Here is a 69,078-nt window from a genome sequence, read left to right as displayed (position 1 = left end):
ACAGGCGACCGCTTTCACTCCTTGACCGAGCCTAATGCTCCTGCCAATCCCTGCTCAGCGGTGAGGGGTTAAATCACGCCTGGCCAGGTGGACAGCGTTAGCTCTGGGTGAGGAATTTGTTTGTGCACGGTGCTGGGTACTGAGCAGCTTCTCTCCGAGGCAGAGGCTGATGTAAATAAAGAACCAGACTTACAGGATCGTACCTTATCGTGTTTGTCAAAGACGCTCTGGAGGAAGAGGTAGGCATTGTGGTTGAGCTCCGTGGTGCAGTCTATAGGGACTTTCAACCTGGAGAGAATTAAATATGACAGTTTCCACACATATTTAAGGAAACAGACACAAGATGAACACAATGAACATTACTACACAAATAAAGAGGAAATGTTTCAGATGTGATGAGAGTGTACATGTTAAGTCAACTATTGATCCTTCTTTGCAAAAAACTATGGTGTTAAATTAATTAAGCTGTTTTCCGACATGAACTTCAGAAAATACCTGGAAAGTTGGGCCAGGAATCTAGTAACAAATTAACAGCATTGAAAGTTTGACCAAAGGCACAACTGGGGATCATTTTCTCTCCTTCAAAAAGACAGAAGATAGAATAATTTCATGTTTGTGTCAACTGGAAAAAAAAAGGAGAACATTTTACTTGAGAAAATACAGTTTTAGCCTGGGCCACACGATATAACCTTGATATATACTGAGGGAAACCAGAAAAAGGTTCTGGACTCACGGTGGGAAGAGGTAGTCCTGATTTAAGTCCAGGTCATCGTCATATCCGAACCTCCTCAGCACCGTCCAGGTCGTTTCATGACGGCCTCGCTGAATGAACAAGGTGTGCAGGAACAGGAAGCCTGGGGAGGAAGGACACATAAATACAAAACAGTTATATAGTAATGGAAAAGCAGTTCTGTTATTGTATGGTTAAAGAAATGAAGGCGGTCAGTCTGTTTGTTCCTACCTTTCAGACTGAGTCCGTTATCACAGACTCCATCACTTAAATTCTTCCTCACTACATTTTTCACATCCTCTAACGCCTGAGGCTCGAGTGGGGTGTTGAAACATGTCCGCTGTGAACAATCAGACATTTATTGTATGTCAAAAACTAGCAAAGAGATCACAAGTGAATGTTTTAAGAGATTATTTCAAAAAGCTGAGTTGCTAAATGTAGTTTTATAAATCCATCAGTTGATTTACCTGGAAGAAGTTGAGCTCAATGTCATTAAGAATCCCATCATTGTCTAGATCCGACACTTTGAAGATTCGAGTCAGAGCTTTCACACAAAGCAGCTTCATCTGGAAATAAAAGGTGATAAATGAAAGTTACTATATTTAAGATATTTCACACGTTTATATACAAAAGAAACATTTTGCTTTTGGGGATTTAAGTCACACAGACTTTTGGGTTCAGATTAAAGATATTTAAATATATTGTGAAATTCTGTTAAATGTAAATTTAGAGGGATTATCTAATGCAGGCCTTGATGCAAAACAATGCACTCGGTCACAACCGCACTGTGAACAGTGGCGCTGACTTTGCATAGTTGTATTTTTGCTCTTACGTCTTTCCTCTCCGGACAGTAGAGGGGGCCGGTGGGGTGCAGAACGGCTTTTTGGGCGTAGTAAAACAGCTCTGAGATGTTCTTCAGGTTTTTTGCAGAACACTATTCAAATAACAAGAAGAAGAAGAAAGGAGTGCGGTTAACACTGGGATTTTCAATACTGCAGTCCAGCACTATAATGACCTCAAGAGCCTTGTAGCATATAAACATCTTAACACCTTTGAAAATCTCAATGTGCTGCAGCTTAATGTGAACAACTATCTGTTACATCAACAGTTTCCTGGAGTAGCAAGACAACAGCTGTTTATCTAAATGTCCCTTTGTGTGTGTGTGTGTGTGTGTGTGTGTGCACGTATATATGTGTTTGTGTTTACAGTGTATGTGTGTGAGAGGTTAGTCAGGGCCAGACATGGTTTACACATAGGATCTGTCTGAGCATCAGAAAAAAGCACCGGTGAATCCCTATTAGGAGCCAGTAGTTAGGTGTTAAAGACTGACACAGGAGGAGGTTAAGAGTCATTGACCCTGCTCAGACCTGGTATTAACATCCCTCCTGATTGATCCGATCACAAGCAGTCAGCGCTAAGTACAACTCACCCATATGTGTCCTGAGATCAGATCACTCAGAACTCACTGGGAGACGGTCTGGAATTCATGTGGCCACATTATTTTTCTCTGTGTGAATGCAAATGCATTTGCCCCAATTGAAGAACCACTAACCCACCGTACATTGACTTGTTGACACTGGTGACCACATAATGAATGGAACAGATACTCAAATGGGATAAGTCTGTCTTCAGATCTGCCCACAGCTTATTGATTCTGACTGACTGGGTAAAAACAACATTATTTGGTCCTAGCGTACACAAATAACATTTGGGATTATTTGCTTAAAGAGCGATGAAGTGAGCTCTGATCCCAGGAGATCACAGGAGATCACACAGGACGGGCGGTAAAGAAAGATGTGAACATGACCAGTTTGATTGTGTTCGACAGATAAGGAGTCACAGTACAGTCCATCATGACATGGGTTTGAGTTCATCTCAGAGCTGCTGTCAAGTATCAAATCCACTTGCACTGAATATACTGTCACTCAAAACTGAAACTCAGCACTTTGCAGTTGCTGTGCTTCCTCATTGTGAACACTGCATGCTGGACACAGGCACAATATAGCATCTATAGAGGAGAGGACACAACAGAGAGGATAATAAAGCAGATCTGTCGTGAGGCTTCCCCAGTCGAGCAGTTCATAAAGTTACAAAACTCACACAGCTGATTAATGACAAATATTATGGGAGAAATTGTTTGGTTGAAAGTGAACATCGTAAAATAAGAAAATGTTGTGTGATCTCCAGTTGGCTTTGGATTTTTTTCTATTGTTGATAGCAGTGCATTGTCCCACACTGAAACCTATTGTTTCACTAGTGAGGAACCAGAGCAACAGTAAACAAAGAGTTCCGTCTCTCACCTCAACACAGGTCTCTATCTCACTGTACTGGTTCATTATGGGAAGTATGGTCTCCATGCTGCTGTGTTCCACCAGGTCCGACTTGTTCCCCACCAGGATCAGAGGAACCCTGGACAACACAACCACAACATTGAGTATTAAGACAAATATATGTGATTTCTTTGGACACATTTCTGTATTTTTCCTACAAGAACAGCAGTGGCTCATTTCACAGTGAGTGCAGGAAACTGAATCTGATCATGTGAGATGCTGCACAGTCACTGCTGTTCACTGTGAAGCTTTGATGCTGCAGAAAAAGGCTCTTTTCAAAAACGTTCCATTGGGTTGATTGTGCAGTAGTAATTATCTGTGCTAGAGGTCAGAGACAGAGAAACAGATGTCCTCTGTCTCCCTATTTCATTTGTCTGAAACCAACATGACAAACACAACTTTGGACTATTTTTAAACAAGTTCACACCTGCTGTCCTTGTCCGTGTTCTCAATAATGAGAGGGATCCAGTGGCTGGTCACCTACACAGGCCGACACAAAGGTAGAGAAGATCAAACTTCTGAGACACGACTCCTAATTTATGAGTCACATATTTAAAGTGTAACTGTAATACAAACAATTTATGGAAATGCAGGCAGCAGCAGAGGTAACTCACCTTTTCTATGGACTTCTTGTTGTTGACAGCGTAGACAATGCAAATGACATTTGCCTATGACGGAGACAGACACACGTTTTAAGCTTTGACCTGAAAACATCTCTTCTCTCTCTGCCACAGAAATGCACTGACTCACCTTAGAGATCTCCTGAAACAGCTGCTCGTCCGTCTGCTCTGCCTCTGTCACGAAAGAGACAAACATACGATTGTTAAAATATAGAGAAAAAAATTCTTTCTCAAGTAGCAAATCAGGAAATAGTGTGAAGATATATGATTTTCACGATTTATGATTAACCAAGACCTTACCAAAATGATCAATAAACAGAAGTTAAAGCACCATCAGATAGACGCATTTTTCAGTTACTTCAGAGGGAAAAGAGGAAACAGATATGTTCTTAAACTACCTGAATAGTCCACGATATGCGTGGGAACTCTCTCTGGTGTGACATCTGCAGGTATGGTGATTTCCTCAGCTCGGTAGGGCACCTAGGAACAACACAAGTGGTACGTTCGACTATGGCTTAAGTAGACATGTTTACAACTGGCTACAGCTTCATTAATCCTGATGTGAAGTGTTATCAATATCTGATATAATAGGTTTCTCTGTACCACGTGTGGGAACTCCTCGCTGACCAGGGACATGATGAGAGAAGTCTTCCCCACCTTGGCTGTGAAGAGAGGGAGCACCAGGAGGGGTTTAGCATTCCTTGAATTACGGCTGGATGATATAGCCCAAAATTACTAAAGATACATATTTTAAATCAGTCAACCTCCATAATTATCAGGATTAAAGTCACATGATTATATATTAAATATACTGAGCCTTTGTTATATTGCTATAGATGCAGATGATAATGCAATGGTTGTTGATATTGTTTTATCTCCCAGCCCAATCAATAAACCATCACTAAATCATGATAAGTCATGTTAATGTTTTTCCTGTTGGGACTACATTTCTCTATTTAGCAGGAAAGAAAAGTAATAAACTATTACTACCACAAGGCGACACAGATTTCATGTTATGAACATTACTAAACAACATGGTCATTTGGTTTGTCTGGTGTGTGATCTAAGAGATACGGGATCCATCCTGGATCCGATCTGCTTTTTCAATTCTGTTTCAAGCACTAAACATAAAATGAAGTCTAGATAATGAAACGGTTTATTTTGAGGACACTTACCTTTATTCACAGATATTATAATTATTAATTGAGCAGAGGAGACTTGCAAAAGGGAATATGTCACCTGACAGTTCTGGAGTTATTTGTGCACTGATATAAACTCAGGTCACAGAGAAATGGCTCTCATATCATTTTTAATTGAAATGCTAAATATATATATATATATATATTTTCCAATTGGTCCTTCAAAGATATTCCTAACCTCCCAGGCCATTGGGAGGATGCTCAAAGAAATACAACATATACTGAATGGAATCATTTTGAAGGGAAATGACGCAGATGCTGGGTCAAGAGAGAAGAATGATCTGCTGCACGTTTAATATATTTTATTGTTCGTTATGTTAATTACAAAGTGGGGGTTTAAATGGTCCACACGTCATCATGGGACTGACAGCATCACATGTGCAGCTGGTACCATTTCTGTCTCTCACACTCCATCTCTCAAACACAAAAACCACACAACACACACACACACACACTTTCTCTCACACCGTCGGCTTTACTTACACTCCCCCACTAATAAGATCCTCACGTCTTTTCGCATGGTGTCCGGCCTCAGTGTGAACCATGTAGGCTCCTGAGAGGATGAAGGAGACTCACTCCCAGCTCTGCGGGCCTGACTCGCTCTGCTCGCGGCTACCTTCACCTGTCCAGCTCCGGTTCCCTCAGCGGACCGATACCAGCCATTAGACGAGTCCTGGGTTTATATCGTCCGGTGTAAATCTGTCTTTTCTACCCGGGGACACAGTCAACAACGAGCTGGCTCTGCTTGTGTTCAGCTAGCTAACCTCACTTGACTGTGACAGCAGCGTTAGCGTTAGCGTGTGTCCTCCGCCACGCCCCTCCGACTCAGCTGACCGAGCAAAGATCGTATATTGACTACAGAGTCACTCCCTGTCCCCGTTTGCACTGTGCCATCCCTCTACTTTAATGGTTCACTTTGTATTCACGCCGAGAACTGCGATCCTAATTTTTGTTTTGGAATAAATGTTTGCACTATGTCTAACGGAAAATAACTTTTTAGTATCACCCTAACCCTAAACCTAATCGTATATGTATGTACACACTGTTTTCTACATGCTCGTTAAATTATCCTGATATAATTCCTTTTAATTTGTGTTAAGCTTAATTCATGTTTTAATTTGACCTCATTCTGACCTTCCCGCTGCTGTAACAACCAGATGTCCGCTGGTGTGTGGATCAATGAAGTTTTATCTCATCTCAATCTGATCTGATGCTGTGTTAGATAGCTCCATGACATTTGTGGGACCGGGAAAAAAGGCGAAGAGTGAGACGTCTTATATTTTGTCACAGCTCAGCAGCACCTTTCAATTTGTGCCGCCATCTACAGCCAAGAAAGGTAACTGCAGCAACCAGAGGTAAAGAGGGAAGTTCTCTAGGAATACTCTCAGTAAGCTTGTAGCATAGTTTCAGATCAAATACAGGGTACAGGTTGTATGAGAACACCATTCACTGTTGAGTATCAAAGCTATTATCTTAATGTCCTTATCTGTTATTTGAGTTAGGGACTTTATAGTATAAAAATAATAATTTCCCAGATATAGCGTTAGGGTTTAAAGGCTTCATCGGTTTGCTATGTCTACATTACTGAAAAAGTATATGCACATGTATATTTCAACTATACACAACTAAAATGCAACTGAGTGTGAGAGAGATTTAATTAAAAAAAATGTGCAATATTACTACAGACAAAGAAATGTGAAATTGTGCGTGAAAATCTACAGACCCTGTTTTTAATAAATACAACATTTTGCTCCAGTGTATTCATGGTGCTCCACACGAGAAGGCTTTCATCAGCAGGAACTTCTCCAAAGTGTAACACAGTAAGCACAGAGGCTGTAGCCTTTGCAAAGTGTTGGGGTTGAGTTTATTGTCAGTGGAGATGAAGAGTCCTGCTGGTAGTAAAGAGACTTTGGTTCTACTTCTCTCTATCCTCACTGGCAGGATTGGAAGTGAGGCGATCAGTCTGTTATGTTCCAAACGACCTCAAGAAAAAGGTGTTCTGCTCATTTCCCCCTAATCAGGTTGGCTTCATCTGTATTAAAGATAGGAAATAGAGAGTGAGGCAAAATCAAATGCACAATTAGTCCATGGTTTATGCCCTCTGGTGTGCAAGGGAAGACATTAGCTGCACTGTATCAGGTGTTAAATCTTACTAGCATAGTCCTCTGGGGTCATGGGCTGAGCGATGACCCGTCTCAGTGCCTCCACCCACTCCCTCTGCTCCTGCTCCTGGTCACACTGGAACACAAACTGTCGGCCTGGAGTCTGCAGGGTGATGCCACAGCGCCACCGGCCCCCCCTCGAGCTCTTGCCACTGCTCTCTGAGACCGAGTAGTTGTGGCTCTCTGTGCCAATGAAGACGGCGCCGCGCTCCATAGCATCCTGGACAAACGTGGAACGAGCATTATAAAGCATAATAAAAGCATAATAAAAACAACATGGGTGTAATAAATTAGTCCAACATGGGTTGAAACGTTTGCACATTTTGCCCTTTTCACCTATGCACCAGATAATAAGCCAAGGACAGCTTTTAAAGGTGTAGCTCAACCCCGGTCTTTCGTGTAATCAATTACATATAATGTCTTTTTTTATATCAGGCTAATATCTGCAAATGATTAAAACAGCGACATTTTCCTAGAAACTTTGTCTTCCTCCAAAATGAAATGTTTGAAGCCAGACTCCTTTACAACTGATGGTCGTTTTTTTTAATGTATTTTCTGAATCACTATGATCATAAAATGTAGACTATCAGACATATTTTGTGTTCTTTACCAGTGGAGTTTTAAAATACAGAAGTTTTCTGTTCATGGAGCACAGCGTGAACCACCTTTTCTTGAACGGCTCTCGTTGCTGAAAACACACACAATCACAGGTCGGGAAAAAAGACAAGCAGGAAGACAAAGAAAGAAGAAAGATAGATATAAGAAAGAAAGACAAAAAGAAAGAAAGAAAGGAATTAGTTTTTCAGATGTACCAAAGGTAAGCCAATCCAATTCATTTTTGTATTAACATATGTGACCGACCGTTGGGCCGGTTTTCTCCATGTATCCCTCCTTCAGGCAGTGATTTGTCAACTGAGGTATAAACTGTGTAAAGAAACACACGTCGTATTGTTAACTGGACAAAAGTTGCAGTTCAAAATGTAACCAGCAGTCTATGTGAGTTGAATCCTGATGAAAAATGTTCTCACGTCACTGCCTTGAAGGGTGGGATGTTTCTTCTGGAGGTAAGCCAAGCGTGTTGCCCGGATGGCATTGAATAGGGATACAATGACCTGTAGCATAAGGCATCAAACAAAGGGCAGTGAATGACAAAGTCTAGTACTGTACGTGACCTGCATTGTCTGGACAGCTTCAGTTATTTTAAAGGGTTCAGTTTAAGAGGGTCAGCTAAATGGTGTTAAAAGGTAAGCAGGTCTACACATGACTGACTGGGGTCCATGCTGCAGACTTCGATTGCTGCATTCGCCAAGACACACGTCATCTATCTGTCGCTCACATGTGGAGGTCAAACCACACTGGGCTCCGGCAGCTGAGCTCACCTGACCGCTCTCATGGTAGACAAACAGATTCCTCATGCGTTCGTCCTGATGGTAGGAGATCTGCAGGCCGTGAGCATGGCCGATCTTCTCCGGCTGGAAAACTGCGTTCAGATCCTTCATGCTGATGACCGCTTTGGGAACCTTGGACTTTTTTTTAAGGAGAAAGGTGTGGGAGGGGTTTAACGATTAGAATTAACCAGTTCTTGTGCTCATCAGACAGAAATGTAGACTACGATATGGCAACTGGACCACTCACGTCCTCTTTTATGAAGTATTTGAGGGTGAAGTCTTTCTTGGACAAAAGAAAGATCCTCTTAAGAAACTGCTTGTTGTCTTTGCCTTTCTTCATTAGTGTGGCCTCAAACAGATCTGCATCGGATACATCACATGAATAGGATTGGTATAGAAAACAGGGAAATCTTCCTGTTTCTATAATGGAAGGTTTATTACCTGAGCAATAACCTTGTTGAAAGTAGGTGTTTTCTCCGGTGAATTCTCTTCTTTCATACTTTGCGCGGATCCATTGATCCTTGAGAACTCTGAGAGCAGCACAAAACATGGATGAAACATGAGCCACTGAAAACCTGTTTACCTGACATTGATGAATGAATAGAGCTCATACTGTCTATGGTAGAGGATCTAAACCACAGCACCCAACTCTTACTGGTTGTTCCCTTTTTCCGTGTGCATCAGGAGCGCTCCATTGCCATTCATAGTATTTGTTGAGTCTGAAACTTTCACTTCCACAGGGCTAATGAGGCGAGCGGTTGGTGTCCGCGGTTACTCACATGCAGTCTTTTTGCTGCGGCCGGTAGAAAAAGGCAGGGACACACTTCTCGAAAGTGGCTTTGGCAGCAGAGTTCCCCTTCTCCTGCATGAACTGAAACCAGAGAAAAGAAGGTCAAAACAAGTCAAGTAATATTCAGGCTGGGCAGCTAATTTGGGATTTCCTGCTTTGCTTTTGCAAGATGAAACTCGTGAGATTAGAAAACAATCTGAAAACCAGAGCTCAGCTGTGTATTGTTGATTTTCAAAAACTCAAAATTCAAAGGCTATTTGCTAGTGTGTAGTAAAATGATAAACACGATAAACAATTGGAAAAAACAATAACTATAAACATGTATAATATGTCTATAAATGGCCAAATGTGCAATATACAAACAAATGTATAGAACAAACCAGAAAGGCTAATAGTTGATCAAACCTCCTCCGCGGCCCAACAGTCCCCTCATGAAACCACATTTATATTCACCATAGATACAGTTTTTGATTTGGATCTGCACCAAATCACACACACCCATAAATATAATTTCCCTTATTATGCCTGATTGGTCCATGAATGATTCTCTGAGAAATTAAGACAAATTCTGAAAAACACCTTATCTCTTAATGTTAAAGAAAATGAAAAACTAAATCCTGGATCAAGCCCCTAATTGGATCATCACCAAATTTTGATTGGGTTCTTCCCTGACCCATGCCACATCCTTCCAGCAAGTTGTGGTGATAATCTGTGCAGTCGTTTTTGGGTAATGCTGCTCATAAACAAACCAGCCAACAAACAGGAGTGACAGCATAACCCTCCTTGGCTGAGGGATTAACAAATACCTGTTATAGCTGTAAAAAGCCACTAAAAGATGAATTCAAACTATACAAACCACCTCTACTAGGGATTCTTCCCAGAGATCCAGACGTATGGATTTGACTCTGCTGACGGCGGGTAAATTACGATGCAACCCCGAGCAGTTCAGACACACAAAGATACCGAGAGTGTACGAGGCCCAGTCCGGCTCTGTAGGCACAATATTCACTTTGTTAGTGGGAACTTCAAATACAATGGGAGCCATGATTACAGCCCACAGTGACATACTATTGTCTCAAATGTGGAAATAACAAATACGTTAATAAAATGAAGTGATCCAAGCAGTTAAGATTTAATTTTGTCTTCCAAATACACATTATATGTCTCTCTTTCGTTCACACACATAGACACAGACAATGTTTTAGCTGTTGTTGGTTTTAATGGTGAAAATGTGATGTGAGTGACAGGAGGAACAATGAGGTCATGCCATAGAAAATACAGCAACTCCACTTCCCCTCACCGAGGTTTTTATAACAAGTGATTTGGTGAAAACAACATTATGTTGGATATACTTTAACAAACATCATCACGTGGCACGGTGGTCTAAGTTGTTTACCTTTTTTCACATGTAATGTATATATAAAAATATGTATAAATAGAAATATGTATCGCACAAAAAGCAAAACATTAAACAACAATGCAGATTTGGGTAATGAATATTGTTCAGTGTACTCACCAGGAGCTCCACAGTCAGCACACACCTTGTTCCCCGGCTGTTGCACCAACTTCAGCAGGATTTTGTTGTTTCTCTCCAGAGATGCCATAGGTGCCGATATATCTAGTTTATCTTCTGTTAGAGTAGAGTCCCAACAAATCTGCTACGTATTAACTTCATGTTGACTGGACACAGTTCAGGGTGCAGAGCGGCTCTCTTCTGTTGCCAGTCAAAAAAAAAAAAACTGACTTTCTTCTCACTGCCAGCATTTCCTCTTAAAAGCACAGCATCATGCAGTTTATTGTTCTGCACACAAACGCAAAGCCCCAGAATAACACAGAAAGGAAGTGAAACAGGGAGATAGACTTCCAGTATCAGGCTGGTAGAGTTGGATGAATATTTCGTAGAAAATGTGTCTAAATGTAGAGAGATGTTCATTCTACTGTAAATATAGAATCCTATATAGGCCCTGCTACAGTTGTTCTGTTCTGTTCTACCCTGCACACTGAAAGCACCCATCCCATTTAATCATGTTTATTTGTATTGCACCTCATCACAACATACATTGTCTCAATGAGCGTCAAAAAGTAAGATCGAGATCTGACACTAGCATGAAGAAATCCAGCAGTTACAATACCCAACAAACCTCCTTCTAACAGAGAGGAAACACTGCAGCAGAAACAGAGTCTGGGTGAGTAGAAAGAGCTGAACGAGCTGTAAGTACAGAAATAAAGGAGGAAAGACCAGGAGCAGCCCTGTAAATGCTTTATTTGTCTACATGTCCAAACATAACATACACATGCAAAGCAATAGACCTGCTTTCAGATCAGATGCCATATATAAAATATACTTAGGCTTCTGGTCAAATATGTAAAAATGTAATATACCACACATTTCTGACTTCAAATGACTCCATGTTGCACTTGTTTCATCAAAGGCAAGAAACAAATGATTGTAATAGCATTAAAAAAAAAAAACTGCTTTTGCTGTTCGTTCAGGGATTTGTAGCAGAACCTAAGAAGGTGACATCCAAAAGACACAGATATTCAATTTGAAATAATATGGAACCATTGATTTTATTTTTTGCCATTTTCCCCAAATTTAGCCACCAATGAAAAGAACATTGTAATTGTCGAGGTTTTATTGTGGATCAGTCAAGAACCTTTTTTTTTTTTCAGCATCACTTCAACATTGAGGTGTTCATTGATCATTTGGGTTTTCATTTACTATTAAGCATGACAGTCAGATTCCTTTAAGTTTTATTAATCTTATTTTAAATAGATATTTATACTTATTTTCTTGAGTATTTTCATTTTCTGCTTCAGATATTTATTCATTGTACTATAGTATATTACTTGTATTTATTCAAAAGATTTTCTTTTACGGACAACTTTGGTTAATCACAAGCTGCACAAACCAAGCAAGAGCAGCAGAGGAACCCAGCAGCCAGCAGGGGGCAGCCTCAGGACATCACATGGAAACAAGCAGCAGCAGACTGCTTGGAAATTAAGCAGCAAAGATCCAGGGATTTGTTGTTGTTGTAGATTCGTGCAGTAGTGAGGCCTCACCTGGTCTGTGCATGAAGTGGAAGTCAACCTGAGAAGCTAAACTTGAAAAAGGAGATCCAGAGGGGGACAGAGAGAGAGCTCACCTTCAAAGTAAAAGTTCAGGAGGCCGGAGGTTTGATTTGATTAATGAGTAGTGAGTGACTCTTACTCCTTGTGCTAGTTGAAGGGAACAATGTGTCATTTATTTGATCACCGAATATTAGAATAGTAATATACTAGAAGGTTTTGCATGAATTTTCAGAATTATATTAAATTAAATGTGTCCCAAGCTGTGATTCTTGTAACGCATCAGAAGCCAAGGTTGGAAACTACTGGGTTATTCTCTAACGATAGGTTTTTAAAGCATGTTAAATCATCCAGTATCTAAAATCCAAAAATATAAAAGTAACTTTTAAGTAAGGCCGTCAAATACATGTAGTAAAGTAGAAAATACATTGTTTTTTTCTGAAATGTGTATCAAAAGCAGCATACAAAGACACACACACACACACACATACACACACAAAATAATGTGTCCATCTTCTTGGTGTGCTTAGTTTCTCATGGGAATGAGCAGGCGATGTGGCCTAGCGGGTAGAGTGGTAGTCCTCCAAAAAGAAGGTTGCCGGTTAGATCCCCACTCTCCCCAATCTGCATGCTGAAGTGTCCTTGGCAAAATCCTGAACCTCTAAATTTGGCAGAACTACAACCACCTATTAATTGAACAATATCTTACACTATGTACATTTCAAATCAAAAATAAAGAAAGAAAAAAAATGTAAAAACTTTCTCTTTTTTTTATTAATCATGCGCAGTCCGCTTCTGCACAGGAAGTGCGCAGTCCCCTTCTGCGCAGGAAGTATGCAGTTACCTTCTGCGCAGGGAAAAAACATTTTTATTAATTAAATAAAAGAAAATAAATAAATAAATAATAAATAAATAACAGAAAATAAATGAAAGTTTCAACACTTCAAATTTTCTGCAAATTTTGGTTAGAATTTGAGCATGTGAAAGCCCTCAAAAAGCCAGTTCATTTGCTTGAAAAATAATAATAATAATCCTTACAATTTCAATAGGGCCTCACTGTCTGTCAGTGCCTGTCAGTGCTCGGGCCCTAATAAATTACAGCAAATGATATTGTATTATTCAAAAAAATATAGAAAAACCTTTACACAACGTGAAGTACTGCAGATGAATTATGCTTCATGTACTTCACTATCTGAATGCAATTACACTACAGACTCCTATACAGTAGATGGCGCTATGCAGTTTAAACAACAGAAAACAAAGTAGCAGCACTCGGAACCGATCGCAGCAGGATGTTGTTTCCACCCGTCTTTTTTAACGTGCCGGACAACAACCGGAGGACAAATGTGTCCAACCGGTACAATGTTGTAGTTGAAACGACCGATTATTAATTGAATTAACGATGATGTGGGTCGCGAGACGGTTAGTGTCATCGGTCGCTCAGAAAAGTAAGTTTTTTCGGGGTTTTTTACGATTCATTGTCATCATTGTTCACATTAACCTCAATCTACTGTCCCACAACTTTAAGCTAATTTGGACTGTGATAGCTGCAAATGCTCATTTAAACCTTTACAATAACATTTTATTAACATTAATATGTCCATAGTTGTATGTCTCTTTTTTTAGAGTTGTGTTTGACAAGTTCGCAGTGTCTTACAGGAAGCCCCTGTCCTCACTGAGTCCCCTCTTCTAAAGGTTTTATTCAGGCTAAACAATCCGCACCATGTCCTCCACAGGTCGGTACACGGGTCAGTCTGGTCTGTTCCGCCGCCCGAAGCACGGCTCCCTCCCCGAGCTGGAGCTGCGGTACCTGCAGTGCACATGCTGCTGGAGGAGCCGGGTCCCCGTGGCCGGCTTCGAGACCCTGAACACCATCATCTCCGCCGAGCCCGGCAAGGAGGACCCCTGCAAGGAGGACCCCAGCAGGCCCCTGGACGCCTTCTACACCTCCGAGCAGCGGGACGCCATCCTCCACCTGCTCAACAACGCCCCCCCGTCAGAGCTGGCCAGCGTCAAGCTCCTCAGAGGCCGCAAGTCGCTCAACATCGTGGAGTACAGGACGACCCACGGGCCCTTCCGAACCCTGGAGAGTTTGGTGAAGGTGCCGCTGCTGAAGCACAAGAGCGCCGTCACCGTCTTCAACTCCATCCTCAACCCGGTCAAGAAGGAGAGGAAAGTGAGGATCCAGCTGGCCAAGTTCATCAGGCCGGAGGTGGACAGGTCCTGGCTGGAGGTGAGCTCCTGTGACTGTGGGTCGGCTGGGCGGGTTCACATCCCCCTGTTCATACTGGTGTCTACTGGGAACCCTACAAACCAAACACTGCTGGTCCAGTCTGTTCACACTTAATTTGATGAGCATGACATTTAAGTGATGCTATAATATGGGATGATTCATTGTTTTATTTGTATAATGATATGGACCTCGGAATCTGATGTAAAGCCATACTAATAATAATAATTTTAATTCCTAGTCACTAGATCTTTTCCCAGACAACAACAGGAGTCGTGTGCTGAACAATTTTATCCAACACAATCCTTTATTAGTCCCAACATGGGGAATTTACAATATTACAGCAGCAGTAGTCAAAAATACCCATTAGTAAGTGATAATAAGTATAATGCAATACTATATACTGTGTAAAAAATAAAAGACAAAAGACATACTGTGTGAGGAAATGTTCAGTGAATGGATTGCACATGAACCATTATATTGCACGGTTCTTTCTTGGCCAATGTCCGATCCTTTCAAATTTCATGGGAATCCTTTAAGTAATTTTTGTGTAACCCTGCTGACAGAGGAAACCGTTACCACCTTGGTTAGAGGAAGTGAGACTAAATGTTCTTTAAAAATAGATCCAGTGGAGTTCCAGAGACTTTGTAGAATCCATAGCAAGGAGCACTGAAGCTGCTCGGTCTTGCAGTAGAATGAAGCTCCATTCTTTGGTTTCTGCCTAAGATACAAGTTTAACACAAGGGAATCTGTTCCTGCTCGGGGGGGGGCGACTCTCGTGTGTGTCAGCATGATCGTGTTAGTTTCAGGTTTCATCTCGTTTCATTTGTCAAACAAAATGTTGAACATGAATAGAGAAAGCTGAAGATTTTACTACCACACGTCATAACTCTGTATTTGTTTATACAGGATGCCAGCTCCATAGTGTCAATAATATGCGGGACTAATAAAATTGCCTGGGCACATGTGGACCGGGGGATGATCGTACAGGATTGGCAACAACTGGAATGTCCCAATTTCTTGAGGGGGACCTACATAGCTTCTTCTTACTTGAATGATGTGAGTATAGAGTCCATGGTATTGTCTTTCACACTGGTTAGATGAATGATGCAGAGGTTTTGTGGTGAGCTTGTTTTATTCATGTTTAGGTGAAACTCACAGTACAGACTCTAATCCCACTTCCTGCCAACAGGTTTCTACAGTTGTGTCGCTCCTCCCGTCGGCTGACTTCTACATTATAGAGAAATCCTCGATCTCAGTGCAGAATACTGCTCTGTTCCCCATCATGGCTCACATGAGGACAGTGGAGGCCATCCTGTTTGCTCTGCTGGAGCCTAAGCACTCGGAGCCAGAGACTAACCTTCCTCCCAGGTGAGATAAAGTGACTTCATGTCAATAATGACTCTTTAAATTCAAAATACACCAAATAGAGCATTTAATATCAAACATGCTTTACTTCAACTTTAGCTAAGTCACTTATCTTAGTCACTAACAACAGAATTCCCTCCTTTATTTCCCTTCTTCCTGTGCAGAGTGTTGAACATGATGCGAACTGCTGTGGGACGCCACTTTGGACTCATGGTGGGCGAGTCTCGGACCAGCGGCGCGCAGGCAGTGCGTCAGCTGATGACTGAGTCTGTTACACAGAAGATTCCCAGGATTAACTTTCCCCCAGAGCTGCTGCTCAAGTACAGGAACCACTTCCAGATCGGGAGCAGAAGAGGAGGAGAGGAGCTCTGCGACGCTCTTCTTCAAGCTGTAGCGTTTTTCGAGCTGCTCAGTGAATCTTCCAGTTAGCCGCCTCCTGGACCGATATATGGTGGTGGTTGAGGGTTTTTAAAGTATTGAATATTCTACTGGTCACATACAATGCTGCAGTACAGTTTTCAGGATGATGGTCGCTGTTGTCTACGAACTACTCTCTGTGATGTTACCTTCTAATGTCTTGAGGACTTTCAAGTTGTTTCAAACTTTTTTCAATTAAAAAAGAAAAATAATTATACTCAGAAATCCATGTCTGCATAAATGACTTCATTCTTTAGGGTGACCCCTCAAAATAATTTTTACAAGATCGAGTTTATTTACAAAATATTTATTTACTCATTGTGGTTTCACTGACATGTAAATAAAACATTGTTTCACATCTCAAGTTGGTAAAAATTAACTTTGTTCACAGTTAAATAAATATTGACAGGTATATAAAGTAGACTTTCCAGTTTCTTCTTTAAGAGAAATCTTCTGCAAGGTGTTGAAGGGTCGACTTTGACAGATCCAGGTGTTTGTTCCTGAGATAGTTCACACACGTACTGTTGGGAACAAAACACTTGATTTAGTAGACTATGGTTTGGAGGTATCATGTCACATCCACCAGTCTAATTAAGTTATGATACATTTATCCAACATTTAATTCAGCAATAATTACATTGGACGACTTGAATGGACAATAGTTTCCTTGGATATAAAAAAAATTCAAAAATGCCCAACATTATGTAAGGATACAGCAGGGCCTGAGAAACTCAAGTCATTTGCCTTCCACTGTCAAAATCCCTATAAATAATGAAGCCTAAGCATCTCAATCGCCCCCTGGTGGCTGGCTGAGTTGGATCGGTAATTTGATGCCATAAAAACAGATTAAAACGTGATTTACAGCTGAGACTGATTCCTGATTGGTCGAGCGTGTGTATCAGCAGGACCTCATGGCTCCATTTAGCTTTATTTCTGGATAGTGGGAGGAAGTGGAACCTCCATATACAGTCTATGGTCACACTAGTATTGAAATCAAATAGGATCGATTTATGTATATTAAACCCTATCAAAAGTGAAATGTCACTATTTGAATTGAAGAATTGTAGAGCTGTGTTGTGTGTGGTTCACCTATTTGGCTCCTCTTCCTGCTGCTGCGCTCTGTGACAGCGACAGATGGAGCGGAGGACCGGCATGTAGTCCACACAGACGGCTCGTCTGTTCCCCAGCAGGCTGAAGGAGTCACTGCTGAGCACCTTCCTGCTCAGATCATACCTCCTGTGGGACACACTGGAACGAGAGGAGGAGTGTGTTATGGTGGAAAACAAGATATTTTAGTTTTGGCTCTTTTAGATTCTAGAAAAATAAGGAAGGCGATTCATGTTTTAGTAAATAAATGCATGGTTAGGAAAAACCTGGTCATATATTTGATGAAATGCATCCACTTGGATCTCCTAAAATCTTACATCCGAATGACTCGTGAACTAATGTTAAACAGGGCATAACACCTATAGGCGTCCTGTTACAAACTGAGATGCCAGACAGGAAACAATCTGAGTCAGTGTTCAGGGACTTGAGATGTAAGAGAGACTTACCTTGTACCACACAGAGGTTGAAAACTAAACCTGAGGTTCTGTCTTTTGGAAGATGCTGGGAACGCCAATCTCTCCACCAGCCTCTCCCACCTTTCGCCCCCCAGCTCATGTCTTTGTTTTTGGGCTTCGGTCCACGCCTGAGACCCTCGCCACCAGCATCTGTGAGACCCTAAGCCCTCAGCAGCAGCCTTAATATCCAACAGCCTCTCGTGGCTCCAGCTGCCACCCTCCTTCTCCTCCTCCTCGTTGCTCTCATCCAACAAGCCGTCCTTTATCTCTGCTCCCGTCCAGACAAACTCCTCAGGGCTGCATGCACCTGAACAGAGTGGCGCTGCAGCTGGAAGCCAGATATCAAGGTATGACATTAGGTCAAAGAAGTCGCTCAGGGCGTCTAAACAGGCGTCTGATATTTGTTCAGTCTTGTCACTTGAACTAGGGATTGTGGAATGAACCCTTTGGAATAGTGAGGTTCTTTGAGGTGTTTGGTTTAAAGTGGATGTTTCCTCAAACACAGTTGCAGTATATTTCCTTCTACTAAGTCTGGAGATATTCCTGAAAGGTTTCCTGTCGGTCGCCAACACCTTTGGACTGACATCTCCTTTGAGCCGCAGGACACGAGGATCACTGTGGGGGGGCGACAGCTCCCTCTGTACCCCAGAACAAGTCATCTTCTCCAGGCGCTGTCCTGACGTTCTGTTGGGTAGAAGCAGCTCCAGGTTGTTGTAGAGAAGAGGCTCACCTTCTCTCCAGCTCTCAGATAAGAGCCTCAGCAGCTTGTTCATGTCTGTTTCAGACCAGCGCCGACACTGAAGAGCCAGAGACAAAGGATTGAGAGAATGATTTTATTTGGGAAATTAACCTTGTTAAGTTTATGTAGAGACATGAATACTTGCCTTTAGAAGGTTCAGCAGCTTATTTTGGGTGACAGGTTGGAGACCTAACATGGAGGCTGTGCAGCTCGTGTCCCATGGAGGACGACCAGAATCTAAATGATCTCCATCTTCAGCAGCATATGAGTCTAGATTGGGAAATATGAGAAAATTCTGCCGAATATGTACTGGTATTGATCATTTGTGGTAGCAAAATCCATATAACTTACACTGTAGATGAATAGGCTCCTTATAGCCTCCACTCTGAGCTGCCTGTCCTCCACCACTGAGCGCCCAGAGCTGCAGCTGCAGCAGGCAGCGTCTGACGTCTCCACTGGTGTGTCTGAGGAGGCTCCTGACATCGTCCAACTCCAGTGGCACATTCTCAGACAAACACACCAGCTGCAGGTAGCTACACACGCTCACCTCGGGACAGATGGAGTATGCTTATCAAAAATTGGGTCATTTCAGCTCCGAAGAGTCTGCACATGTGGGACACTGAGTGGACCGTGATATACTACAGACAAAAAGTGTAGAGTTGTTTTTAACGCTGAACTTGCAGAAGACTGTAGAGTAGAGTTTGACTTACGACTGATGGGGTTTTGAAAAGGATTTCCTCCAAGCTGCAGCTGAATCTCTCTCTGAACAAAGGATCTAATGAGGACATTTAGTTTTCATCACAAGGTCTTCAGGTCAAATTTATTCATAGTTGAATAATGTTGGCTTTTACCATTGGTGGTCAGAATGACTGGTCTTTTAGTCGTTGCCATGAAAGACTTGATGGCTCCGAGGAAACCAACATCGTCGTCAAATATAACATCGACCTGCGGGAGCAGATGAATGAATCAAACCAGAACAAACATGGATTACATGCTGTGATATCCGTTAGTGTCTGGTTGCTTTACCTCTTCAAACAGAATGAGTGACGTGGCCTTCTTTTTGCTCGGTGTCACCGTTTGATCGCCGCCTGGTGATGAGAGCTTCTTGCCGTCTTGTTTCTCAAGCGGCGTCGGGCCAGCACAATGTAAGTGATCTGCTTCTGCCTTCATCTTGAAGTAGCTGGTCAAAGTGACCACGGCTGGATTGGATTTTCCTTTGAGACCTGAGCGGCCAACGTGCTTCTTTTTTGAGGTAGAGGTGACATTCTTAGGAGGCACTGGTCTTCCTGCTAAATTTAGGAAAATATCTATTAAAATATGTTTATATAAACAATACAATTACTTTACTGATCTATATTTAAACCATCGACAAACCTGACACCATGAGGTTTTTAACTTTCAAAACATTCATTGTTGGAAGCTTTTCTGTCTCCATCTCTCACCAGGTACGGTGTCAGCTTTAAGAGTGCTGGAGTTGTAGTTGTTGAGATAAGCTGGTTTCAGTGGATCTTTGCCCGACGTCTCCACCAAGTAGGACTGGGTGGCCTCCTTCAGCTGGGACAGAACATGGCGGCCGCTGCGCTGTGAGGAGCAGTTCACCTCGAACACCTTTGATTTTAAAAAGGTAAAACCAACATTACATGAGTATAATACTCAGGTGATTACTTGTCATGAAAGACTAGAAAATGGTGAGCCTGATTTGGTCCTAGCGAGAGTCACAAGGTTAGCTGAAGCAATCACATTTTAAATGTTCCCTCTGGCGTGACTGAATTTAGAACAAGCACAGGAGTGATTGTGGATTTTTACAACTGATCTGAAATTCTCAAATGAGGCATAAATGCAATGAGCTTCTAGAGCATGAATACATAAGTGGATACAAATAAGCTGCTCATCTGTGAGTAACATATTTCTGTCAGAACGAAGAATGAAGAAAATACATTGGTTTAAACCCAGGTAAAACAGATATCTGAGATTTACTAAACGTATGCAGCCATCAGGCTTTTTAAACTAGTTTTTCCATTATTGTTTTTTGTCAACTTTCGTTTGTGATTAAATTCTTAGATGTGAAGTGTACAAAAGTGTAACAGTTTGTACATCTAACAACCATCTGGTTATCTGGGATAATATTATCAATGCTTTTATTTCTTATTTGTTCTTAGTGGTGACTGAATAAATAATCAGACTTTTCCCCTAACCGAGATTCAGAGTTAAATGTTTTCTCTTAGCTTAGTGAAAACTTGAAGATATGAATATTGATGCACTCATCATACTTTGACTTCTTGTTTTGAAAGATAATATTAGAGCTTTTTAAAAATGTGGACCTTGAAGCCGAGCTCCTGAGCGCAGGCATACACTGAGGCAGTCTTCCCCACACCCGGAGGCCCTGTGAGCAGCATGGTGTTACACAGTGGCTCCTCTCTGTGGTCTTCTGCCACAGCCTCACCTTGGAAGTCTCCACAGTCCCACGAGTCTGCGAAAGGACAGCGGTTACTTTACTTTTCCAACCCCTAAAACTGTTCCCACAAATGGAAATCCTGTCATCACAATCAGGTACCAGTCATGAGACACATACTAAATCTGACCATTAAATAAGTAGAAAAGGAACGTGGGATGAATACCTGTGCTGTTATCTTCATCTCTCCTTTCCTCCACCTTTCTCCTCTCATCACAGTCAGCTCTTAACTTCCATTTCTTCAACCAACTAAATTCCAAAGAGAAAGAAAAAGTTGTGTTTACCCTGATTTCCAGTTCATTGTGTTTGGAAGCTGATAAACCAAACTCACCTCTGTAATTTATTCACTGAGCCACTGTTACCGATCACTTCACTTGAATGCTGAGGACTGTACTTGTCTGTCCAGAGAACATCCTCATAGCTCCCTTCTGGACAAATGGTTAACAAGTTCATTTTCTGTTAGTTAAAGGCAGAAGCACATGGCTTGGGAATACAGATCCATCCGTGCACGAGAAGGTTTACCTCTGTGGAGGACATCATGGATTATGGGGGACTGGCCGTCAGATTCTGAGTGATTTCTCCCTTCAGAGTTCAGCTCAGGGTTATTCACTGGGACTGTTAGACTCCCACTCCTCTGCTGCAGTCTGTGAGAGCGGCTCAGCTTGCTGATGCTGGGCTGCTTCCTCACAGCGAGGATGCCCTGTCCCGACTGGGGATCCAAACCGACGCCATCCTCTGCAGCGCCACCACACCTTAGACGCTTGGACACTCTCTCTGAGCTTTCACCTCCTCGTCTCCTCTTCTGTGGGGAGCTTGGATGCAGGGAGTTGTCTGTTTTGGTTGAGAGTAGAGGGGCATTCCGATTGAATTGCATGAATGGACATGTAAAACTGCTTATAGCATAAAAAAAACACAATAAACTCAGAGTGCTACCTGAGTGTGGTGAGCAATATCCCTGGTGCTCTTTGGTGTGGGGATCCAAACAGTTTAGACAAGTTGAAGGAATTAGAGGGACTCATATGGTGGTAGGTTAAAAAGCCTTCAATATATCGTGGCTATTGAGACTTACTAACATTGATCAAGGGACTGCTTCACTTCTTTACTGATAATACGACCAGCAGGGATGAGACAACCCTTATTTATGCTAACCCTTATGGAGGCTTTAATATGATTTTGCTGAAACTCACCTGAGGATCCGAATCCCTGCAGACTGGTTTTCTTCTGCAAAGTGCTGAACACTGTTTGAACTGGAAACGCTGGGTTAGATGTTTTGATTTCTTCCAGGCGGCTACGCAGAGATGAGGGGGACACATATCGTCTCCTGGTAGACAGACGATCCTGATCCTCCTCCAGGAGGTGAACTACTGGAGACAACCGAGGAGGAAGAGGAGGAGGAGGAAGAGGAGGCACTGGTGTCTGCAGCTTATTTTCAGACTGACAGAGGTTAACATCACTGCTCACTTTCCTCTTGCTATGCAGCGGTGTGCGTAAGAAAATGGGGGCGATTCTAACATCTTGCACGGACCACGTCTTCCTTTGACCCTGACGCGGCTGGACATTTCTGTCGGAGACGCCTGCAGCAGCTGGAGTTGGGGAATCTCCCTCGACGGAACAGCTGGACACTGCTAATGCTAATGCTAACGTGATCACCTCGGTACTTCGTTCACTCCCTGGTTCTCTGCACGTTTTGTTTCGTTTCAGTTTGTTTCGCATCGTAAAGAAACTCGAAGTCTTTCCGGATAAGTTTGAACGCTCGCGCTTGGCTGTCGTGCATGATGGACCCGTGACGTCAATTTGTGCGACGCTAAACTACGCTAAGAGGACTTTTAATTTACTTTTACACTGGCCCAGCTAACTAGCTCTGTACGTTGCCCATGTTCCCCACGTATAAAAAGCCGGACGGTACGGATAAACAGGAAACCCAGCGCAGCATTTAAGTGCTACTTATAAATACAAATGAAATCTGTAGTGATTTGTAGTGACCTCACAAACATGCGCCAAGTGTTTGTAATAGCCAAAGATCGTCTGTGTGCAGACAGATGCTCTATGCTCGAGCGGGAACTGATCACTGCTCACAGAAATCAATATTCTAAAACAAACTGAAATTATTGAAGTGATAAAAAAAAAATCCTACTTTGCTCCTTGTAGATATTTATTTTTCAGGGAAAACTTAAGTCTTCTCCTACTAGCATTTCAAATACCAGGACCTGTTTGTCCTTTTCATGACATCCTAAATGGGTTTGTAACTATTTGCTAGTTTTCTGTTATATTTATTGACTTCTGGGCTTTGGGGAATAACAGTAGTAATTGAGATCCTATGGAATATCATCATATAATCTTTTCAGGTTGTGTATGAGACAAATCACTGTTTTAGTTACAAAGTTTGACAACTTCTTTTACTGCTCTTAATCCGAAAAGTTGAACATCTTTTGATTTATCTCAGCATTATTATCAAGATGGAGAATAATCTACCTGGAAGTTATTCTTTACCTCGTAAGCAGCAGTTGACAAGAATATAATCAACTCAAAAGGTCACTTACTCTCTTGTTCTTAAGGTTGTGACAGTAAATCTGTAAGAAAAGGTTTCATTTTAAATCTGATATATAGATCATTTCTTGTGTAAAGTGCTTAGGTAAAGCCATATCCAGAGGTGTTTAGCCCTGTGGGATTTGTGTTTTTCAGACAGGAGTAACAAGGTAGAGGCGGCGACAGAACTGAAAGATTGTAGTGATGGCTCATGTCCAGAAATCAATCACAAATAAGGTCAAATGTATTTTATTTCTTTAAATATAAAAACCCCTTTAGCCAGAGTGTACAGTTCACAATTTTTAAACAGGGTGTTTTGATAATAATGGTGAATATGTCTCCCATTTCCAGATGATCACAGAAACCCTCTACAAGTAGTGGAGGGAGGAAAAATAAAATAGTTGATTTGGTTGTCCATGAGGGAAGTCTGATGAAATAATGCATGATGTCGATGATGATGGTGATCGCCGGTTTATGTGCACACTACAAGAAACAACTGCTGCTTTCGTTTTACAAACTGGTTTTGAAATTAACAAAAGGAAAAGACTAAATAAAATACACTGGTGAACATATTCCCCTTTGGCATCAACTGGAACTAACAGACAAGTGAGTGTTGACCTGGAGAGACCACTCAACCAATAAACAGCATATTGCTTTTAGAGAAGAAAATGCAATGTGTGAAATATCGAACCCAGAACAGGACACAGCTGAACATTTGATGTGATATCCTGAATAAACGCCTGTCATCAGCTACTGATTCTGTGAAGTTTAAAAACCTCAATGTGAAAAGAAACTACAGGTGTCCACTTCATCAGAAAACGGTTGACTTTTATACCTTCAGTGCTATGCACGCTCCACCATACATGTGGTGATGGTGCTGCTGGTTGTTTCAGTAAGTCTTAGGAAAAAAGAAAGTTTTAGAAAAGTTAATTTCCCTGGCTTTCCTTGAGCTATTATCAACGCAGGCCAAAAAGGCTTTGGGGTTATAAAGTGGGAGTTTAGCCTGGACACAAAATCTGAATTTATTCTGTTTTCCAGAATCCAAGCTCAGGGTATAACACTATTGTCATGGCAGCCTACCAGCAAAACCCACAATGCATCCGGGGGTCCTAACAAAAGCTTTACAGACTTTTTATACCCTACAAATGAAGCCAAGTTACCGTTAGGTTCTCTTTAACCGTATAACCTTTCAAATTAAAACGTCATTCACAACAGTGAAATCAAATCCACTAACTGTTCTCCACTCATGACAGTGGAAATGCTGCATTCAACATTTGGCGCAGCATGATTTAAAAATAAAGAGAAAAAATAAGACAATTTCAATGTAAGCTTCCTAAATACAAACACCAAGTGCTAAAATAATCAGCTAAAAGGATACGTTTTCAACAAGGTTATTTTGTATGTGTACAAATAATCGAGACAACATTACCGGTACAGTTTTAACTGTACGCATGATACAGTTGTCTACAACACGGACACACCAAAGGCCGTCTCACGCGTCAGAGAGGATTCTCAGATTGTTCTCTCTCATCCAAACACAGAAACTTCAGTGGCTCCTACAAAATGCATATTAAGTAGGTTCAACTTGCACCATCCAGTCCTCACACTCCTGCTTGTGTAGCGGTCGGTGATTCACTTTCATATTGTTCATATTTGGTTCAGTTCAAGTTCCAAAAACTTGTTTACCTTGTAACTTGTATACTGGTATGCTTCAGGTCAGATCCTCCACTGACCAGTTCGCCCACCTATCTAAGCACCATAGGGTTGGTAATGTTCATTGAAGAAGAGAAGAAATAAAAAAAACATGACAATCATTGTTCAATCCATCCAGCCTGCATCAGTCTGTTAGCGCGCTTTTTGTCCTCTTGCCCTGCTTCCCCCCACTGGAGGTGACAGCTATACCGTTGCAGGCTCCTGCTGATACCAGAGTCAGGTCCGCCTCCTCCTCCGCCGTGTCGGGGAGGTCTTCCTGGATCTGCCGCAGTTGGGCCATGGCCCGGTCGATAGTGGCGGTGCTCACGAGGTTGAAATCATGCATGCTGACTAGATGCAGGAGGAAGTTGCGGCAGAGGTTGCGGCGAATGATGTGAGCACCGCGTTTTTCCACAAAGGCCTTGATCGCCTGGTTCATCTGGTTGTCTGCTATGAAACTGCAGGGGAAATAAGGGGACAGGACAAATTTTGTATATGTGGCTTAATTCACTTTGACACAGTTTGTAAATGTTCTTGATTTGGATTTTTTTTTTTTTAAGTAATAAGGTACTACAGCATGTACAGAGTAATACAAATAATGCATATTTTTAACATCGACTCTTAGTTGTCGTTAACATGTAAAGGACCAAGAATTACAGCACTTTAAATAAATAATTGATTACAGTTCAACAAATTCTCTTCATCAATTAAGTACAAGCATAATAAATATACACAATTATTATTTTTGGTGAAATAAAAAACTTTGACTGACTTTGAAACCACGTACCCGTGCTTCATGACATGAAGGTTCCACAGCTTCATCACCTCCTTCTCTCCTTCATTCACATCTGTGAACTCATCCAGTTGCTGTAGAAAAAGAAGAAGAAGAAAAAAAAGACATTTATATCAAACATTTAGCAGCTTGATACAATATGATCTCAGCCAGTGTTGCAACACAGAATTAAAGAAGCATTTTCTGTTCATACTGATGGTGAAACTCAAGGTGATAAAGACTTGTTGGCAGGTTCGGTAAATCAATACTTAAACAAAAATGTTATGTAAGGGTGTAGGAGAAAGCTGAGGTAGAGTTCAGTGTGGGAAACAGTTTTTGCTTCCAGCATCTGAGTTATTTATTTATATGGAACAGGAGTGACCCAAGTGCTTGGACTCTTTTTTGCCATTGGGAACCGATATCAAAATCAAGACAACTAAGTTTTATTTTTCCTGCTACTCTTACATTTTTTTTTCCCTACAGGATCTTCAGAACCAGTTGCACACAATAGTATTTAGTATTCCATCTGTCTTATTAATCACCCACTAATCATTTCAAATTCAAACCACCATTTCCCTGTTAGATATCACCACTTGTCTCTTTAGTAACTACATCAACTGCTGCTGCATTGATCCAGAGATTTCCTCTTTGGCAACTTTCTAGACCTGTAAAGGAGACTCCATGAATTGTGCTTTTCCCCCCCCTCTATTTCTATTCAACAATGAAACCAGCCACAAGGAGTCAAGTAATGGCTTCTCACTGTGGCAGTCTTCTCTCTGAGCCACTCTGGATCTCTCTCATCCTCGCTGTCCACCTCCATCTCCTGGGGCCGCAGGGGCATGCAGCTGTCACTGTGGAAGTAGAGACGGTTGTGTCCGCTGACGTAGGTCCTCTGCTGCTCCAACTCTCCATCCTCGGTTTCAAGGAACTCTGACAGACTTGGTTTGGTCCTCGTGGGCCTAGAGGAAGTGGAAACAACAAATCCTACATATTATAACAGAAACACATTTCACTGGAATTCAAATCTTTATATTTTAACATTTTTTAAATAAATATTACATACGCCCTACACTCCATCAACCCACAATCCTCAGATACAGTTCTGGTCGTCATCCCTTGAACCAGCCTGAGATCCTGTGGTGACAGGCCATTCAGTGTGGCAGCCGCTGTGGCCTTTACTACGAAGCAACTCCAACGTACCCCGGATACCTTTTCATAATCAGGCTTGAGATAACTCCAGGCCACGAGATACGACGCTTCTCTTTACTAACAAGACCTGTTGAACAGAACTGAAGAAGGTTCTTGGATAAGAGCCAATCTATTCGGGGTCCCTAAACACTTCTTAAAAGTTAATTCAGCTGATAAACAATTAATCACCACAGACTGAATGAAAGGCCTATTAAAAAGGTAATTACATTTTCTGACAGGCAGCATCTTTGAACATGAAAACTGCTGTTGTACAAAGGAACCATGTTTACCTGCAGACCAGTATGTGAGTGACAGCCGTCCTCTTGACCGGGCCGTTGCGGCTGAAAGCAAAGCCTGGCTGGCTGTGGATGTCCTGAGGGTTGCCAACATATGAGCCGTCATAGCACTCATTGATAGACACGTCTATCCTTGCTCCTTTGGGGTCAGGCTGCGGAGGGAAAAAAGATCAATAAAATTTGTATGGATATAAGATTCAGCTGAAACAAAGAGGGCCTGCTTCTGCTCAACCTGTCACTGGATGTCAATGTTAAATGTGAGATTCCTCAGAGGGAAAGCGATGACATTCTTTGAATTTAAGTGTCTGTTCAGACAGAGGAGTAAGCGGTGCTCCCTGGATGCTGTCAGAGGGCGAGGGAGGGAAGGAGATAAAAAGGCGAATGAGTAGAAACTGACGGTGTCTTACAAAATAGGAGGGAAAAGACAACATTTCCAAGACCTAAAACATAACTTGCCCTTTTTGGTTTGACAGATTATTTTAGCTGCATCCCATAAAAGTTTGAACTCTTCAACCTCTTCTCTTTGCACTGTGGAACAAAACATGACCACACTGCAGTTCTGCCCAAAATGCCTGACACAAGTTAACAAACCTACTTAAAAATACTTAAAAAAGGTCTAGTGACAGTGTAATCATTTCAATTTAAAGTTTCGATCTAAAGTTACAAAATAAATTATATTATTTACTCCCTTCTACTACAGAATTTTGTACAAACTCTTTAAACATATTGCCATTAATTTGTTTTGACATTCTGAGTCAATTGCAATTTTCCTTCACCACAATTTTTTGGGTATATTTAAGTTAAAAGATAGTTGACCAAGGAGCTCCAGCCAGTGAACACCATTAAACTGTAGATGGTCTGTACAGGGAGCAGAGGCAACAACCATCCCTGTCCCCAAAATAACTCACAATCAACTGGTAAGACCCTGGTAAAACAAACGTTCCATTCCTGTATAGAGTCATGTAACACAGAGTAAAGTATAATAGCAAGTCGAGGGCCAATAATAATTTTCCTCAACAGAGACATACAAATTGCACTTAAAAGAGTCATGAGGACAACACACAGCATTTCCCGAGCAAAATATCAAAAGCCACCACTTCACTACAAGATAAAAAAAACAGTGATTATGAAGTTTGCGTACAAATTCCAAACGCTCTTCAAGCTCTGCTACAAAAACACAGACACACACACACAGTGTCCCTTACCACATAGTTGAAGATGAAGCGGGAGTGGGAGAGTTTGAGGTGTTTGAGCAGGCTGTAGAGCTTGCTGCAGTTGAGCGTACACCAGGGACAGTGCAGATCGTCTCTCGCCTCAGTCTGCTGCCGCGTGTTGTTGTTGTACAGGAACTGAGCGAGAACAGATCACGTTAGTAAGTACATTAGTAACTGTGCAATAACCTACAGTCTGTGAATGAATGGGTGATTCTGACATTGCTATATCGTATTCAAGTTACTGTCACATCTGGAAACTAAACACTGAGGGTCAAAACTGTTCATAATGTAAGCTATGATTTATTTACTATATCAAAATCCTAATGAAATAATTATAAGAGCAGTTGAAATTCATCTGCGACAGTAACTCAGGCATAAAAAAAAAACACCGCCCCCTCACCAAAGGCTTGTTGTAAACCAGTGTCCCAGTCCCATCATATATCCCTCACTATTGTGTGGTGTACCTGATAAAATATACGTAGCTTCTGCCGCGGATCACACTGGACCTGCTCTTTCCTCGTCTGTATGTCTGTGCTGACTGACTCTTTCACTGCTGATGGAAACAGATGACAGAAGTTAATCCATGAAGATTCACAAAATAACAAATAATCTTTGGATTTGATGCATTCAACATTTACGAAATTGTAGTGCATTGTTTTCCAAATAACATCAAGTACTTTTCAGACGTAGTATCTATCAGATGCTGGCTTCATTTCCCTTTTACTTTGTTTTGTTTTTGATTAAAACCGAGTGCAGGTCATGTACAGGATATGTAAATGTGCCACAAAAGCTCTGTTCACACAACAGAAATTGCGCATTTTTGGCAAATGGAACCAAGAAATGCAGACAGACTGATGTGGATTTTCGGGGGCAGTTGTCAATACTGGGATTAGGAAGTATTAGATATACTATACCAACATATCAGCCATATGTTCAAATTAACTTTATTTGTCCTAGGAGGGCAATTCTAAAAAGTTTTACAAACATATTATCAAACCTTTATGGAAAAATTTGTATACAAGTGTATTGGTAAGCCTCTTTAAGGGGAGCATGAGAACCTTATTTCATTCCCACCACAATCACACTACTGCTGATGTGCTATTTATTTGCTGCAATATGATGATAACATGAGTAACAGGAAAAGCGTTCACAGCGCTCACATGTTGCCTCAGTGATGAATTTTAAATCTTCTTTTGCCGTTAAGTGGTTAAAAGGGTTTATTAAGGACCATCATTGGAGCTGAAGAAAGGCTTGACTCTCACATTTATTAGACATAGAATTCTGCTGGCCATTTCATACAGCCTGGAGAGAGTTAAAAAGAGAACAATGTGTTATGGTGGTAACATGCTGTATGAAGCCTTTTGCTGGAAATTCATGAATAGTACTAGAAAAGTATACAAAAGAGAGGAATCTTTTTTCTAACATGACATTTATGAAGTGAAGCACATGTCTGAGGGGAATTCAGTTATGACTCAGAGCACATCTTCATATTCAGTCACAAATAGACTGCCCCACACAAATATCAGAGTGGGCAAAAACCCACGAGTCATTCAGTTTATCTCAAATCCGGCATTACCTAAATCTCTGTTTCTGTTGTTTAGTGTTCACTTTAAAAAGTTTTAAAATAAATATAATAAAGCAGATGGTGGAATGGTAAACTTGTTATGTCCTCCCCACATTAACCATCATTTAAAATCATGTTTTCTGCCTCCTGCTCATGAATTAAATTACAAATTAAATTTGAACAAAAAGGATTTTGTAGAAACAAATGGTACCTCTCATGATAATTGATAGAAATCCTCTAAATAACTGCAGATTTCTCAAAAAGGGTTAGGGTTAGAGAGAATATTCAGAAAATGATATGGTGTGTATTATTCTTTACTTACTCATGAGTGCAGCTCGGTGATTGCTGGTCCGGGTCTCCATGGGGGTGGAGCTGTCCGAGTTGCGGGTAGCGAGGGGTTTTGCGACAGGGGCAGTGGACTTACCACTGGCATCCCCTGTCCAGCGCAGTGTGAACTGCAATGTGGGTCCCTGAGAAAATGTCTCAAATGGTGGCAGTCTCTGTGGGACAGTAATACAGTTGAATGGTCAGTGAAAAGAGGTTAAGGAAAATTAGGACGTAACAAATGAGACAAATTCCTTGTAGACCTATTTGTCTAACCTTGCCATCAAGAATGGTTTCCCATGTTGCCTGCTTTTTGCTCACAGGGCTGTCCTCCATCCCCTGCATCGACACCTCATACTCCCCATCCAGCAGCTGTAATCTCCTGCAGAGGACAAACCACAGTCCATTGATCAGAGACATAGTCAAAGGAACAGCAGAGAACAACTACATGTAAAATCACAAAACCTTACCTATTCTTATCAAAGACCGTCATCTGTGCAACATATGTCTCTGTGGTCTCTCCATCTTCTCTATGAGATGAAGTTCTTTTTTTTCTACTAGGAGTATCCGTTACATCTGTGCACAGAAAACAAGATTATTAAGCATAGAAAAAACATGGTAAGAAAATGCATTATTCTACCAGCCACAATTTCAGAGACATCCATCATATTATTTCAGATGACGCTCCCAAAGAAAGACCAGTTTAGTGGCCAAGTTCTGCTCCCTAATAGTCTCTCTCTTGGTGCATCCCATTTGCTCCCACCAGTTCAAAGGCTACTTTGTCAAAAACAATAACACTTTAGACTTTGATGTGGACTTCATACCAATGTTTTCGTTGGCTTCTCCATTGACCAGACCATTAGTCTCCCTCCTCCCCGTGCACGACACCCTGAACAGGAGTGAATAGGACTTCACCATGTGGCTGTTGCTGGGCTCAAACTCGTTGCTGGAGACCAGCAAGGACGGGTAGGAGCCAGGCTTGGTTTGGTTACTGTCAGGATTCAAAGGCACCTGTTTTTTACCTGTAGGCACTTGTTTTATTGGGCAGCTGACATCCTGAAAGGAAAACAAGCATAACCAGAAGTAAGTAACAGACGATTAAATTAATTTCTACTAGAAGGATATTTTACTATACCTTGCGTTTTTTATGGCAGACTTTGACAAGTAGCACCTCTAGGGACACAGAATTCTGTTCATTTTCTGAAACCTGAGATGGCTTTTCTGTGTTGGAAAGAAGAGGTTGGCATCAATCATTTTGTCAACATTGCTGCTGTGGAAAGAAAAGCCTGTCTCTACACAAATGTTTAGCGTGCAATTGATTACTTTCAATAAATCGGTTATTGCATTAATACCTGATGAGGAATGCCAAAATATGACAATCGGAAAAATTATGTCAGCTGGTTTTCTATGCATTCGTTTCTCTTTTCAAAGATCTACTCAACACAAGCATCTAATGAGGAGTGAACTCTGCTTACCATCCTTATGGAAGAACCCAGTGAAGGTTAACTGTAAATGTGAAGACAAGCTAAAAGAGCCAAAAGGAAAGTGCACAGGTGAGATTGGGCTTTATTAAGCAAATATAAATCAATTGTTGGAGAAAAAAAAAATCTGAACAGCACTTATAATCCAAACATTGAAATTGTAGTACTTAGCAGGTGTTTAAGAGAACTAAATAGTTTCACTGGTATTTTTATTGTAAAAGCTATCCAGTTATAAAATGGCATAACATCTACTTTTGCAGATCTGTTACCTTGGAGAATCCTGCTCTCCCTTCATCTTCTCCACTATCTGCAACATGTCATCCACTTTGAATGTTTTCCTGGATGGAAGGATTAGAAAACAAAAGCATGCAGGTTCCAAATGAGTCAATAATTCAAAACTTGGTTGGTGGAACACAATGATTCCTATCCATATAGGTCAGCTAAAGACTCACCTCTTGGCATTTGTTCGACCGTTTCTGTGAGACATGAAGGTAAGAGTCCTGTGCAAAAATATGGGCTAAAAGGGGTAAAAGAGAAACAATTTAATAAATACTTTAAAGTGAGGATGTTGGTTGCTAAATTGACACAGAGAATAGATATTTGAATATAAGACTTACTGCAATCAAGTTCCTTGTGCGGAGAAATCTGTATATCTGTGTGGGTTCTGCAAAATAGAAAACAGGTGTTATGACATTTAAATTTAAAACACAAAAACATAACTGTCTATCCAAATCCCTCTTCATGCAATTTCTCAGGTAATGAGACAATGAGCAAACTACAGGGATAAAATATGATACTGCACAATAACATGTGAATACTATCACAATAGATAAATAACACTATCAAAATAATAATCACTCCTTTATTTCATCTGAGAAATTAAGCCAAATGTTTAAAAGCACATGACAACACAGGACGTGTTAACAGGTGGCAAAACAAACACCAAACCTGACAATCTAAGCAGTTAATTTACAGCACTTGTCTCTTCATTGGGCCCTTTAGCCTGATCACGTCTATATCAATACAGCTTCCGTGATGGACCTTTAGTCATAACAGAAACTGGAGAGACAGTTAAACTGGGGAGGCCTCTCTTCCAAAACCAGAGATTGAAAACAAAATAAGTGATAGGAAAGTTCAGCGAGTGTCTTAATGCTCAGTGACAGCCCGGAGAAGCTGGTCTCACGTTACCAAAACAGAAAAGTTAGGTAACAAAGTATTGGTGTGAACTCTCACTTTCAAAGGCCTGTAGGAAGAGCTCCCGGTCGGCCTGTATCTGCTCCATCTTCGGCTTCTTCACAGAATTCATCATCGCTGATGAGGCGGGGTACACGGCGCCGTTAGCTTTGCAACTCGCCCCACTCATAATAGGACCTGAGCTCTGCATGTGAGACAACACACGATCACACACAGCGAACACAACAAAACACAACAAGTTAGCTTAGCAAACACTCGCGTTAGCTGTCGAGCTAGCTCGCTCAGCTAAAAGCACAATGCTAACATGCTAGCGACCCTGGTATTTCAGCTTAGTATCCATTTGTCAAATTTAACAAACGATTATAAAACTTTTTAAAGATGACATGTAGTAAATATGGGACATATATAAAGTATACGCACCCTGGCTGATGGCATTAATTTGTTAGCCTCGCTGCCTCCAGCACAAGCCTGGCAGACTCAACAGCACGAACCCATGAAGATGAAGAAGGAGGCGACGAGACGCTGCTCAGTTAGCTAGCACAGCTAACATGGTTCACCCGAAAACAAACCTCCGTGCGCCCGAGGCCCCCTCGCATTCAGCTGTCCCGGACACCGCCTGATGTCAGCGGGGCTTTGAGTCTTTTTAGATAAATTAGTGGATTCTTTATCTGTAATTTATTGTCGAAGTGGCTTCCTTCAATTTGTACTGAACAACAGAGCTGTAGTCTGCTGTTGACCAATTGGAGACGTGCTTAGAGAATGCAGTGTTGTGATTGGCCCCTCAGCTCCGGAGATGACACAACCCGCTCTTGCTTTCTGCGATTTTGCGGGAAATCGAGTTTATCAGTGTTCACATCGAGAGGTGTCTGCAGATCACACTGTTTTGCTCTGGCACAGTCCTGCTGTGAACACAATCCATGTATCTCTCATCTTCATCAGAGTCTATCTGATGAAGATGGACCTTTACATGTATGTGATCACTAATAAATACAGCTGCAACACACAGTTAAGAGCTGAGAAGCATGTGTTATTCTCTCTCTGTGACCCAGTGATTATTAGAAAGCAAATATATTCATATAAAATAACACATTTTTTTAATTTAATTTATATCTAACTTTGTTGTTGCTGTATCCACTTGAGAAGCACTTTGTGACTTTGTTAAGAAAGAATGCTGTACAGATAAATCATATAATAATATTTTGTTGTCCTATTCTTTATATCACATTTATACTTAATTAAAAAAAAAAGCATATCATTTAAATTAATTGTTCGTTACCTTACCTCACTTTTATTTATGTGAAGTGGTTGTATTTAAGCAACTTTACATAGTTTGTAGTTTTATCTTTAAAAGTGTATCATAGTTTATGATCTACTTCTGCAAAATAATTATCTGGAAAGTAACTACAGTTGTATAAATGTAGTACAGTGAAAAAAAGTCAGTCTGAAATGTAGTGGATAGAAAAATGAAGAAGAGTAAAAGGGAAATACTCAATTAAAGTTCTTTCCTGAAACTACTGAAGTGCAGCACCATCCGCTCTGACATGAACATACTGCAGTGGACATCAGAATGGGACCTGCTAATGCAACAACTTTATAAAAATTTAGTTTTTAACTCAAGATGAAACAATCTGTCCCTATAAATTCTTCAAATATATTTCAACAGCAGTGAAGTTATTTCCCATAACTGGGAATTGAGTTCAATTAGGAAACTAACTAACTATGTAACAGTTACAGATAATATTTTCATTAAATATAATCATTTGTTATCCCAATGCAGGGACATTTGCAATGTTACTATAGCAAAGGGGCATCATAACAATAAAGACCGTTAGAAAATGTAATAAAGTTATAAATAAGAAAAATAGAATGAACACAAGAAATATAATAGATAGTGATACTATATACATAATATATTTACAGTGTAAACAGCCATCATGTTTGTCTAACAGTGTTTTACAAACAGAGGAAGAGCATGAACTTCCTGGAGAATTTACTTATTTGCATAGTTTTGAGGACATACACGGTCATATTACAACCCTTACACTAAAACAAAACCTCAAACCTCACTCTCATCTAAACCTAAACTCAACCCTTACTCTAAAACCTTATTTCAACCCTCAAAAAACATTTGAAAATATATGTAGTAAAGTAGAAAATACAATGATTTTCTCATAAATGTGTATCAAAAGCAGCATAGAATGACACAGACACACACATAATAATTTGTCCATCTTCTTCCTGTGCTTAGTTTCTCTTGTGTATGAGCAGGTAATCCAATCCTCAATGTTGATGTAAGGGCATGTGGCCTAGGGGATAGAGAGGTCGTTCTTCAACAAGAAGGTTGGGGGCTCAATCCCCACTCTTCCCCATCTGCATGTCGAAGTGTCCTTGGCAAGATACTGAACCTGTGGCTAAAGAAAAATAAAAAAAAATGTTTTAATTGAATTAAAAAAAATTAATTAAATTAAATTAAATTAATTCCGCGAAGTTCACTTCTGCGCAGGAAATGCGCAGTCCACTTCTGTGCACCACTTTCAAATTTTCTGCAAATTTTGGTAAGAATTTGCCCATGTTAAAGCCACAAAAAGCCAATTAATTTGCCCGAAAAAATAAATAATAACAAGGGGCCATTTGGTCCGCAAACAGTAGTCACACACAACCCATACACATCATAACAATACATAAAAATAACATCCATTAGTCCTTTGTTAAAGTACTAAAATATATTAAAATGTGTGTGTGCCATACACCAGGGCTACAGCTGGTTTAAAAGTCCAACTGCTGAAGGGACAATGATTTTAAAGATGACAGAAATTGAAGCATGACCACATATTACAATAATAAAACTAGATAAATTGAATCGCGATCTCTTATTCGCAATCCACCGTCATATGGTCCATGATCACATGATATAATCATTGGTGTAATAATTGGTGCGTCTCCCCACATGTGAACTACTTGTCAGTGATGAGCAAATCATTTCTCCTTCAAATGTCTTCTTTTATTTGATCAACCATCCAAACCCCAGACATATTCAGTTAATCATAGTTTAACATTTTTGAAACTGGCACCTTTACGTTTTTTTGCACTTTAAACCCAAAGTTTGTTCCTAAATGTGTCCCCACAACCAGAGTAAGACGCGCACTCGGCTCGTGTTTCCCTACGGTAACCATTAGCAGACGGAACCGGAAATTCCTCAAATAACAACTTCCACCCATGTGTGGAGCCGAGGAGCAGCCTGGTCGCCTCAGATCTTCTGTCCCAGAGTAAAGTAGTAGTTCCCGACATTTTTTAACATCGTGAAGTAACGTGTCAAAGCTGAAACCGTGACAAGATGGCGGAGGTGGTTCAGCAGCGGATCGAGGAGCGGATCCCGGAGCTCGAGCAGCTGGAGAGAGTGGGACTCTTCACCCAGAAGGAAGTCAGGTAACACATCACCCACCGGGGACTTCACACACAGTCCACAACTATAAATCTCATCTGACACTTATGTAAAATAACTTATAGACTTTGTGGAGTCAGTAATTCAGGGTGATTTTCTGCCTCAAGTCTAAAATCCTACCTCTCCATCTTTGTCTGTATTTGTAGATACTTAGAAAGTCCAATTTGAACAGAGTGACAATGACATGTTTTCCACATTAGGGCTTAATGGCCTTTAATAAAAGAGAAAGCAAATATAAATTCTGTATTGAACATACTCTATAGAACTAATGTCCAAATAAGTATTTTTATTACTTGGAACAATATTCTGGGTTGGATAGGCAGTTCTGTGTCTCAAGTGTGTTTCTTTCACCTAAGATCTGTTCCCATGACGCATGTGATGCAAAGTTGATCACCATGTTTCTGTTTACTTTTCTAGATCCATAATCAAGAGAGTGACAGCCATGGAATACAAGCTCCACAGGTTGATCATAAAGAAAGAAGACTTCATCGCTTACATTCAGGTACAGCGCCGTTATCATGCAAGTTGTTCATCCAGGATTTGAATCAGATAAATTTAGTTGGTAAAAAGATTTATTCACACATCATTTTTTTATTACAGTATGAAATCAACATTTTGGAGCTGGTGAAGAAGAGAAGATTGGTAAGTGAGCTTCAGCGACAGTGGAAATGGGATCATTGTATCACTTTATCTCCACTTCATAGTGACTGTGGATTAGATTCAAGTAAAGTACTGTATTAATATTTACTATGTACTAGTAAACTTCACTTGTGTTATTACGTGCACAGCAGGAACTGGCAGCCTTTTCATTGGTGCTTTCATAGTTTAACTTAACCTTTAATTTGCAGCACATCCGATACCAGTTCAAAAGAGAAGAGATTGAGTTCCCCATCATCCACAGGATAAACAGCATCTTCAGAAGAGCAACAAACAAGTGGAAGGTACCATACACACATTTATTACAAAGTAACTGTTAGTTACCATGTTGCTCTGCTCATGGATGGAGAATCAAGTTAGGACAATAAAATAAATCATCTAAATCTAACTGCTTTGGCTTTAAGGTTTAGTCAAACTTATTCTCTTTAAACCCAGGTCATAGTTTTGAAATGCATTTGAGGATCATTATTTACCTACTACTTTTACTGCTGCACTGACGTTATTTTTTTTAATTTATAACTGTGTTTTGCCTTCTCAAAGGAAAACATACAGATTCAATGAAATTCTACTTTGTGTAAAGTTTAATATTTGCTCTAACCGAGTTAATAAATGAAGGTATCAACCAGGTGAGGTGTAACGTGTTTTGTTTCCCACAGGACGATGTGCAGCTTTGGTTCTCACATGTGGCTTTCTGCAAGAAATGGGTTAGTACTTCATCATTAACTGGTTCTCCTCTAACAATGTGATCTCTCATTCTAATCTCTATCTCTTCTGGGTTTCGCCCCTCAGGCCACTAAGAGCCAGATCAGCAAAGTGTTCTCGTCCATGCTCGCCATCCACTCAGACAAACCAGGTACACAAGAACTGTTTTAACTCACATTTATGGCTCCACTGCTGGTTATTGTTTTTAAATGTAGTGTATTGTCATCTTTGGGGATTCAGGAAAAATGCTACAAAACCAGATTGGATAATGGTGTCTCCTAAAAATATACCTAAGTAGTGTTCATGTTTCTAATTTTGACTCCTTAGCTCTGTGGATAATGGCTGCCAAGAGTGAGTTGGAGGATAGAAATTCTTCTGAAAGCGCCAGACACCTGTTTCTGAGGGCCCTGCGCTTCCACCCGAACAACAAGAAGGTTTACAAGGAGGTACAGGAAGCTAACTTTTCATGTTTTAAATTGGAAGTGATTCAGTCTCTTGTATTTTGAATGAGAAAATCTGTAGTAAAAAATGTGGTCCACTCGTTTTCTTGAATGAAGTTTTAAAAAAGTTAAAAGAACTGATGATCTTGGATTTTTTTCAAATAAATCCTTTAAATTATCTCCTTCAACTCTTTGCTAGTACTTCCGCATGGAGCTGCTGCACTGTGAGAAACTGAGGAGGCAGAAGAAAGAGCTGGAGATAGCCGAGGTGGACCTGGTGAGTGCGTCATGACCTGAATACAAACCGTGTGAAATTCAACAAACATGTATGCTCAGAAGCTTTCGCTCTATTAGCTATTACCATTCAGTGCCTGAGTATCTGCTCTGTCACTCCCTTCAGGGGGAATATGAGTTTTCTCCGGAAATCCTGAGCGGAAAACTGGCCGAGGTCGTGTACAAAGATGCTACAGGGAAAATCCAAGGTGGGCTTTTCAAAAGTGTCTTGTGATTCTTTGCAAAAATATACATGCTCGGAAAGTTTTAGCGCTGATAAAAAAGATAACCTTGTTTAAAGTTCCTTTCGTAAAATATTTGTTAGACAGATAGATAGATAGATGTAACATGGGGCCAAGTATTGAAAACCAAAGTACCACAGAAGACCAGATTTATGCTTGGGTCAGGTGTTCTGTCTTGTATACATATTGTATGATACAAATTTTTCCTGATTTACACCAGAATATTATTTCTTTTTATTCTCAAATACACTGATTTACTGGAGAAGTTAAGTGGAGGGTGATTGGGATGAAATTGGCAAATTGCTCAACTGCTGCTAATTCTAAGCTAACCAGCTGCTGGAGCTTGAGATCTAAGCATTTAATACAGACATCACAGTGCCATTGATCTTCTCTTTTTCCCCAAAATGTCAAACTAGTCCTTATACAACATCTTTCCCTGGATCTGGTCATGTTATCTTTGTGTTGCTGATGATTTCCTCCCACAGAGGCAGAGTTTGTCATCTCACTTCTGACCATCGCAGCCATCTTTGACTTCACCAAAGAGCTTCAGGATTCCATCCTGCAAGAGTACGTTTTCTTCACTGACAAAATAGCAGTTTTTTCTCCCCTGTCACACACACGTACTCTGCACTCTTGAACTCCAATATATGTTCAGCATCAAGGATTAACACACCCTCTTCCTTCCCCTTGTTTCCAGCTTACAGACAAACTACACAGAGGATAGCCTGACATGGGATTTCATGGCCAAGAGGGAGCTGGAGGCTCCCGGGGCAGGGGAGGAGCTGACGTCTGCCAAAGGCCGAGCGTCAGATATCAACCGCAGAGAGGAGCGCTGCTGCCAGGTCTATGAGGAGGGCCTCAAGAGCCTGAACACTGGTAGGAACAGCACTCATACCAACATACACGGAGAACAAATGCAAATGGTTATTATGGCTCATTTTCCAAAAAGACTAGAAACTTTTTAATTTTACTATAGGCACCTGTGGTTTGTTAGTATGACAATTACCCATAAGCAGGAACAAGTCTTGATTACAGTTACAATGAGAAGAGGATTACTTAAAAATACTTTTTGTATGGAAGTATCCAAATCCATGAGTTCAATTGGACTAAACTCCCTTCCCTCAGTTTTGTGTTGCTGTTGTTTCCTTTGTGTTAAATGTTCTAAAACATCTAAGTTTTGACTTTCTGATGCCTGTAGATGCCCTCTATTAAATCACTGTTGCTGTATACACAAGGTTGTGTCAGTCTAACAGACAACTGCTGTGCTTTGTGCTCTAGAGCCCATGTGGACCTGCTACGCGACCTTCTGCTTGGAAAGGCAGAAACGAAAGACCAATGTCCAAGAGCTGAAGGAAAAGGTGAGTCTTTGATTTTGCTCTGAACAGTATTTGCATTGTTTTATAATATACTACATCATTTACTTTCATAGCAGGTAAATGAATCTGCTTCATTCTCACGATGTCAGTACGACTGCTCCTAAAGTTAAAAAGTGCAGATCAGAAAAGTGTCAGTGTTTCTGGAGTCTGATGATCTAAAGTGTAAATACTGATATTTGTTTGTGTGTTTGATTCACAGAGGCAAGAGAGGCTGCTGGGAGTTCTGCAGCGTGCCCACGACTCCTCACTGCTGAAGGAGGTTTATTATAAGAACTGGGTAAGATAACGTCTTTATTTAACTAGAATCTTCGGGGCCTTTAGCTCTGCAGGGTTTGGTCTTTCCTCCATTTGAAGACTACTTGTCAACATGTCTTATTACAGAAGTCCAGCTTGTTTGCAGTTCATAAGGCAACGTAACTTTACTACACTTAAACAAAGGGTGTGATTAGTAAGAGGAGAAGAGTGATGACATCTCAAGCTAAAGTTACTAGACCCAAGCATAGTGACAGCACAGACAAGTGGGACTCTTGGCCAGAACAAGGACCTTTTAATGCATGTACCCCCCACCTTTGACCTCCAATTGTATGACTTACTGTGATGAATTCTGACTTTTAAATGACTTTTTAAATTCAATGTGAATCCAAATAATTCAGACAAAGAAATGTTTGACTTATTTCCACTGCGATTTTGAACAGAATTAACAAAGTGTGTGTGATTGCGACTCAAGACAGAGCATCTGGTGATAATGTGTAGATCTCAGAACACTTTCCAGTCATTCCTATTTCAAAGTATTAAATCATCTATCTATTTACCTGAATAACAAGAAAGTAAGTTTTATACATGGTTGTAATCTCTCTTCATTGAACATTTTTCTTGATGGATTATGATGTCTAAAGGTTGTAACAAACGCTCATTCCCCCCCTCATGTGACCAGCTGCAGATCCTTCTCTCATCTGGAGATGCTGAGGGAGCAGCCAGCGTTGCCATGGCAGCCACGGAGCGCTACAGCCAGTCGGTGTTGACGTGGAGCCTGAGTCTGCAGACGCTCGCACAGCTCGGGAGCGGAGACATGGCCAGGCTATTCCAGGAAGCTCTCACTCGCGTGAATCCCAAGGTACTCCGTTCAACCACACATGCACACAGGCACACGCACTCACTTTGATTTCACATCATTTGTTCAACATCACATCATGTTTGATTCGTTTCTTTGCTGATGTGTATATTGAATAACATATACATATCAGTTACGTGTTTATTATGCCCCAGAATAATCCTTGGAACACTCACTCACTCACTCACTCACTCACTCACACACACACAGAGAGAACTGTAAAGTGGGCCATCTTTTTGGCCTTATTTGTCTCTATTCAGGCACTTAAGCAGCCATCAGCCAACATAAACCCAGAGATTCCTTATTTGTATATTTAAAGCCAGGTTAAAGTGTTCTTTCTCAATTTAACTGGAGGGTCATCATCAATAAAGCAAATTGATGATTTTCATTTTGAACCAATGTAACCCCCTCCCTCTGTCAGTGCTGTACAGTTACTGACAGAAGTGTTATACTGTGTGATTGTGAATACAACTGTCCTGCTCTGCTCCTAGAGCCTCTACAGTAGTGAGCAGAGTAGCTGGTTAGAGCTGGTCGTGGTGGGGGTTTCATAAGACTGTGAGAAGTAGCTGTGTGAGGAGGATTACGACTCGTTGCTCATTACACACATTTCTCTCAAGATCAACACTCTCTGTTCAAGTGTTGGGAAAGAGTATAAACCTCAAGGAGTTCATTTGTGTCCTGTGTGTCGGACAATAAAATGTTACCATGCTGCAAGATAATTAGAGATAATTAAATGAAGAAGATAAAAGATGTTCTTATTCATCTTAAGGGTTTATATTCATGCACTTTCTAAAAACAAAGACTCTTGAAGGTAATGGAGAAAGCAAGATAGTGTTTACAAATCAGCTAATAGCTCTATCGTCTCTTTCCTGCTCTGACAGGAGAGTTTACCACTGTGGCAGCTGTTGGTGCAGTGGAGCAAAGCCAACCAGAGTCCCGAGGAAACCGAGGCCGTCTTTAAGGTAGCCCACCCAAGTCCTTCCCTCTCAGGTTGACTCGTATGTTTCGACTGCGTCTTCAGTGTAATGTATTTGTAATCACTGACCTCTCAGGATGGATGTTAATGCCAGACCTTACCAGCTCAATGTTCAGGCTTCCAAACCGAGTGTTTTGTTTTCTTGACTTTTCCCAGAGAGGTCTTGTGTCTGTAGTGGCAGCTGTTGCCATGGAGATGAAGGAGTCCTACCTGGATTGGTCCTTCTCCACCGGAGGCTACAAGAAAGCGAGGAAGACCTTTACAAGGTAAACAGGAACCACATCTGCGGCGCTTACTGTCCTAAATTTAAATAATATCTAACACAAAAGAAACACACATTTTTTAAAACCTTTTTCTTCTTCTGTAGCTTACAGGAAAACCGTCCCCTGCCCAAGACTTTTTTCACCAGGATGATTGAGATCGAGATGGAACAAGTACGTACATCAGACATAGCCACATGTGAAAACTTTGTAAATTACACCTCATTCTAAAAACTTTAGATTTTAGAAATTGAACAGATTCACGATGACGAGTTAGAACTCTTCACTATATTCGTCGTTTTACTCTAATCTGCCACTGACTTAAGGTTTCTATTGATTTCACTGAAAGTTTGATTGATTATGAGGACACACTGACTGAATGATTAGGATTGATGAGCCAATAATGTTGTTGGTTCTCGCAGGAGAATCCAAAAATGAATAGCCTGAGGGACTGCTACGAGAGGGCCCTGCAGGAGTTCGGCACAACAGACGACGGTGAGCGGAGATTCAATGTCTTAAAGGAACACAAGACAGGAGGAAAAGTAGTGCTAGTCAAAACTAATTTATTCACAATATCTTGTTATTCAAGTATGAAGGACAAACTTTCCATTTGTAACAAAACTGCAACCAAAACTATTTAAATATCTGATTTTAAGATATAAATACGTCTGAATGACCAATACTCAAGTCATTTTTTAACAGTGACAAACACAAAGTTTTAGACTGGTATGTAGGCCAGGGAGAAGTTGGAATATGGCAAGTCGAAGAGCCTTTTGTTAAGCATTTATACTGAATCATAACATCATTGTGCATTTTCAGCTCAAATCTTTTTCTGTTTTCTTTATTCAAGACCTGTGGCTGCAGTACATCCAGGTGGAGCTGGGACCCGGTGGGCAGCCAGAGAACTGCGGCAAGATCCACTGGAGAGCCATGAAGTTCCTGGAGGGCGACAGTGTGGAGAGATTCACTTCCAAACACACTCTCCTGCAGACTGGACACTTGTAGCCACATATGTTAAGGTCCATGTATTCCAGATTAAGGCCTTCAAGTTCAGATTCCACCAGCTCATGTGTAGAAGTTTGTCAGCTGAAGAAGCAGCACGTATTTTCAGACAGGGTTTGCTCTTCTTTTCTTCTCTGTGGACGACTGGTATCATGTCCGCTTATGATTTCCAACCCAGTGGCGCAGTTTCTGAAGTTTGCAGTCAATTCTTCCTCAGTGGCTTTAGCAGATTGTTTGAAGAAATGTTCAGAGATGTGAAAGAAAAGCTTCTCGTGGCCACAACTTCAATCAGAAGTGTTACACACTTTAGCTTTTCATTTTTGTACACAACACTGCGTTGGACTGATGTTGGAATCTTGCACTGTTGTGAGAGAGGTGCAGTTTAATTGCATTGAATTCCATGTTTATTTGACATTTCGAGAAAACTGTTAAAATGAAATAAAACTGTTTCATCCTTGCACGTTCTCTTGTTGTGTACCTTTTTGGACCGTAACACATTTACACAAAAATACACAGCAATTTCTCTAAAATCAGGGCTATAGCTGCAGTCTCCAAAGACTCATCACTCAGCAGGTTAGATAAGCTGTTTAAAGTTAAACTTACAAAAACCTCTTATCCTGCAAAAGAAACTGCTCATTTCACATTACACATTGATCCAGTCGATACCTATTATCTCATTTAAACATGATGTTACATGGTACAAAATGTTGCCTTATAAAATATTAAGCAGCAGTAGTACTACAGGGTAATTGCACATGTATGAAAGCTGAAAAACTGCTTTTGAACATTTAAATATATTTACAGTTTTTAAGGACACTTCATATTTACCAACAGCAGTGGGGATTAACCGAAATTTACCGTATGAATTAATCCTAATGTTGCATTGAAAATAAAGATGACAAGTAAACCAATCATATTGTATCATAAGGGATTATAATGGGTGTTTTATCAAACACACCGAAGACTAAACAGGATGTACTTATAGTAAGAGACAAGGTGTTTAAAACGATTCATCAATCGACTATTTGGGTGATATGAGAGACAGCTGCTCTCTCCAGACACTAGTTTCAATGGAATTATCGTCTTTAATTTTTTACTGAGTCTTCAAGAGAAATGATTGCCAACAGGAAAACAAGAATAGAGAAAAGAATGTGATTTAAGGCGGTTGACTTGGTAAATTATCATTTTTTCTATACTCAAATACACACACACACACGCACACACTCACAGTTGAAGGTTTCTTTAGAGAAATGTTTTTTAATATTGTTCAGACACACAGGTATGATAGTTTGAGTAGGGGTAACTAATAAGGTTGGTATATTTACTGGTTTACTGTTATTTTGAGCTACATCAACTATTCAAAACGCTGTGTGTCAATTTTTCTCTAACTGTTGGCACTAGGTATATTTTTATATATTTACATATTTAAGTCCTTTAATCATTTTAATTTAATCCAGTCTGTAAAACCTGCACTGAACTGCTGAGTCACAATGTCCTGTGATGATGAAAATGTTTTAGTTTATGGTAATAGAGGTTAAAACTTAATCAGGGGGAACAATGAATCAATTTTTTTGTGCTTAAGCCATTCAAATGAGGTATTAAATTAAAAATGAAACTGGAAAGATCTTGAATGGAGCATAAAATCAACAGTTTAAATGGGCATTTAAAAAATAGGTGGACCTGTAGCCTCACATGCTCACCTCCTCAACAAGCTGCTACACAGACAACATCAACATCAGTGTTTCCCCCCAAAACCGGTGCAAACACTGGAATGAGGTTTTAAAACAGTAGCTTTTAGAAATAATTTTAACTTAATGTTATGTGTCTGCTCCCTTGAGAACTGCTCGTACCTTCCAGTTCTTATGAGCAAGTCTTAAGTACCCAAAGTGTAACTTTCCCCTTTATCTGTCTGATCAGTGTTTGTTTTACCACATTCAATGTCAGTGTCTGATTCTGGTGATTCCACCTCTCACACGTCTGCTCCAGCAGGCCCCTTCACACCTCCTCAGAGCTTCTTTAAGAGGATGTAAGTGAAGAGGGTCAGCACGCCGGCAGACAGCAGCCCGATCACACACTCATGGATGGTGATGACGTTTTCCAGGGCGTGGATGCGCTCCTCCATGGCGTTGGTGTGGATGTAGTCATAGATGGAGGCCCCGATGCTCCACACCGCCCACACAGCATCCACCACCGCTTTCATGGTAGGAGAGACCATTGAGAGGGCCGCCTGCAGCCGGGCGCAGGACGCACCCGCTGCTGACAGAAGAGGGTGACACACACAGAGAGCAGTGAGGAGGGAGAGTCATGTGTGGGCAATGTGTCGGCCTCTAAAACACGTCAACCACAGATGAGTGTGTACGACCAAGAACCACGACGTTTGTGGATTAAACTAAAACTCTCTGTTAGAAACTTCTGATGGCACAGAAGTCAATTATTGAGTTTTAATGTAATAACTATATTATTTATTTTTTGACTGATGTCCCTCAAATCACAATAAGCGTCATTGATTCAATCATTGATTAATCTGCAATCTATTTTGTGATTGCTAGGTGGATAAAACACCAGAAAACTGAAACTACTAATAATGCGCGTTATAATCTCTTTTAATCTAATTGGATTTTATCAAAGTCTTGTTGCGGAGGGTATCAGAGGACATTTAGGATAAAAACATGGTGTAAATGACACCGTTTCGGGTCTAATTTGAATGTCCGGGCTGACTGACACTTGGATGACAGCACAGGAACAGTATGGAGGCATTTTATGTTTTTATTTCTCTTGTTTTTTTTCTAGTTTTAAGAATTGATCACCAGTTGCTTTAATTGTATTTGGCTGCAACCCTGTTTACCCCTGAAACTCCTCAATTGTTTTGTGGATTCAAGCACTTCTGCAGAGTGGTGAGTAGATAATGAGTTAATTTAAAATGTTTGACTGAACTATCCCTTTAAATGCACAGTAACACACAACAGAGCAGCTGTGTGTCACCTTTTTCACTGGCTTCATGTCCAAGAAAGGAAAACCTCATTGTTTGTTACTTGAGGTCTATGATGTTTTTGCTGTTTTATCACATCATCAACATTATCGTGTCTGATCTGTGTACTGAAAACATAAATAATTTCAGACATCAGTAAAATCGACACAATGTTGGTAATGTTTTTAGTCTTCACCTGGTCTTAAAATGACATCCGCAGAAATACAAAGACTCCTAGGTCAGGTTGTGTGTTTGTTCATATTGTGTTGACTGAACGAAATCTCCCACAATGACATATTTTGTCTCCACCATCTCTCTCCAGTGTTGCACTGACGGAACGGCTGAGGTAGATGACTGAAACTACTGTGCTCAGGTGTTGTCCGCTCCATCAGAAAATGAAGCTGATCACTAACAGTTGATTGCCTTATCTTGTCATGCCTCCCTTCTTCTCTCCAGGTAGCCATGTTGAAAGTCATCAGTGAAAGGGACAACACACTTTCCTCTCTGCACAGTGGGATATTGATCAGTTTTTGTGCCACAGATTCAGTATTTGTGTGAGAGGTGCCAGTGTTAGAAGTACAGTGGTCAGTTTCACACGCACGCACGCACACGCACACACCCACCCACACAGGGTCTTTACATTCCTGCCCCCCCCCCCCTCTCTCTCTCTCTCTCTCTCTCTCTCTCTCCTGCTAACGTCATTGCAGTATAAATAAATTAACTCAGTGGATTCACGTGATTTGACGTTTAGGCTGCTCAAAACTCTGCAGAGCAACAGATAGAGTGTTTCTTTCTCTCCCTCACTCTCTCTCTCTCTCTCTCACACACACACACACACACACACGTACACACACGCACTAAGACGAAGAGTGACCGGATCAGAACTCACCTCCCTCTGTCAGATTTTACTGAGTGGAAGAGGAGGGTGAGGATGATGAAGAACATCCGTCCTGCTGTAGATGGTGTGGTGGAGGATCTTGTTTCGAAGGAGTATTGTGGTTCCTGTCACAGACCTGCTGGTCGGACATTGCTATTGGCTACCAAGTCAGTGAAAATCACACAAGTCATTTCCGGTCTCGTCCTACAAGCTAAAACCGCCTCTTAAAATAAAAGGCACGAGTTTAGGGTGACAGATATGTTCTAAATGTGTACGGGAGAGGTGGTGTGACGTTACAATTGTTTCACAACGTAAAAATGTCAAAAGAATACAAAAGTTTATTTTCTATTTTTATTTTATTTTGATAAAAATAAGACAACTTCCGGCATTACTGTGGAACTCTTTTCCACTCTGAAGCAGCTGAATGCCAAATGAGAGAGAACGTCACTACAGGCACTGAAGTAGAGCATAACTTAGGTTTCAGAATAGACGAGAATATTTTACAAGAGCTATAAAAAAACGCAGTGCAACTTTAATAATAGAAAAGCAAACTATCAATACAATGGGATTAAATTATGATATAATATATTCACGATAGTTGTAAGATCATCGATAGAGTGTTAATAACGAAAATAGGATAGAAATAAAAATATCAATTGAATGGGATATAAATATGATAATAGAATAGATTAAAATAGAGTCAAGTCAAAGACAACTTTATTGTCAATTCTGCCATGTGTACAGGACATAGACAGGAGTGAAATTATGTTTCTCTCTGATCCCTGGTGTAAAAATATAAGTAGACAGAACATATAAGTACACAAAAACAGAAAATATAAGTTTGCAACATATTACACAGTAGGACCTGGTATGCAGTCATAAGGCATGAAGTGGATAAGATAAGATTGGAATATTGCAAAAATGGATTAAGAGTGCAACAACACTTCAGAGAAAGTTGTGTAATGTACATCCACAGGATGTAGGGGATGCAGTTGTTGTTTGATAGAGTAGAATAGAGATGAATGGAAATGAAAATCAACATCAACCAATGGAGAGAAGAGCCTGGGGTGAGAGGGAGATGAAGTACCTTAAAATGTGAAAAAATATAATATTATTCAAGTGGAATACTTCAAGAAGTTGGCAGAGCGTGATTAATATCAACATATTCCATTAGGAGAGGTTAAAGTAAAGAAAATGTCATGTATGGTACTTACGACAATAAAGACTTTTAAACTCTTAAACTAAGCTGCAAAGTATGTGACTGTAGCACACACACACGCACACGCACACACACACACACAAGCACACACACACACACACACACACACACACACAGGAACTGGACTGAATCCTTGGTGTTCAGGCATCGCTCACCTGACACCCATGCCAACAAAGCACACTGAACTGAATCCAGCTGAACAGAATATAAAGCAAGTATGACAGTGGGTTACAACAGAATGCAAAATATCTGAATATAACAAGAGCATGCAAAAAAATGCAGATTAGAACATCATTTAAAAAAGACTACTAGGAAATAGGGAGAATTCAGACGAGAACAACAGAATATCTGTACCTAAGGTGAAATAAAAGATTAGGGTAAATAATAAAGGACACAGAGAACAAACAGATTATAGAGTATAGCACAACCTAACATAAAATATGATAATACAACATATATAATAGAACTACGTAAACTTTGCTTACTTCATAGAAATCAGATATAAAGCCACTGATTAAACCTTTTCCCGCAGGCTCCAGCTGTCACGCTGTTATCGCGCCTGATGTGCAGCTTCACGTGATCCCCCTCACTCATTTGCACAAGACAATACAGCTCGTGTTCGCCACATGCGCGCACAGTGGTGTGCCAGGGCGCGCGTTCGCCACCAGGAGGCGCAGCACGCTCACATGTTGCTGGTCTGGGAGGTAACGGCGGAGAGGTGTGTGATGAACCTGGGATGCATGTAGTCCCCTGAGCAGCATCGATAAAAGAGGGGAGCATCTTGAGCGCACCGCAGACGAGCAGCCCGACCCGGAGACGCAGCCGAGCGGAGCGGAGCGCGGGACCCGGCTGGCGCGTAACGGACGGAGGGAGCCCGACGCACCGCGGGAATGAGCGCAGTTCCAGGCAAAACACACATGCTCGGACATTACTCCAAGTGAGTGCCCTCCGCCGTGTTTTTCAAAGTCCATAATAATTGGAAATACGGTGCCACGCTGCTGCGCCCCCCCCCCCCCATGGAAACCTATAATTGGAGGCGAGCCAATGACGCGCTGAAAATAACCAGGTTACCACTTAGCACCGGTCCATTTTGGGGAGGGCCCAGCACGAGGGCGCAGCACCATATATCAGCTCCTTCCAGCTGTTTGGGAATATCCTGCTCACTGTGTCGAGGCTGCAGCAGCATGGCAGCACCATACCGCTTTCTCCATTCGTCTCCCTGTCGTCCCGGCTGTCTCTTCCCATAATGGATATTGGGGGACTGGCTGGGTGCTGGGGGCGCCCCGGGGATCTCTCGGTGGGGAAGCTTTTCTTTAAAGGGAGGGAGAGCAAGAGAGAGCGAGAGAGAGAGAGAGATAGGGGGGAGACTGGCACAAGGCTCGACACAGTTTGTTCCTCCCTGGGCAGAGGGGACATAGGCCAGGGACTGTCCGATTTATTGCCAAAGATAATTTGTCCTCCCACCCACAAAGGGATAATCCTGCTCAATCTGGGATGCGTGGAGCACCAAGGGATCAGATAGGACTGGGGCGCCAGTGGTGCCGGTGCTGGGTGAACTTCAACTTCGCTTGCAGACGATCTCCTCCATGCTGCCAGACAAGCTGCCAGACAGTCGGCGCTTCTTTTCTTTTTTTTTTGAAAACGCTAGGTACCCCCCTCCCCAACCCCTCTCCAACACACACACACCATATGGCTACGGGATGCTGACACCTGCCCGGTGCGCAGGTAACACCGACCGGGCATCACCTTCTTCTCCAGGCAGCAGATCTGTGGGTATGTATCGGCGCCTAAATCCTTCACGTTCCCTCCTTTACCTGGTGTGGAAGTTAAAATGCTGTGGTATAGAAAAAAGTCGTGTGTAGAAGCCACAGGTAAACCCCGGGAGGTGGTCCTCAGCGTGCATGATGATGTTGTGCGTCAGAGGCTGGGTCTTTGCGGGCAAGGTGAGTCCTCAGTTAATTCAACTGGCCTACAAAGTCCCAGTTTCTGGCTCATGTGTTCCCCCAGATCCGACTATAGACTTGAGCTGTACACGAATCTTTTAAACCACAGGACATATGGAAGAGATGGGAGGTTTTGATGGAAAGGACAAACGGGTAATTACTCCAATACAGTGATATGTTAGAGTAGAACGTCTCACTGTAAAACACCCATGTAAAAACGTCATTTAAGACCATTATAGCCTTATCAATAATATATATATATATATATATATATATATATATATATATATATATATATATATATATTTAAAAAACTTAACAAATTAACTTTCAAGCCTAAATACAAAGAAACTTCTAGGACGATAGGGTCATTATAAAGTCACTATGAAACACCATATAGACTTATGTTAACCACAAGTAATGTAATGCATTACACTATATTAGATACACTGCTCAGTCAAAAGAGAACCCTGCATGTGAGGGTATGTCAACTTCAGTATTTCATAGCTCAAAGGCTCAAACCCTGAATCTCACTTCAAAATAATTTGGCTGAAAATCCTTTGCCCAAGCTAAAAGAGAAAAGTGTTTCTCAACAGTGTCACAGAGAATGAACAACTCTCACATGCCAAGTAAAAAAGAGTGGCTCTGCATTTCCTTAGCTTGCCCCATTCTGCTGAGCAGTTTTGGATAAATAGTTTTTCAATAAAAATCTAATATATTCCAAGCTTTTTTCCATCGCTCCATTAAAAATAGGGCAAGTGATACAAAAATAAAGAATAAAGTTTAACTTCCGATGAGAATCAGTTAATGTTATTTCATTAATCTCCCTTCAAAGACCGCACATGATAAAATCTTGAATTAGTGCAGTAACAAGCAAATTCCTCCCTCCCTCCTTGAATTTAGATGAGCAATTTAATTAAAAGAAATGTTGAATTTTTTGGGGATAAGCTCTACAAGAAAATTCCCGAAATTAAAAAAAACTAAGAGGCAGAGTTTTCCAAAAAAGTCTAAAAAATCCCAAAGTGCCAAAGTCTATTACGTTGAACAAGTGTGTCAAGTGGAGAAGAAGTTGTTTTGGAGGCCCGCGTCTATATCTGTCCTGACCCCAGCGTGCCGTACATACCTCACTAATGAATTTAGCATCCTGACACTAGATTCTCTATGTAATTAATAGAGTGGAGGGCCTGTGGTGCCATCTCTGTGCCGCAAGTGACACGTAGGTGAGACATTTGCTGAAGCACAGGATTTTTTAATTTTAAAAACACACGAGACCTCCGCCATGTTTCAGACACACTCAAAACAGCCTTGCGAGCGGAGCACGTGCCAGCAGGTGGGGAGACGTTAAATCCATCTCTCTGTCAGCGTTATTACTGTAATATTAGTACCTGAGCATCAGTTATTTGCAGGTTGTGTATTACACGTCAGTGGCAGGTCATTCCTTTTTACGCGCCTGCCAATTTCTTGTTCTGTCAGTAATACGTTCACTTCGGACAAGAAAAGGTTAGACTTTCTTTCTTTCTGGCTATAGAAGACATCCTCACGTTAATTGAGAAATTGACATATTTCAATCACCCTTAACATCCTTGTGGTCACATGGTTATCCCGATATATATATATAAAATCTAACGTAGCGGATACGTCTCTATCCCACCTCAGATGGGTCGGGCTGCAGTCAGCTATCGTCGCCGTGTGCCTCCGGAGAAGCCCACTAAAACGCAATGACACATCGCAGAGAGCAGATAAACCCACTCCAGGCAGAAAGTCCATATATGCTGCAGGAGCGTGCGAGGCCGTGCCAGAGAGAGAGCGGAGGGCCTAGTAAGGGAGGCTTGGTGGAATGAGCCTGGTTTGAATAAGCAGCGTGGCTACGGGGAGCTCTGGGATAGTCACCAAGTGTGCTGATTAAAGTTGTGATATTAAACAGTGCTGGCTGCAGCCGCCTGCCAAGCCTCTCGCAGTGGCATTTGCCATTGTTTAAAAGGCCCAATTGGACTCATCTCACCACTTGCTGCACAGTGTTGCTTACATCTTGGTTTTTTTCCCCCCACCGTGCCTGTCTCATATTCTCTCCTCACACCATTTGTTAGCGGAGTTGTAGACTCGCTTTAAATAGACTTTTCCTCGCATTTCCCCCAGGTGGCTCCTGCGCTCTGGGTCACGGGGTTCGCTTGGTTCTCAAATTGACCGTCACTAGCAGCGCGTGTGTACGATACTGTGAGCATCATATAGACCATTCCGCTAGAGTAAAAGCTTCAGATTGTGTTTACGTTTCCTGTGAAAGCTGAACTCCTAATGAACACACCGAGCTCCCCTTCTTGGAAATTGTGCCCTGAACTCATTCAACCCGCTTTAAAAAACGTCACAGCAAATCCCAATAAAACTCTGCCATTATAAATATACAATTCACAAATACTGGAACGCTTGCTTGCTTTTTTTTAAACGAAATATCCTGGGTGACCCAGCTCCGTGAAAAAGGTCAAACTTCAGACGCTGTAGTCACTCCAGGTTGTTACAATTCCACAGCCATGACTTGAACGGACACCAAAGCTAAGCTCTCATGGAGCCTGCAAATGTTGTAGTTTGATCTCAAAAGTTTGGAATGAGACATCCAAAGATTAAGCCATGGAGGGAGGGAGGGAGAAAGAAAAGGCAGCAAGAAAAGTGAGGGACTTTTAGGGGCAGCTGTGTTTCATTAACCCAGTCATAATGCCCCTAAAAATCCTTATTGCTCTTGCAATGGTCAACAAATCCCCGATGGCAACATGGAGAGGATCTCTGAGCGGCGTGCAGGGATTCACTATCAACAACCTGTTGCACTGCAGGGCCAGAGTGCGAGTCAGCGTATATGTGTGAGTTATATATATATGTGTTTAATTCAGAGGTTTTTAAACCAATGGTAGAAGTCACAGAACTGAGTGAATTGCATAACACATGGTTGGAAGCAGAGAGCATCAAGGGAGCTGCTGAAAGCAAAGAGTAACCTTTGTTGAAAGTTTCATAACATGTTTACGGTTCCAGATGATCAACAATATGGAAATGTTAACAACTTCATCTGGGAACTGCACAGGTCGAATGAAAGGTTTTTCTTAACTAACAATACCAATGTTGACTTTTGTTGAACGTATGACTTGCACTGTTTTTATTTCTCTGCACGAGCCTAGTTTGACTTTGCTGCCAGGGGAAAGACTGACTGAAATAAACAAAACAAATTCAGAGGGTATAAAGATATACAGTATGGGCGGGTGGAAATACGGGGAAGCAGAAAGGAGTGTGAAGAGACGTAAACAATGATAAATCTTGACCAGACAGCGGCCGTACGGACAGACAGAAAATGGCAACCAGGCAGACAGGCAAGAGGACCCCGAGGGATACAGGAAAACAGATAAATAGAAATAGAGACATCCAGACAAGCGGGCCGTAGAGGACTGGGTGTGGTGTGGTGGGCTGTCGTGGTTGGAGAGCGAATGGTGTGGAGCGGAGCTCTCGATGTTGCTGAATGAGTCATCGGAGGGAGGCTATTCTGTTGAGCTTCCCTGTGGGATGGCTGCTGCTGAAGAAAGGAAGTAAGATTCCTCTCTGCATCGAGAGGAAAGAGAGAGAGAGAGAGAGAGAGAGAGAGGGAGAGAGAGAGAGAGAGAGAGAGAGGCAGACTGACAAGGGTTGAGGGAGTGAGGGAAAGTGTGGACGATGACTCAGGGCCATGAAGCACATGGTGATGGAGAGGGGGGGGGGGGGGGGGGGGGGAGGAATTACTCATCAGAGCATGTGGAATCTCATACGGCTATCACAGGACTGACAGTGTGCTTCCCCCATGGCTGCTACTCAGCCAACATCTCTCCCCCAAGCGCCAGCTGAACGCCGACCAGCCGAGGAACAGAGGGGAGATAGGGATCAGGGTGAACCGCAGGTCAAATTGACACAAGAAGGTTTTTTTTCAATGTGACCCCCCCCCCCCCCTCTTTCTTAATGCGCCCCCTGTAGATTGACCACCTCAGGGCATCATGAGGGACAAGAGACAATACATGATGTTTAACCCTCTTAGCAAAGTGGACTCCATACCAGCAGAGGCGAGTCACACGACAACCCCCCCCCAACCTAAATGTCTCCATTCTTGGTCAGCTGGCTCTGTGCAGCCTCTGTGTGACTGATAGGTGCATGTTGAAAATACTGTGCCATCATCTGACAGAGTCGTCTGAACTTCAGCAGAAACTGCAGCAGCCCCCCCGACCGGCTTTAATTCAGCTTCAAGAAAACCCAGCTTGAGTTTTGCTTTGAGTAGAAGCTGAAGTTTCTAGAAACACTCGAGTTTGGGAGTCTTGGGTATAATCAGAAATAAGTATTATTGATGTAAATATTGAGTCATTCTGAGCAGAAACATTCGCTTATCAGTGAAGGCCACTCTGTTAATGCTCCAAATAAGGCAATCACTTTTCAAAGAGGGAACAGAAAATGGCTTTATTTATTTGTGGCCCAGAGAGCTCAACACACTACGATTTAAGAAAACACAATTGATACACATGCAAATAGAGAACATAACCACAAACTCGCAGCACAACCAAATAATCACAAGAAGTGTTTCCAGGGGACACTAAAAAGTAATGAACACGACTAGGACACTTTAGCCTGCAAACTTATTTTTATTATTTTTCAACAACACTGAGGGATTTCCAACTTCCACTACTATCCATGATTCACAAACCGTGGCAAAAAGTGGGTCCCAGCCATGTTCATCGCTTTTTTGTGTATTCTGGAAACACTTTCAATGTGTTGTGAGTTTTCAAGTTGTGCTGTGCGATTTGGTTGTGTTGTGTCTATTTGCATGTGTTTTCTTAAGTTGCTGTGTTTTGAGCTCTCAGTGACATTTTCAGCCCAGCAGCTTATTTCTCTCTCTCCGTAGATCCACTTTCAAAAGAGTTTGTTCATTACAACATACATGAAACTTATCAGTGATGACAAAGTCGCACTGAGTGATGACAAGTCATAGAATGGAAATGGGTGAAAGGGCATCAAAGCCTCTGTTCATCTGTTCAAACCTCAGCTGAAGGTGTGGTGGTATCGGGGAATTAAGCATTAGCAGATAGATCCATGACACAGAGCCTAGGAGGCACCAGAACGTTTTTTTGTGACTTTGAACAAATGTACCCAGGTCGGCTTCATGCTGAATGAATCCATGTGTCTATGCTACTTATATCCTGTGCACCTGTCACATTGACTTCTGGTTTGCTACAACCTATTTTGAAACTTTTAAATGCACATGCAGCAAAAAAACAATGTTGATGAGTAAATCGTGGTGGCATGACTCAACAGGTGAAAGCGGCACACCCTTAAGACTAGTTTAGCCCCCACCCCACCCCACCCTCACCAGTGGCGGCACAGTCCCAGATCTCTCTCGCTCACGGAGGCTGCCATTAAGGTGTGGACTGACTGCCGCTCTAACTGAACCACACGAGAAATACTCAAATCCAGAGCAAACACCACAGACAAAAGGGCGAGGGCAAGAAAAACCGGAGCAGACCTTCCCTGCGTGAATCCCTCCAGCACCGCTCTTTCAAAAAAAATGAGAACGAACCCCCCTGACCTGCTCTGAGCCAAATCAGCCTGTGAAACCTGGCTCTGGTATGAGTAGAGTAAACAGAGAGGAGTGTAATCTGCCATCACATATCTGCAATGGTTATTCCCCCTCTCCTGCTAATCACCCATATTAATGGGATGCAGTTGTTGCTGTCCGCTGCCTTTGTGGATCCTCTGGAGGGGTTCAAACTGGAGGCCTAGTTGTAATAATCAGTTTATTAAGTTAAAGCATTTGGCATTGCTAATGTGAAATAGGCTGCATCACATATTCAAGCTGCCAGTAGCAGCCATGTGTAACAGGTAAACTAATCCCAACACAAAAAGTGAAAGTGTGTAAAGCTGAAGAAAATAGATTGTACGCATTGTTAAGCGGCCAGTGTAGAAAGCTGGTTTGATTCCATTAGGAGCACATCTGTTCCACTAAAGGTGCGAGACAGATGTGGTTGAAATGCCTCCTGAGTATAAATATTGTAAATGATCAAATAACTTGAGCCAGGATAACATGATCTATTTTACTTTTATTTAAACGACATGGACACCATGAACTCTACATATATGCGCATAAAACTAAACGATACCAATATTTCCAAAGTATTGGCAGTTAAGTTTAATATGTCCTTTGACTCCCCCTGAAACTGTTATATTTTGGATGTGATGCTAGAGCCTGTGATGCTCCTGTGACTTAGATCTGAAGTCTCTAATAGCGAAGACATCTTTCAAGTTGTAATGGTGTAACCAAATTTGGTAGGTCTCTATTTTGTTAGAGACTTCCAGTTAGTAAAAAGTTGGGAAGAACGTTGTTGTGATGGAGTTCCGGGCCTTTCACCAACTGTTTGATAGGAGAGATCCAATTATGGATTCCAGCATCAGCAGATAGACTGTGGAGTAAACAGATTCCAGTTGCACCATTTCAAAAGATCTGGCAGACGTTTGCTGGAATTGTAAACAAACAGAATAACTGGGCTGTGCAGTGCACTGCAGGACGTTGAGGTGATAGGCAGGTGAAAGGTTAAAATAAGGACTGCACATAACTTCCAGGTTCCAGGTGCAGGGAGCTTGTCTCTTTATGTCACACACACATATGCAAAGGAGATCTCGGACTCAGGACTCAGACCTGTGTTTTCCGCACCGGGTTGCCAGCAGCTGTTTGCCTTTGTGATTATGTTTGCGAATACATAGGCAGAGGAACTTTCCATATATTAGCGTTCAGATGTTTGTATTGTGTGACTCCCTGTTAGTCTGAGGAGAACATATAGTGTAGGTGTTGCTACATGTACAGGAAAAATATGTTTCCCCCTCGCTCTTGCCCACCACCACCCGGGGCATTCTGGTGCCCTGTTGTTTCTTGGCTTTCGGTGGATCGACGGTGCACATTGGCACACCTCGTTGGTACTTTTCTCTTTGCATGACAAAATCTGTTGGAAGCTGAACTCGGCTCAGCGTTTGTTTGCCCCACGTTGAGAAACAAGGAGCTCCGCAGGGCGATTGGCAGATGTCGGGTTTGAAACTGCAGATACAGTCATGTGGAGTCAGCGAGCGATTGTGTGTGTGTTGACGTTTATATGTGTATAAAGGTTGAGGGAAAAAAAAGAAGGGTGTTTGTTTTGGCACAGAGAGCAATTGCCAAAGAAGCCGCTCCTCAGCCAAATCTTACCAAACACACCTGCGCTGCGGCTGCGTTTCATCTCACCATGCTCTTCAGTCGGCACAATGGGAAGGCGGACACTTTGCTTCCTGCTCCCAGCGCTTCACAGCCCTTCAGTGAGCTAAGGGGGCTAATGGTCGGCTGTGGTGTTGTTTAAAATAAAAAAACAAGACAGCAGTGGAGGTGAGACACTGTTTCCCCCCTCTGTAACGGTTGAAGTGAACAAGGGGACGAAGTTAACATATGTCAGCTAACCAGTGGCATGAAAGAGCCTCATGGTCACTCTGATCGTTTCTTATACTGCCCATAGCTCATTCGAAGGCCCATTGTCTGGCCCGAGCCAACAGCCTCCAGTCCAGAGGTCCTCAGTGCCAAAGACTGGCTCCGAGGACATTACAAAAAGGGAAAAGCCCCCCCCGAAAAAACCTTCCTCCATTACAGAAAGGAGGTTTTCCGCTTTTATCGAAACTGTCAATGGAAGTTATTCAAGCCACTTGGAAAACATCAACCGCTGCTTTTCTCTGTCTTTATGTTGGCAAAATCCTCAGTCACAAGGGCGGCAGGATCCTTCCATAGTGGGTTTGCAGAAGAAAGGGAATTTGTGTGCGAGTGCATGTGTTTTTCTGTCCTTGATACTCTGTGGTGTTGTATGCGAGTACTGTTGATCTGCAGAGAGCCTGTGCAGCTGACAGGTCTGTGAAATATCAGCATCTACGTTGGTTTTGTCAATGTAAGCTCTGGGACGTGAGAACTCTGCTTAAGTGCGTAAAGGAGTATATATATATATTTAAGTGTTGAATGAAGAGATGCTTTGTGTTGGCAGAAGAGTGATGGGAGCCACAGTGTGACAAGTCGGGCCTAAGGCGACTTTAAACCCAGAGCAATGGGACCTCTTGGAACTTCATTCTAATTCCTTGGGCATCGGAGCGGTGGTCTCAATCCAAAAACAACAGCTGGGGAAATATCTGTTACATCTGCATCCCAAATATTCAGATGTGCTTTTTTTGACGCTCTTATTTTGGTTGACAGTGTTTTAGTTTTTCTTCCTTCATGCCTCTTGTGTTTTTCTTGTCATACTTGGCTGTTTTTGTATTGACTCATCTCCTCTGCATACTGCACGAGTTATTTTGGGCGGTAAGGATGTGGGAACAGAAAAAAAACTGCACCGCATACAGTATGACTACATGCAAGATAAGTATATGCATATTCTTATACCAGGTTGATGGTCACTAGCTCCCCTTGTCATGACTTGTGACTTCCTCCGTGAAAATCATTAGTTGGAAATTTTTTCGGAAAATCTGCTGGATTGCTGTCTTGTAGGTTGTCGATGAGATGCTCAAAATGGCGCCCCTATTTGTCAGTTAAACAACGAGCTACTACGCATCCAGCCAACGCCATCAGACGCCTCTACACCAACGTAAAAGCAGGCAGATTAATGTGTTATATTTCTGTTGTGTAATCTGTACTGACACAGAAGTGTAAAAACTCAATTTGATGGTTTCCCAGTGGCTTATGTTCCATGTCTTGGTTGAGCACATTCATCTCCTGGTTGTCACCGTGAGGTAGCCAGGCAATCATAACCCAGCCAGGACATAGTCGCACACTTAATCCCTGGAAAACCACAACATGTCACTTTAATACGCTTGGATTTTGGTACCAACTACAGAATCAAGATATAATTTGTGATCCTTGGAAGTGGTAGTACGATGGATTGTGTTACCTTTGGAACGAGCCATGCTAGCTGTTTCCCTGTTTCCAGTCTTATTGCAAAACGAAGCTAACAGGTTGCTGGCTCCAGCTGGTGCTCACATGCTACTGCTACATTTACTGTATGGACGCCGAGAGTGGCACCAATACTCTCCTCCACTCTTTGCAAAAGGTTGAATAAACATACATCTAGAAAAAAGCACAATTGCCAAAAGGGTTCATTATGCTTCTGACAAAGTACTTTGTCTGGACACATCTGAAAAGTGTTTATGCCTGTTCTGGACGGCTGCACTTGAATTCAGGGTGAAAAGCCTGCTGTCATAGAGAAGGTCAAGACACAATGAATCATCCAATGGGGATAAGTTGCACACAGTCAAAGGCATTTATTCTGTTGCAGCAGGCTGTACATTTAAAAAGAGACTTAAGCTGCTCTCAGACAAGCAGTCGAGGCATCTTCTTGAAATTTTACAGAGGGGCTTTAAGCTAGAATGCAAATGTACAAGTCAGTTACTCCGGACATTTTCCAGAACTTTTCTTGCCAGTCCCATAGTCAAATGTCAGCGTGAGTCCATGTGAGAATCCGGAAAAGGGCATAATTCACATTGAGCAATTCGTTGTGTTGATGGCGTTTCTAACAAATGACCGACACTTGATATATCTCAGGGTTTAAAAGAGGTAGCAAAAAGTACTGCTCTGTCCACAGCAAAATATATCTGTCACGTCTGAAATCAGCTTCAGTGACAACTTGAGAACCTTAGTCTAACCTCTGCACACCTGGCCATTCACTGCATGTTGCTGGATTGTCAGTTCTGTAAAGTTGTCAGATGCAACCCCCCTCCTAGATATTAATTCTGAAATGCGTGTTGATGGTTTCATACACTGTTGAACTTCCCTTGAGGCATACTGATGTCTTTAGGTGGAACTAAAACACAGTGAGACGGTTAAGATTGAGAATTATTGATGCGGTGATGAATACCTGCATCAGATCTCTCATTATCTCTGTGTTTACTCATGTCTGGGGACATTTCGAACTCTCTGTGCGCTTAATTGTCAAACAGCCTCGGGCTGTATTAAGCAAAGGGGAGAGTGAACAAGACATCTCAGCTAGCATCAGCTGAGGAGATAGAGGCTAAAATTAATGCAACAGGCATCGAGTCCTTATTCCGCCAGTGCAGCCTTAGCAACAGCTAGAGTTTCATAAATCAACTGTGTTTTAAACGCACATGTACATAGTAGAATAAACATTACCCCTGTTTCCATGGCTGTATGAGGAGGTGCATTCACCTCAGCCGACCCCACCTCCACCCATCCATATGAACCTGCTGTCATGCTGTCTGCAGAGCCAAAACAGTATTTACGCTATTCAAGAACCTGGGTGGCTTCATTTTATTATTCAAAAGCTTGAATACACACCTTTTTATACCATACAAATTTAACCATCATATTAAACCTCATATTATTTTAGTGTGAAAAATGCTTGCAGATTTTACCAGCTTCTTATGTTCTCACATAAAATGATCCAACACCCTTACAAGCATCGGTCAAATTAAAGCCAACCTCAGACTCAACAAACGTAAATGGAAAGACATTAATGTCCCATGGGATTCTAACCCAATGAAGTTGGCGCACTGCTTAGCGTCCAGGCTGTGCATCAATCTCAATAAGCTAGACCGGTTGAAATATAAGCAAACTATTTGTAACCTGAAACCTACACTTAACCTCCAACTTCTTAAAAACCTCATGGTGGCCATTTGATTTATCGCTGATCGCAAGTTGCACTTGGCACGCAGGATGTTCTTCCACAATTATATCTGATTGTGCACTTTATTTTATATATCTAACATTGCAGAACATATGTCACATGTGTCATGTTGTCAAAGTAGGTGAGAGGAGGCCAGAAAAAATTCTGACGCACTAGTCTATTTGCAGGGATGTTGCGAGTGGTTCCCAGATACTGTGTCGGTTGATTACCACTATTGCAAAGTACGAGTGATAATACAAGTAACTGTCGCGCATGAAGATCACTTTTGGTCCCCACATCTGCTCGGTTTGGTTTTTAATGGCCTGATAATGTTTGATTCCTGAATACTTGCAAAATCACTGCCAAATACGTACACTGACCTCAGCCCACTCTCCAATTGACTACTTGCCCGAACACAATGCTGCAATGTTTATAGTTTACATGTGCAATGGTAACATTTAAACATTTAAATGATGTCTCTGTTTGTGATTGTAACATATATTTGATGTCTATCTTTACAGGAATATTTATAGGAATCTATCCATCTGAAACTTCTGAAGACCATACATATGCTTTTATAATTCTTACGTGGCAGTTTTACCAATAACATTCCTTTTTTGTCTTTTCTAAAACCTTTTAGCCATTTTCAAACATTCTCTTTATTTATGGTAACAATTTAAAAAGGTCATAAAATGCATCAGTGTCTCTGAGGAGAACAGTCACATATTAAATCCCTTTTGGCTGCATATATTACATGTGGTCTTTGCGGGGCAGAAAAAAAGCAAAAGCTGAAGAGAATAATCTTTTCAATATCTTACTTTGGATCTGGGGAAACCTTCCACGTGATGCTTTCAGCTGAGGTGTTTCTGTGAGCAGTTACGCATATAGCCCGTTTTTGACGTAGCTATCAGCATATTTGTCAGTATAATAAGAACATTTACATAAATAAAAGTTTGAATACTGACAACTTGTGGTCTACTCTTTGATTGTTGCACAGCGATCTATGGCTCAATTGAAGTTCAGTATTTTGATCTGACGGTTACATCATGAGGTCTTATACATACACATATGTTTAGGTTCACTTTGAGAGTCATCCACTAAGCCAAGAGGGGACTCTGGCTGGCCTCGACCAAATTTTCACCGGTGGTCTCCTTAGCTGGGGAAGCGTCTTATTCTTTGTGTGTTCTGGCTGACTCAGGATCAGGGGGATGTGGTGTGTTGCAGGCATCAAGATAATTAACTGGTCACAGTCTTGGTTTCCTGGAAGCTGACTGCATTAGCGAGAATCTTCTCTATTTTCACCTCTTTTCTTTCGTTTCCCCCCCCCCTTACTGACAACTGTCTCACAGAACGCTTTGGAGTGGATTTAAATAAGAGGATGTGCATGCTTAATGAGTAAAAATACTATTTTGGCGAAGTCGCTCTGCTCACTGAAGTGAACGTGAAGGCAGTCGAACAGCTTAATTAAGTTTGTCTGTTCACACGGAGGAACGAGAAGTGTTATTTGCTGCTGTGTCCGCCAGGCCGTATCTGTTTAATATCATACTTTCCTTGAAAAAAGTCCAAAACATCTAAAACCAAACCCTGAGATTTCACCTTTTGAACTCGCTTGTCAAACAGATTAACATCTGACTGTAACCTGCCAAAAGTATATAATGAGTCCACATTAAATACTGACAGTCACTCCTTGTCAGAGATATATACAGTGTACGGAAAGTAAAAAGGGAGGAAAAAAAACAAGGAGAAGAAGTCAGGAATGGTCTTCTACTCTCAGATTTACAACCCCGGGGTCACCAGTGGAAGTGGAGCTGGAGCAGAGTGGTGCAGAGCTCTCCTCCTCCTCTCTCATGGCTTCCTTCACCTCCCCGGCTCCCTGCTCCCGCCCATTTCTTTAGACTCCCAGTTACTGTATATGGGCCGTACTTGAGTTTCTGTATACATGCAGGTGAATAAGTTCATTTTCCCAATGAGCATATGGAAAGAAGGACTCAAACCTTTTACTTTAAAGGAAAATTAGCGACACAGTGGAACAACGCTCCATTGAAAGTCCACATCTAAATGTATTTGTTTTTAAAAAGAAAAAAAGTGATTGTTCTGAGCTAAAAAACATTTATTCCCAATCCCATAAGAAGTTCTTCTGTTGTCATAGTTCCTTCAGCTACAAACAATGTTCATGTGTGACTGGACTCATAAGCTGCATCATGTTTTTTATGAACTGGTATGTTTTAAAACCCTTTTCTGTACATTATAGACTCGTGATAGCATTGGAAAGATCATACAATGTCTACATTGTAGGCCATTGAGAAAATGAACTCCTCTGTTATGCTCCACTTCTGCTCTTTTCATGTATGTTATCTGTGTGCATGTATGTGTTGATGCATGACCAGCCTGAACCTTGTGTAATCATTTACAGTACAGCATCTATACAGAGCACTTTGTTTGAGGAACCCGTGTGGTGCAGTTCCTTCCTTCAATAAAATTAAATATAGCACCATAGAGAGATATTGTAACTTAGAGATTTAATATGTCACAATTCCTCATTAAATTGAATTAAAATGAACAGACCTATGTTGTACATTTTGTTGACTTGTGTTCTTACGTTATCCAAAATGTTCCCAAAATTGTACAAACCCAGGAATACTCAACTTTATTCTTGGTAATAAGATATTTCATTTTGTCGTCTATTTATCGCATCATATCCTCTTTGCTATAACTTCTGGGGCCAACAACGTATAATAAAGAACAATGTTAGACAGTCAGCTGTTTTTTCCATCAACAGTTTGAATTAGTCATTCATAATGGTTAATGATTATTCATCGTTGTTTGCTGCATAACGTGAACATGATTTACGTCATGTCAGGTAGTTTTTCACTGATATTAGATTTGAAGACAACTCCGATGGTCCCACACTGAATCCAGAAATCCTTCTTCCTCATGGGAAGCCACCACACTCTTAGACCACGCAGGAAGGCAGGATGTTTTTGATGAAGGAGTGGGCTTAATTTAGGTCCAAGCATTCTCAGTATCTGTCACCTAACTCCCAATGATCTCAACACACAGCACTGGAGGCATTTGTGTGTGTGTGAGTGTGAGTTTGTGTGCGTGCGCTCATGTTTATCCACGCAGGCGGGCTATAAATCCAAGAAATGCACACCGACACTTTGCCATCCTAGGAAGACTAGAAAGGCTGATACGTGCTTCATTTTTACTTGGCAAATAAAAAATAATAATTAGAATTGCAGCTTCACTACAGACTTTAGGGATATGGTTTTTATTTGATATGATTTTATTATGAATTATTAATACTGGCTATTAAAAATAAAATAATCCCCCTTCACTATGCCAACCACTGAAAATCCAGATTTCTTCTTCTAAAGGAAGTGGCTTAGTTGTAGCTCCTGCTTTGCCATAAAATAACCAAACAGGCCCAGGCATTGCCAGCTAACCCAAACAAGTAAAACACAAATGCCAACAACCTCTGCCAAGGACTTCAGCTCGCACCCAGTGTTCTCTGCTTGGTATATAGAGAAATTTTTCTGCCCATTTCTTTCCATTTCTCACGCAATTTTCCTGGCTGTTTTAAATCTCTTTTTATTCATAACACTTCAGAATAAGGAAAAGTCTGTTGTAAAAGCAGCTACATGCTGCAGAATGTAATTACATTAGGCTGGAAGCGTCCATACAGGCCTGAGATATCATACCTGCTTGATGAGTGCCTACACTGGCTGTGAAAGCAACAATGTTTTAAAAAAAAAAGAGAATCTAGTGATGGTCTGACCTCGAGTAGGTCGACGCTCACAGGCTCGTCAAGTGACTGCTCAGAGTGCAGAGAGGAGGCGTGTGGCCGTCTTGCAGCCGTGGCGAATGGAAAGAAAGGAAGACCACACAGCAGCATGGTCAGATCAGGTTGACAGAGACCATATTTAAAATCTGGGTCAGAGTCCAGGCCCTAACCTCTGTCTCTCTCACTCACTCACCAGTGCTCCACTCGCCCTTTTCCTCACCCCATTTCTCCTTCATCCATTCCCACTTACCCCCTCTCTGTCTTTTCACTCTCTCCTCACAACTTTACCTCCTCGCCCACTTTACATGACTACATGCCCTCATTTCATCCACTCTTTCTGTCGCTCCATGTGCCGGGCCACAGACGCAGCAGCTTTTGCCGGCTGCCTGGGTAGAGTTTCACATGCAGCGTCTCGGGGATAAGGATCTTATTAGTCTCACTGTGAATTAATGAGATGAAGATCAGAATTTAAAAACATAGTAGCAATCTAAAAATATCATATTGAGATTTAGGAATTATTGAGAAAACAATGGTGGATTTTTTTTGTTTTTTTACTCTTCTCCCATGAGGAATTAAAAGCATTCGAGGCGGGTTTAAGGAACAGCCATATGATTCATATTCAGGTCCAGTGGCAGCCAGATGACTGAGAGTTATGAATCGTACAATAAGCCTATTCAGTACTGCTCCACAACATTTAAGAAAAATCAGGCGCAGCTGCTCCAGTAGTTCTTACAGCAAACTTAAAAGTCACATACTTCAATTATATGATAGTCAAGATGAAAAAGAACCGGAGTTGTGTAGTGGGCCATATTCTGCATTGTAATTGATCCAGGACATGTTGAGAGGAAGAGTTTGCCTCTTGTTATAGCAACTCCGAAACCAGTATGTTAAAAAATTCCGTTCCGATTCTTTTCAGATGATGCTGATATTACATGCAGCCATTGTTTGTCAGGGGACATTATCCTTGCATTTTTGGAGTTGCTGCGTGTCTTTGATGGAGCTAGGCTAGCTGCTTCCTGGTGCTTGCGGATATTGATGTAAAAAAGGCTAAATTTAAACACAGATTAAATGAGAAAATTTAATTATCCTACTCTCTGATGCAGACCTGGCAGGTCTACAGCGACTGACAGTGCTTCTGGAACTATTCATCATGAGCAAATGGCAAACACTGTAGAAAATCAACTGGTATAAATGTCGGTGCATCTTTTGAGCTCGATGGCCACTCACATCTCCTCCTAACATGGCTGCCAACAATAAGACACGGTGACATTGTCCTGCTTTCATGCCCGAGGCCTCCCGGTGAGGAGTTCTCTTGAATAACTCCTCAGTGTGACATGGAGAAGGGCCCGCAGCCACCAGCGGAGCCGAGCTGAGCTCCAGAGCGGCTTTAGAGCCCTGCTGAGACCTGCCAGACCCACTGGGCTTCCCCTGCCAGGGGCTTCGGCTCAGAGTCAGAGTGAGTTACGACCCATGTTTCTAAAACACACATGTTACTACGGAATCACTCATACAGACAGCTTAAACTTGTACATTATATATGCATGTAAGTACATGCATGGACGTAACTCATAGTTAAGTGTATGAATTTGTACTTGTACATGATGATGTTCCGGTGACACAAAGCGTAGCCTCATGGGATCAGTTCACACATGAGGTAGACCCCTGAGTGCAGCTTCTTTAGTCCCTAATGCTTTTATACAAGTTAGCGCCTCACAGTGACCTCCGCGACCCGCACATACCGCCACATAGACCAACGCTGCATATGTAAACCAAATAAATTTGAGTGCCATGTTGCAAGGATGCAATAAAGCGAGCATGTCCTCCTGCAGGAGCTCTATCTTTCAGGGTTGGTGTGAAGTCAAGGTCTGGTAGCTGCTGATTCAGCTGGATTGATCGGTCAGGGTAAACATACGTGGACACGAGCATGCCTGTGATTTAGGGCTCAGCAGAGGGCGGACATGTGTGTGTGTGTGTGTGTGTGTGTGTGTGTGTGTGTGTGTGTGTGTGTGTGTGTGTGTGTGTGTGAGAGCGTGTGAGAGTAGAAGCTTAAATACATGGCTGTATATAGAGTATATTGTGTAGAAGGGAGTAAATGTGTATCAGCTGCACATAGGTGTGTCAGTACGAGCTTCGAGAATAAATCTTCTTCATAGTGGCTCGGGGAGAATCTCTAAGGTCCTGAGGTGAATCATGGAGTCTGTGTTTGCTGAAGAGAATCGATCCCACAAGCTCCTTGTTCAGTGTCCATGTTTCTTAGCTGAAAACAACACATGTGAGCAAATAAATTGTATGAAGATGCAACGTATGTGATGATTCATAGTGAGTGTCTCTACCCTGTAAACTCCACTATTCAAACAAGTGCCATTATGCCAAGACCTTACACATTTATTTTATTTAAACATGAATTTCTGTCTGGGCATCTGTTTTTCTTCTCAGCTCACACAAAGTATGAGGTAAAATGCCTGTGTGGCGTCACCAACAGAGCCAGTGTTTGGTCCTGACTACTAAGGAGAACACACTGTTGTACACAGACAAACAGCACTGAAGAGTATGCCAACAATTCTCTGCAAAGGCACGTTTGAGATTTGGAACATCACTATCAACCTGACTGAAATCATTGATCAGACCCCAGTTTTTTTTTTTTTTTTCAACATTCACTTCCAACTTTTGGTTGAAAGGGGAGATTGTAGTAAAAATAAATAAAATAAATAGTTATAGCAGCCTGAAATCAGATAAACTGCCCCAAGTGATGTCATTTTGTTGCGTGTGAAAACTGCAGAAGGTTCAGACGTCTGATTATCAGACGACCATAGCCCCCTTATCACCTCTGTGCTAAGCTAAAGGCTAGGCTAGCCACTACTTATATATACATATCTCTGGTTCTTTTGTCAATCTGACCATTGTCAGTCTGGCAATGTTTTAGGAATGCAATGGTAAATTGGTTTATCACTTTTAAGCTAAAGTTGTTACATATGTTTTTGTTATATGTATATTCAGGAATGAAATATGTCATACTATCGAAACATAAGCATGTAAATATCTGAACCATAACTAAATCCCCAAAGTCACACTTCTCAACGCAAAGGGGAGGAGTCAGATGTCTGTATTCAATATATCTTTGATGTGATGTCAGTGGCGGAGGGTCGGGACATTTCCCAGAGGCCTGAGGATCCGCTCTGAAGAGTCAACGTGATAATGTAGTCAGCAGGAATGAATTTCTCTTACCGCCGTGACAAAGACGACCGTGTTTCTCTGTGACGCATACAGCAGCCATCTGTTTTTCCACCAATAACAATTTTTAGACTCGGTGATCAGAAGGAAAGTAGGTGAGGTGGAGATGGAGAGAATAAAAGAGAGAAAGGCCCCTATTAAATGAAAAGGTCAGAAAAATGTGTTGACTGAGACTTGTTGAGTTTCAGGGAATGTGTGTGTGAAGTATTTCGATTTTTCTGAAAAAGTATTTCGATTTTTCTAACATTTGAGCTGATTCCTTGTCTTTTTAAAAAGTGTATCCTAATGGTCAGGTGTCCAGCCTTTTATTGCATGTACTATTATGGTTTATTCTTGAGTTGGTTTTGTGAGGGTCCCTATGGTCGTATTTTGTAATGTTGATAATTTTCCTCCCAGATGAACATAGTGGCCACATTTATAAGTCTGGATCCTGTTCATCAACAAATAAGGTTAGCCTGCAAAAGTAGTGGTCAGGTCAGCTCCTGAACAGAGTGCCCTATGCGAGAGTCAAATTTCTAGCCTCAATATTGTCTCCAGGTACTTTCAAGAAGCTTTGGAAAAGGGGTCTTTAAAGCCTTATAATATAATTTTCCAAGATATTATC

General features: G+C 41.5%; 6 protein-coding genes and 2 long non-coding RNA genes across 14 annotated transcripts in view; 3 read left to right on the top strand and 5 right to left on the bottom strand.

Moving 5' to 3' along the window:
• Positions 1-5,726, bottom strand: part of rhot1b (ras homolog family member T1) — a 12,550-nt gene extending 6,824 nt beyond the window's left edge. Inside the window, exons 1-12 of one of the 2 annotated variants that reach the window (XM_053418744.1) lie at positions 5,363-5,726; positions 4,284-4,342; positions 4,079-4,160; positions 3,811-3,854; positions 3,675-3,728; positions 3,488-3,540; positions 3,031-3,139; positions 1,563-1,664; positions 1,198-1,296; positions 962-1,070; positions 734-854; positions 204-288 (exon numbers count right to left, since the gene is read on the bottom strand). In XM_053418744.1, the coding sequence (XP_053274719.1) occupies positions 204-288; positions 734-854; positions 962-1,070; positions 1,198-1,296; positions 1,563-1,664; positions 3,031-3,139; positions 3,488-3,540; positions 3,675-3,728; positions 3,811-3,854; positions 4,079-4,160; positions 4,284-4,342; positions 5,363-5,399 (954 nt within the window). In that variant the 5' untranslated portion in view covers positions 5,400-5,726. The remainder of the gene's footprint in view (positions 1-203; positions 289-733; positions 855-961; positions 1,071-1,197; positions 1,297-1,562; positions 1,665-3,030; positions 3,140-3,487; positions 3,541-3,674; positions 3,729-3,810; positions 3,855-4,078; positions 4,161-4,283; positions 4,343-5,362) is intronic. The other variant, XM_053418745.1, reaches the window with a different exon arrangement.
• Positions 5,727-6,516: 790 nt separating this feature from the next.
• LOC128436853 (arf-GAP with dual PH domain-containing protein 2) lies at positions 6,517-11,025 on the bottom strand. Of its 2 annotated transcripts, none has more exons than XM_053418746.1 (11): positions 10,736-11,025; positions 10,076-10,209; positions 9,209-9,300; positions 8,871-8,959; positions 8,677-8,789; positions 8,421-8,567; positions 8,070-8,153; positions 7,903-7,965; positions 7,652-7,729; positions 7,033-7,261; positions 6,517-6,911 (listed from the first exon to the last, which is right to left on the bottom strand). In XM_053418746.1, the coding sequence occupies exons 1-11, from the start codon at positions 10,821-10,823 to the stop codon at positions 6,883-6,885; spliced, it is 1,146 nt and encodes a 381-aa protein (XP_053274721.1). In that variant the 5' UTR covers positions 10,824-11,025; the 3' UTR covers positions 6,517-6,882. The 2 variants fall into 2 exon arrangements, with proteins under 2 accessions (XP_053274721.1, XP_053274722.1); XM_053418747.1 differs by having other exon boundaries at positions 10,079-10,209; positions 10,736-11,023.
• Positions 11,026-13,581: 2,556 nt separating this feature from the next.
• tefm (transcription elongation factor, mitochondrial) lies at positions 13,582-16,726 on the top strand. The gene is made up of 5 exons (XM_053418606.1): positions 13,582-13,736; positions 14,025-14,521; positions 15,428-15,577; positions 15,711-15,889; positions 16,051-16,726. The coding sequence occupies exons 1-5, from the start codon at positions 13,691-13,693 to the stop codon at positions 16,313-16,315; spliced, it is 1,137 nt and encodes a 378-aa protein (XP_053274581.1). The 5' UTR covers positions 13,582-13,690; the 3' UTR covers positions 16,316-16,726.
• Positions 16,595-22,933, bottom strand: atad5b (ATPase family AAA domain containing 5b). The gene is made up of 14 exons (XM_053418605.1): positions 22,244-22,933; positions 21,579-21,887; positions 21,388-21,484; positions 21,223-21,305; positions 20,926-21,074; positions 20,047-20,212; positions 19,631-19,893; positions 19,456-19,549; positions 19,315-19,379; positions 18,956-19,151; positions 18,750-18,874; positions 17,857-18,662; positions 17,393-17,551; positions 16,595-16,824 (listed from the first exon to the last, which is right to left on the bottom strand). The coding sequence occupies exons 1-14, from the start codon at positions 22,767-22,769 to the stop codon at positions 16,743-16,745; spliced, it is 3,120 nt and encodes a 1,039-aa protein (XP_053274580.1). The 5' UTR covers positions 22,770-22,933; the 3' UTR covers positions 16,595-16,742.
• An 882-nt stretch (positions 22,934-23,815) lies between these two features.
• Positions 23,816-34,050, bottom strand: suz12b (SUZ12 polycomb repressive complex 2 subunit b). Of its 4 annotated transcripts, none has more exons than XM_053417871.1 (17): positions 33,728-34,050; positions 33,347-33,491; positions 32,731-32,777; positions 32,566-32,630; positions 32,383-32,451; positions 32,108-32,157; positions 31,768-31,853; positions 31,457-31,688; positions 31,103-31,208; positions 30,909-31,014; positions 30,631-30,808; positions 29,209-29,297; positions 28,736-28,879; positions 27,525-27,682; positions 26,807-27,005; positions 26,047-26,141; positions 23,816-25,732 (listed from the first exon to the last, which is right to left on the bottom strand). In XM_053417871.1, the coding sequence occupies exons 1-17, from the start codon at positions 33,740-33,742 to the stop codon at positions 25,420-25,422; spliced, it is 2,097 nt and encodes a 698-aa protein (XP_053273846.1). In that variant the 5' UTR covers positions 33,743-34,050; the 3' UTR covers positions 23,816-25,419. The 4 variants fall into 4 exon arrangements, with proteins under 4 accessions (XP_053273846.1, XP_053273848.1, XP_053273847.1 ...); XM_053417873.1 differs by having other exon boundaries at positions 26,062-26,141; XM_053417872.1 differs by having other exon boundaries at positions 29,209-29,294.
• Positions 31,465-32,493, top strand: LOC128434541 (uncharacterized). Its single transcript, XR_008337229.1, has 3 exons — positions 31,465-31,715; positions 32,064-32,185; positions 32,374-32,493. It is a non-coding gene; the product is annotated as an uncharacterized LOC128434541 (long non-coding RNA).
• A 2,399-nt stretch (positions 34,051-36,449) lies between the features above and the next one.
• On the top strand, positions 36,450-44,248 carry utp6 (UTP6 small subunit processome component). The gene is made up of 19 exons (XM_053417870.1): positions 36,450-36,733; positions 37,167-37,251; positions 37,350-37,391; positions 37,598-37,690; positions 38,063-38,110; positions 38,196-38,259; positions 38,436-38,554; positions 38,748-38,825; positions 38,949-39,030; positions 39,549-39,630; positions 39,761-39,939; positions 40,342-40,421; positions 40,639-40,716; positions 41,374-41,553; positions 42,432-42,512; positions 42,683-42,792; positions 42,894-42,960; positions 43,209-43,281; positions 43,637-44,248. The coding sequence occupies exons 1-19, from the start codon at positions 36,642-36,644 to the stop codon at positions 43,789-43,791; spliced, it is 1,788 nt and encodes a 595-aa protein (XP_053273845.1). The 5' UTR covers positions 36,450-36,641; the 3' UTR covers positions 43,792-44,248.
• LOC128434479 (uncharacterized) lies at positions 43,750-47,789 on the bottom strand. 2 transcript variants are annotated; one of them, XR_008337167.1, is made up of 2 exons: positions 47,646-47,789; positions 43,750-46,044 (listed from the first exon to the last, which is right to left on the bottom strand). It is a non-coding gene; the product is annotated as an uncharacterized LOC128434479 (long non-coding RNA). The 2 variants fall into 2 exon arrangements; XR_008337173.1 differs by having other exon boundaries at positions 43,750-46,041.
• Positions 47,790-69,078: the final 21,289 nt, after the last annotated feature.

This window comes from Pleuronectes platessa, chromosome 3 (genome assembly GCF_947347685.1).
Source record: "Pleuronectes platessa chromosome 3, fPlePla1.1, whole genome shotgun sequence".
In the NCBI taxonomy this organism is placed as follows: Eukaryota; Metazoa; Chordata; class Actinopteri; order Pleuronectiformes; family Pleuronectidae; genus Pleuronectes; species Pleuronectes platessa.
The sequence above is the reverse complement of the archived record's forward strand: the minus strand, read 5'-3'. Positions and strand labels throughout refer to the sequence as shown.

Coding starts and splice junctions, on each gene's coding strand:
- utp6 (XM_053417870.1), top strand. CDS start 36,642: ATGGCGGAGGTGGTTCAGCAGCGGATCGAGGAGCGGATCCCGGAGCTC. Junction 38,111..38,195: donor TGGCTTTCTGCAAGAAATGG/GTTAGTACTTCA, acceptor TTCGCCCCTCAG/GCCACTAAGAGCCAGATCAG. Junction 39,940..40,341: donor CCTCAAGAGCCTGAACACTG/GTAGGAACAGCA, acceptor TTTGTGCTCTAG/AGCCCATGTGGACCTGCTAC.
- LOC128436853 (XM_053418746.1), bottom strand. CDS start 10,823: ATGGCATCTCTGGAGAGAAACAACAAAATCCTGCTGAAGTTGGTGCAA. Junction 10,210..10,735: donor TGCTGACTGTGGAGCTCCTG/GTGAGTACACTG, acceptor TTGTGCCTACAG/AGCCGGACTGGGCCTCGTAC. Junction 7,730..7,902: donor TGGAGAAAACCGGCCCAACG/GTCGGTCACATA, acceptor GTGTGTTTTCAG/CAACGAGAGCCGTTCAAGAA.
- suz12b (XM_053417871.1), bottom strand. Junction 32,158..32,382: donor GGAGAGCAGGATTCTCCAAG/GTAACAGATCTG, acceptor TGGCTCTTTTAG/CTTGTCTTCACATTTACAGT. Junction 27,683..28,735: donor GCTTCATCTTCAACTATGTG/GTAAGGGACACT, acceptor TTCCCTCCGCAG/CCTGACCCCAAAGGAGCAAG.
- atad5b (XM_053418605.1), bottom strand. CDS start 22,769: ATGCGAAACAAACTGAAACGAAACAAAACGTGCAGAGAACCAGGGAGT. Junction 21,888..22,243: donor GCAGGGATTCGGATCCTCAG/GTGAGTTTCAGC, acceptor CAACCAAAACAG/ACAACTCCCTGCATCCAAGC. Junction 18,663..18,749: donor AGCTGCTGAACCTTCTAAAG/GCAAGTATTCAT, acceptor CTGGCTCTTCAG/TGTCGGCGCTGGTCTGAAAC.
- tefm (XM_053418606.1), top strand. CDS start 13,691: ATGATGTGGGTCGCGAGACGGTTAGTGTCATCGGTCGCTCAGAAAA. Junction 14,522..15,427: donor TGGACAGGTCCTGGCTGGAG/GTGAGCTCCTGT, acceptor TTGTTTATACAG/GATGCCAGCTCCATAGTGTC. Junction 15,890..16,050: donor GAGACTAACCTTCCTCCCAG/GTGAGATAAAGT, acceptor CTTCCTGTGCAG/AGTGTTGAACATGATGCGAA.